General features: G+C 45.9%; 1 long non-coding RNA gene across 1 annotated transcript; it reads left to right on the top strand.

Annotated features, from left to right (window-relative positions):
* Nucleotides 1-18,065: 18,065 nt before the first annotated feature.
* On the top strand, nucleotides 18,066-65,282 carry LOC144764002 (uncharacterized). Its single transcript, XR_013596293.1, has 2 exons — nucleotides 18,066-18,197; nucleotides 64,099-65,282. It is a non-coding gene; the product is annotated as an uncharacterized LOC144764002 (long non-coding RNA).
* The last annotated feature ends 6,807 nt before the right edge of the window (nucleotides 65,283-72,089 follow it).

Raw genomic sequence — 72,089 nt, 5'->3', positions numbered from 1 at the left:
TCACTTCATTTTGAATGGCTGTTTCCAAATATAGACACATATTTAGTGAGTCATATACTATGCACATGAAAACATATTTCTTTGATGTGTTACACTTGTAACTGTCTCACACACACACACATGCCTACATTGTTAGACAGGACATGATACACAACAAGATATTACTTTTGTAGATATTTATTGTCAAAATACTCCTAAGGAGCCCAAGAAAAATTGGCCATGTCAATGGCGATCGTGTTTGCGTTTCCACAATAGTGGGGGTGATGAACGCGGTGAGGGGGGAGGTTGAGTTTGTCGCCTTCATGTATGTGGGTGTTGTCCAGGCTGATCAAGAGGTGCAGGTGCCGATGGTGTCTGCACATTTGGTGTCCGTGGCTGGACAAGGGATGGTTGTTCAGGTGGTTGAAGTGACTGTGCAGAGGTTGGTGGTGTTTGTGCATGTGGTGGGGGTAGTTGTAGTGACTGTCCAGAGGTTGGTGGTGTTTGCGCAGGTGGTGGGGGTGGTAGGAGTGACTGTCCAGAGGTTGGTGGTGTTTGTGCAGGTGGTGGGGGTGGTAGGAGTGACTATCCAGAGGTTGGTGGTGTTTGTGCAGGTGGTAGGAGTAGTGGGCGTGACAGTCCAGAGGTTGGTGGTGTTTGGGCAGGTAGTGGGGGTGGTGGGAATGACTGTCCAGAGGTTGGTGGTATTGGTGCAGGTGGTGGGGATGGGGGTGGTGGGAGTGACTGTCCAGAGGTTGGTGGTCTTTGTGCAGGTGGTGGGGGTGGTGGGCGTGCCTGTTCAGGGTGCAGGTGTGTTTGTGTACCTATGCTGTGGTGCTGGACAGTCTGTGTTGCAGGTGTGTGGATGTGCTGTCCTGCAGGCCGATCTGATTTTTCCCCTCCCTGCGTTGGCCGTGAAGGGAGACTTTGGATCACTCTCACCATGCCCTCCATCATCTTCATGGCCAAGGCATGGTGTCTTGCACTCTCTTCCCTTTGGATGGATATCATGTCTGTCATATTTCTAGACATTTCCTGCCAAGTGCTATCCATCCTAGCCAAAGCTTGGCCCACCCTGTCCACCACCTGAGGGAATTGGACCAGGTCCTGCAGGGACCCAGACATGGCTGACAGGGTAGCCCCAATGGCCCGAATGTCCTGCCTCACATCTGCCTGCTGTTGGTAGAAGTCCTGCTCCCACTGGCCACCATCGCCTCGTGCAGGCCCCCTCTGTAGGTGTCTGCCAGGGATGAGATGAGCAGGTCCAACAACAGGGGGTGGCAGGTGGAAGTCTGTGGGCAGGAGAAGGGTGCCCAGGGGATTCCTGGGCCACAACAGGGCTGGTACTTTCCACAGATGGTGGAGAGGATAGCAGGGATACACTGCATAGGGAAGAGTGGGTAGGGGACCACCATGTCGGTCCCAGACGTGAGGGCTGTGAGGGAGTGATGTCTGTGAGTGGATGTGTTGGAGCCGTGGCTGGTTTGATTTATGCCGTGGTATTGATGGTTTTAGAGGAGGCAGATGAGCATTGCTTGTCAGAGGATATGATGCCGTGACGTCAGTATCGTCATCCCCGGAGTCAATGGATATGTACTCATCATCCTCCTCAAAGTCAACGTCCTCTTGATCTTGATTAACCCTGGGCGAAGCACTACGCTACGCTTGCGTAGTTTGTGAAGTTTGCGCAACTTCGCACTACGCGAGCTGCATGTAGCATAGTGCGAACACTCATAGCGCAGCGTAGCGTAGTGCAGCCATCATTTTTTGCTTGTTCGCGGTCCTCAACATCATGTTAGCGACCGCGAGCAAGCAAAATGACATCCCGGAGAGACTCTCAACGCGGGGAGGTCAGGTTTCTCATTGCGAGTGGTCGTGCATGCTCGCGACCGCTCGCGATGAGAAAGTACCAGTTCGCGTTGAGAAAGCTGCCGCTCGAGTAAAAATCGACTCGAGCGGCAGAAAACTACAGCTCGCACTGTGCAAGATGCCGTTTTCAATGATTGCAGAGTGCTGGATGCTTCTTCGCACTGGGCAATCATTGAAAATGCATCTTGCACAGTGCGAACATGCTACTACGCAGCTCGCGTAGTGCTACGTGAAGTTCGCGTAGTGCGAAGTGCACTTCGCGTAGCGCTACTTCGCGAACTATGCCCACCCTTAATCTTTATCCTCCTCTTGGGCATGAGTTGCTGCCGACATTACTGCCGGGAGGATCAGGGGATTCTCCCCTCTGATTCCCAGTCGGCCAGCACTGGTTGTCGGTCTGTCAGCCTCTCCCTTAGCATCATCTGAAACACAGAGGTTGCAACTGTATTGGTGATTGACCAGGTATTACATGTGCTGCAACACCAGGGTTGTTTTAACTGTACTTTACATCAGCAGATGAGGATCATGTGATCAGGTTAGGGTATCACCAGAAATGGCCGCTCACACCATAGCACTGAGGTGTTACACGGAGATGTACATAATACTAGCAAACTCACCAGCTCCAGCCACAACTCTCTGTCCCTTCGCGTTCACCCCTGGTGTATCCTGCTGCACCTGTCTCCTCATAGTTGTTGTAGACATAGCTGTAGAGGGTAGAAACAACATTCTCAATGATCTGCCTCACCAAATGACAGACATGCATATGTGTCACTCCTGGTCTGTATTTCACCTTGTAATCAACTACTGTTGATTCCATGTAGAAGGGGATCTTGACCTCTGTTATGGCTCTGTAATCTAAGCTGTTGACACACCTCATGCCCGATTTACCTAAGGGACAGGTGCGCAACGGTTTCACGGCTGCAGCCAGGATGTCATGCATCCCCCCGGATGGTGTCCGCTGCAGTGGTCTCATCCTGTCAGCACCTATGATGAGAAATACATGTCCATATTTTAGTACAACAGATTGTAGCTATGAGATAAAATGTCATTCTCATTAGCCATTTGCGGATAATCAAGGACGATGGGCAGCATGTTTAGCTCATTGACTTTACATGTGGGCACCTGCTCACAAGCAGCATTTGCAAGCTTACATCCATGCAGCACTGACATCAATAAGATGACACATCAACTGACAAACTTGTATGAGAAGGCTACTGATTTCACCTTTACCATTGAAACTAACTTTTTTCATGGGTGTAATGTTGTCTGTTAACAAGTCAGAAAGGAGTTCATGTGTGAGATGTGCAGTTGTCAGGGGCATGATGTTGCCCATGTGTGCTTCCCTACCCATGAGGTCACACAGCTCATTTTTGAATGAGAGAACACAGATTACTAATGTCCATCCTTTGAGTGTTCTCTGTTCCCATACTCCATTTCCAACATCATGGTACTACTTACATGACAACGGATGGTGTCTTGTGCAGCAGACATCCAAACCTCATATTTCATACCCTCACCTATACATATGAATATGATAGAAGGGAGGCAAGCAGAAAACAACATTTGGTTAAGATCACACATTGCAGATGAGGTGAGAAGCTTTGGATCTTCCCACCTGCACTGGATTATCGTGTTGCTCTTCAGCCAAATCATTTTGCAGGTGTAACTGCACGAAGATTCACCTTAGCAGCCCCTACACCCACCTCACAGGTACACAACTGGCACCAGTGTGTGCCTCAGCCATACCAATTTCATTTAAATTTGACCATGTTAATTTTGCTAGGGATTTATCATATCATTGAATTGCAAGCCTGTTGTGTTTTGGTCGTTTCAAATGATACATTGTTCTATCGTATGTCCATTGTGCACACACTTGGCATACATTTTGTGTCAGCATCTCATTTGCCACCAGGGTCTGATCGGCCATGTGTTCAAATGCTCTATATGAGCATATTGTGATGCTGGATAACAGTGTTGTACAACACATGCGGTGGAGGAGAAAGGCACCAATAATAAGCATTCAGCAAGGTTGACATATCTTGGCCCAGCACCGGAGCAGTATGTGGTCCCTGGACAGATGTCAAGTCCAACCTAGTAGCAGAAGTCAGTGTGCGTCTTTGGTTCTGGGAGGACCGCATTGTACCTACAATGATAAGTGTGTTTTGCAACTTTACATTCCTGCTGCCACATGTGATGCATTCAATTTTCGGCACAGGGCGGGCACAAGCAGTCGTGGGCACCACCGTTGCAGAAGTGTGTCATACATTATGTGATCCCACATATAACTTAGAATGGGCCCGCTACCTTGATGCTACCTATATCACAATGACATGCCTACGAATCCAGAGGTAAGGTCCACTATCGTGTTTTGTGGATGCCAGGAAATTATCCATCCATTGTACACAGTACATGATCAGCTGTGTGGACTGTGCAAATTGAAGTATGTTTGAAAGATTAGAAGTTGGACAGTGTATGCATTGTCAATACTACAATAGCTGGTATCTCACTGTTTGTTTTTCATTTCCATATCTGTGCAAATATAATTTCTTGATTAGGTCTACAAACACTATTACAATATAGTGGGTACAACCTGTTGACTAGTTGTGGCCCTCGATTACAGGATTGGTTTCCCCGTTCTGGGTCTGCTGGTGAAATACATGTTGTGTACCACAATCACAAAGGTATGATGAGCCAAGGCATTTTATAATTTGTCTTTCGCTGTTCACAAATGTCATATGTTAAAGGTGAATGTCCATTGACAACTCCATTTGTAATGAAGCAAATTTAGCATCACTGGTTGACTTACATAGGTGGGCACTTTTTGTCCCTCTGTCGTCTCCTGACAATGTATGCATTTTGACCATCTCCTGTCCAGTTTGACTTACGAGTTAGTGTTGTTGTCATGCGTTCCTCGGTACGTTGACGATTCCTCCCATTCGATGCGGTGACCTCTGCTACTGCAGTTGTCTGTGCTCTGGCTGGATGTGTCAATGGGTGAGAAGAGAGAAAAGTAGACAAATGGGAAATGTGCTTGTGTAACTTTTTGGGGATTTGCCCGTATCTTCTGTGTACTAACAGTATTGTGAAGTACTGCCGCAGACGGGGCAGGTAGGAGCAGTGGTGTGTTGGGGATGTAATGGTGTGGCAGAGTGGAAAATGGACAACAGGATATGTGTTGGACATATTTACATCAGAGGATACTCTCACCTTCTGCTTTGTGATTTAGGCTGGCACAGGCTGATGTAGTTCTTGGTGAATTTGTGGCAGGTTTACAACCCCCTTGAAAAAGATTTACGCTGCTGTTGCATCACTTCTGTGACACAACGGTGGTGTACAACAGACAACACATTTAGGATTATTTGCAACGTGATGCTACTATGGTGAATCGTCATGTTGTGAGGCCCTGAGCAACATTGGACCTGCGTCAGCTTTGAGGTAGGCAGGGTGTGCATTCCTTTGGGATATGCCGTGTACAAGTGAATCAGTGTAATCTACATGATTTGACAGAATCACTTTTCATAGGCCGCTGCGACGCAACCTTACGCCTGCTTGAAGCAGACGTAAGGAGTGGCGCAGCACGTTAGGTATGGGCAGTGCATGGACATTGTTGGAGTTGCATCGCTCTTGCGACACAACTCCAGCAAAGCCCCCCCTACACACCATCAGATTCAATACACATCTGTCTATCCCTGCGCCACAGTGCACCACCATCTAAACATGATGCATCCGTGTTTGTGCAAGGGTTGAATTGCATGTCACATTGGTACTGGCGCTACCCTGCTAATATTTGTCATTTGATACTCTATTTTTTTTAATTAATTTAACATTTCCATATATCAATGCACATTTTCATTCAATATGAACAGCTATTGAATTAGCTGGGTTGTGTATGTATGGCAGCAGTACTGTGCCCATGTTTTTAATAGGGTGGGAGGTATTAGCCTTTTCTGATGCAAAGGATTCTGGGACTTGTGGTGCTACGTAGAGGGTGACACATGAGTCTCTGACTAACCATATTTTTATATACACTTTGGACAATTTCAATAATCACAGTGACAGTGTAACACAGACAATCTTTACATGCACTTATTATTTTCATTCCATTTACCTGGTACCACGTAGCGGACGTCACTGACAGGCAGCCCATGGACCAAGTGGGGATGTATTGTTGAGAGGATATCCTCCTCCAGTGTGGTGAGGTGGATGCGGGGTCCAGGGCAGGCAGCTGGGAGGATCCTGCTCAATTCAATCCTGGAGTTTTTCTCCTTGACCCTTTGCCTTTCGTCCTGCCACTTTTTTTTAATGTCCTGCACTGTGCACCTCTCCTCCCCAGGGCTGAGACAGCAGTGGCTATCTGCTGCCATAGGTCTTGCTTCTGTGCCCCACTGGTGCAGTAGGGTGGGAGTCCATAGAGGCGCTTGTGGTGCCTGACTATGAACTCCACAGGCATGGTGGTCTCCTCTGCTGTGAAGTTCCTTTTTCTCCTTATCTCCATTTTCTGTGGTACTGTGAGCGTTGTAGACACAAACTCTCTGTGGACAAACCTGTTCCTTCACTGTGTGCTGCTTTTATGTGTTTTGTGGTGCTGGTCAATTAGTGTTAATTGGCTTCAGCTGGAGCGTGGTGGGGGATGGTAGGCACTGGCAACATACACCATGGCAACATGGAGCTGTTGGCTGGGATTGGCTGCTGTGTGTCAGCTGATCCATGTTGGGGGATGGGAGGACCTTGACAGGTGTTTACCCTTGGCTAACATGACCAACAGCCAGAAATCGTATTTTCCAGCCCGTAACCGTAAATTACGGCCCGAAATCGTAAATTACGGTCCGTAATCGTAAATTACGGGCCGCTGTCGTAAATTCCGCCAGAGAGCCGTAAATTACGGCCCGGTAGCAGAAATTACGGCCTGGCGGCGGACGTAAAGTTAGTAGTTGTAAGTCTATTCTGTGAATACCAAAAGTAGTAAGTTCATTCTGTGAATCCCGAAAGTAGTAAGTTCATTCTGTGAATACGAAATGGTAGTAAATTTAGGATTTAGTCTTAAGTTCATTCTGTGAATCGGGCCCCATATATTTATTTGTGTGTTGTATTTTTAAGCTTTACAACATAATTGAAAAGTATATTATAATTTACAGTTATTATTTTAATACAAGTTTTGCTTTATATATGTTTAAATAAATATACACACATACATATATGTTTAAATATTTAAATATCACATGCAGGCTCTGCAATGGAATCTAAGGTTTCAGTGGGACTAGGCCCTTGGATGCCTCTCTGACTGTCATGGTCTTGGAAGAGATGGCTAATACATCTTGTGGTGGTAGATTAGTGCCAATCTGACAATTTATTGACAAACCTCCCCTCCAATCCTGGATGCCACAGTGATAATGGATATATCTTTACTGGGTGGCAAAGGACATCTGGGAAAGGTGGAATTCAAAGGCATGTAGCCTAAGCAGAGAGCCAGCACCCTGTTAACCTATTCAAGCTTTGGTCAATCAGTCTGGTCCTGAAAGTCTTCCTAGCCATGATTAAGGGAAGGGGAGTGCTGGTCCTAAATAACAACACAACTGGCATGTAGTACAGCAAAAGCTAGCAGGTATGGGGTCCTAGATCCTGGGTCCGGGTCAAGATATCCTTTGCCTCTGAAGGTAGGTGGACCAGCAGAAGGTCTTTTTGGTAGCTAACCACCACATGGGAACGAAGAAAGCCGGAGCAGATGAGATTAACAGGCATCAGCTGTCATACTATTTTGGAAAAATGAATGGCCAGGTCTGGGTTACGTGACCTCAAACCTCTGCTGGCCAAACTTTCTGATGTGTATGGGAGGTGTTGCATATTATATGTTACATCTTAGGTGTAGTAACTCCTTCTCCCCGTGTTCCTCAGCCTTCTTGTTGGACTTGGTTTACTCCTCTCATCCCCCCCTCCCATGGATCCTCCCTCTCCCTGGAGTGGACATTAGAATGTTGTTGTGCAGATTCTATTGCTCCTGTGGTGGAGAGTGGAGGCTAGAAATAAACTCCTGAACTGAACCTGTGTCTGTGAGAGCAGACCCGGCAGCAAGAAGGCCCCATGGTTCACGGACGAACTCAAGAGCTCCAAGAAGAACTGCCGAGCCCTCGAGAAAGCCTGGAGAAAAGACCCAACACCGGACAACATGACCACCCTCAAGCTCGCCACCCGAAAGCACCATCAACTGATTCACGCCACCAAGAAAACAGCATTCAAGGAACGACTGGACAACAACGCACACAACAGCAAGGAACTCTTCAACATCGTGAAAGAGCTCTCCAACCCCAACGCCGGAAACAACGACATCACCCCATCGCAAGACCTCTGCAACTCCCTTGCCTCCTACTTCCACAACAAGATCGCTGACATACACAACAGCTTCAGCACACAACCAACGCTCCCCACGACCGCACCAACGCCCCCCACCACCACCCTCAGCGCCTGGTCTCCAATCAACACCGAAGACACCATCCGCATGATGAACTCCATCCACTCCGGATCTCCAACCGACCCCTGCCCTCACCACGTCTTCAACAAGGCCGTCTCCATCATCGCACCCCACCTGCGGGACATCATCAATGCCTCCTTCGACACCGCTACCTTCCCGGAGAGCTGGAAGCACGCCGAACTCAGCGCTCTACTAAAGAAACCAACAGCGGACCCCACCGTACTCAAGAACTACCGCCCCATCTCGCTCCTCCCGTTTCCAGCCAAAGTCATCGAGAAGACCGTCAACAAGCAACTGGCTGCCTTCCTCGAGACGAACGGATCCCTCGACCCCTCTCAGTCGGGCTTCAGGGCCAACCACAGCACCGAGACCGCCCTCATAGCGGCCACCGATGACATCCGGGCCCTGCTGGACAACGGAGAGACAGCGGCCCTCATCCTCCTGGACCTCTCCGCGGCATTCGACACCGTCTGCCACCGCACCCTAGTGCAGCGCCTTAGCAACGCCGGAATCCAGGAGAAGGCACTGGAATGGATCGTCTCCTTCCTCGCTGGAAGGACTCAGAGAGTCCGCCTACCACCGTTCAGTTCAGAGGCCACGGAAGTCAGCTGCGGCGTCCCTCAGGGCTCCTCGCTCAGCCCCACCCTCTTCAATGTCTACATGAGCCCCCTGGCGGCCATCGCACGCCAACACAACCTCAACATCATCTCCTACGCCGACGACATACAGCTGATCCTCTCCCTGACCAACGACCCCGCCACCGCCAGAGCCGACCTACACGAAGGGATGAAACACGTAGCCGAATGGATGATGACCAGCCGCCTGAAACTGAACTCAGAGAAGACGGAAGTTCTCATCCTGGGCCCCTCGCCCTCCGCCTGGGACGACTCCTGGTGGCCACCCGCCCTGGGCACCGCACCCAAACCAACAGACCACGCACGCAACCTAGACTTCATCCTGGACTCCTCCCTCTCCATGACCAGACAAGTCAACGCCGTCTCCTCGTCCTGTTTCAACATCCTGCGCATGCTACGCAGGATCTTCCGGTGGATCCCTACCGAGACCAGGAAGATGGTCACCCAGGCCGTCGTCACCAGCCGCCTGGACTACGGCAACGCCCTCTACGCCGGAACCACCGCCAAGCTCCAGAAGAGACTCCAGCGGATCCAGAACGCCTCAGCCAGACTCATCCTCGACATCCCCCGACGCAGCCACATCTCCGGACATCTGAGAGACCTGCACTGGCTCCCCATCAACAAGAGAATCACCTTCCGTCTCCTCACCCACGCACACAAAGCCCTACACGACCAAGGCCCGAGCTACCTCAACAGCCGCCTCAACTTCTACGCTCCCACACGCCACCTCCGATCGACCAACCAGGCGCTCGCCACCGTCCCCCGCATCCGAAGAGCCACAACAGGAGGAAGATCCTTCTCCCACCTGGCCGCCAAGACTTGGAACTCCCTCCCGACCCACCTCCGCCTGACCCAAGACCACCTCGCCTTCAGGAAGCAGCTCAAGACCTGGCTGTTCGAGCAGTAGCGGACCCCCCCTCCCGAAGCGCCTTGAGACCCTCCGGGTGAGTAGTGCGCGATATAAATGCAATGATTGATTGATTGATTGATTGATTGAGAGTTACTTCAGGAGGATCCTCCGTTATGGCGGAGGTGCATCGCCTCCCCCCTGCTAAAAGCCAGCAGAGGGACAGGACAAACATAAAATGATAATAAAACACTTTAATTATCATTTTATTTTTAGCCCTGCAGTCTGTGATCTGAGGGAGAGGCATGGCCTCTCATACTGATGCTGCAGCACCAGGGAGGAGGGGAGAGTGCGGGCATTGCCAAGTACACATGGCGGTTTGGCTGGCCCTCTGGGGATGGCTGAAAATCATGCATATTTGGCCTTTCTCCACTCGAGCTGTGTTGTACAACTAGATGGAGGAACCAGCACAGGCTCCCAGTTCCATTTCTGAGCGCCAAACCGAGGTGATCAGTCCAAACCCAGCTCTGCTGACATGCTGGGAATGTTATTCCCAGCTTGTCAGTAGTGCTGAGATTGTGAGCTAGGATCCTGTGCAGTATGCAGCAGTTCCTGGATGGGACTCAAGTATCAGGAGCAAGGCAGTGGCCATCGGAGCAGGTAAGTTTTATTATCTTTATTTATACTTCTGTTTTTTTTTGTGTGTTCCCTCCCCCCATGCCGCTACTGCAATATGAGTGGCCACTACTAGTTACTTGACATCCCTTTCAAACGTACTGTCTTTGCCAGATCAACCTTCTCCTAAAATCACTTTTTATGTTCATTTTCAAAAGAGTCTTACTCAGATGTGTTCTCCAAGTCATAGGTCATGTGTCTGTGTAATGTTGTTCTGGTCCCAATATTCCTTAGGTGCCTGCCCCTTCTGCACATGGTAACATGCAGCTAGATTCATGAAAGACCCGTTTTGCGAGTCTATAATAGCGATTCATAAGGAATCCCTATCACAGACTCGCAAAACGGTATTCATGTAGGAATCGCAATATTTATTGCGATTCCCACTGATTCCTTATTTGCGATTAGCTAATTGCTAATCGAAAATAAGGAATAACTCCCCATGCATTCCTATGGGCCTAAAGGCCTATAGGAATGCATGGGGAGTTATTCCTTATTTGCGATTAGCAATTAGCTAATCGCAAATAAGATTGCGATTTCAAGGGTGCCAGGGTGTCCAAAGGACACCCTGTAGCACCCCTGAAATGTAAATATACACAGGTGTTGCGCACACACATGTCCAAAGGACATGTGTGTGTGTAACATGCAATTGAGAAAAATGCACTAAAGTGCTTTTTTCTATTTTTTCGCTATTTACCACGAAGTCAGACTTCGTGGTAAATAGCGACCAAAAATAGCGAATTCGCAATGTAGAAATGGTTAATGAATTGCATTTAATGAATCTCAAATAGAGATTCCTTAAATGCATTTCCTCGCAAATGTGCGAATTCTTTATTAGCGAATTTTGCATTTGGGATGATGAATCCCAAATGCAAAAATTGCACTCGCAAAGGGCCAGATTCTCAGAATCTGGCCCTTTGCGAGCGCAATTGAGCTTGATGAATCAGGCTGATGGTGCTAAAGAGAACTCTGTCAAGGTAGATTATCCTCTGCATTAGGGTTTGGTGCGCATTGGCAAAGAAAGAACCCCCAGAAGCTTGTAGAATCCTTCCAGTTTGGCCGATGCCCGACCACAGCTTTGAGAAGAGTGGTGACAGTTCTGAACATCTGCCAGATATTGTCATCAGTGCACAAGTTCATGAATTACTACTGCCTTGACAGTTAGGTTCGAAGGAGGGCCATTTTATTTATCTACGTCTCACCCCTGGCGGCCATCGTGGAAGGATACGGTCTTCGTCTGGTGTCCTACGCCGATGACACGCAGCTGGTCATCTCCCTATCGCGCGCGCCCAATCTTGCTGCGGACATCTTCAGGAATTGCATGCAAGATCTTGCTGCCTGGATGTCCGCAAATTGCCTAAAACTGAACGGCAACAAGACTGAGGTGCTCGTGGTGGGGAGTGGGCCGTCTGCGTGGTCATCGGCGTGGTGGCCGCCCTGCCTGGGTGAAGTTCCAGTCCCCTGCCGTGAGGCTAGGAACCTTGGTGTGTGGCTGGACAGGGACCTTACCTTCGGCCCACAGGTCGGCCGGGTGGCGGGGGTGTGCTTCGGTGTCCTGAGAGCTCTTAGGAAAGTGTTAGATCTGCTTCCCATCTCTGCTCGAAAGACGCTGGTGCACGCCCTCGTCACCTCCCGACTTGATTATGGGAACCTGCTTTTTCTGGGGGCCACGGGTAGGGTCATGGGCCGTCTGCAGGTCCTTCAAAATGCGGCAGCGCGGCTGGTACTTAGGCTCCCCAGGAGGTCTTCCGCTAAACCAGCTCTGCGGGCCCTCCATTGGCTTCCCATTGAGAGGAGAGTGGAGTTCAAGGCTCTCGCCACTTGTCATCGCATCCTGAGCGGCAAAGCGCCTAGACCGCTCCAGAGCCTAATAACCCACTACGAGCCAACTCGCAGTCTATGGTCTTCTCAGACTGGGCTGTTAAAAGTCCCCAGAGTATCAAGAGCACGCATGGGGGGCAGGTCTTTTAGATACCTTGCTCCCAAGCGTTGGAATGCTCTCCCGCTGGAACTGCGACTTGAACCCTCTGAAGTCCTCTTCAGGAAAAAACTGAAAACACTTCTGTTTAGCAGATAGCCTTTTGTGGGAGGAGGGGGGACAGTTACTTCACTTATCACAGCGCGGGGACACGCCAGTGGCGTAACCAGGCGCTTAATAAATGCCCAAATAAATAAATAAATAAATTTTGCATAACCAGTCTTGCAAGACTTTCTTATCCAAGGTCACTCCTTACAACTTCCACATTTGGAATATATATAAAGTGACCCCAATAACACGTTATTTGGAGCAGCTGTACTAACGCACATTGATACAACTATTACTAGAATGAAAATGTCAATTTCTTAGCACAATACAGCACAATTTACATGATCTATACAATGTAAATGCCTCCTAGATTGCACGTCACAGCAGCTCAAATTGAACCCCTTGCAAATTGGTTTTGGTTTAATATGTTTTTTCATTACAAGTACACATGAAAACGTACCATGGCATAAACAATACATGCATATGAGCAAACTATATTACACTATTTCTTACCTTCTTACCATTGGTAAGGGAGGCAGGGGTCAACACAATGATACACTAAAGAAACAAAGACTAAAGTTATGTTATAGTTGAGTAAACATGCCAGTTAAAATGTAACATTTTAAGCTAAAAACAAAATTTCAGCACTTACAGTTTACTGCCCTAACTAGAACTTGTGCCCCCAACAGCGTTTTCATGAATGATGTCATTTGAGAATTAGTGAGTGTTTTTTTATGTAAAAGTTAGATATTATTACCATCCATCACTATTACATCACGTTAATCTTTGGGTTTGCTAATTAGTTTCTTGGGCTTTGTTAACGTAAAGTAAGGTTTTATTAGCATTCCTAGCTATACCAACCCACCACCTGCAGCCAACTCCAACTGAGAACCTGTGTTCGTCTAATTCTCCCTTCCATCAGACAGCCAAACCCAATCAACAATCACCCCACTTTTTTTTATTGCTTTTTTGGTCCCATTGCAATTATTGTCATGGCACTGCTCTTTATTGTAGAAAGGAAAAGTACATTTATTACATACATTGCTATGTACTACATATTAAGTTACAAATATGTACAACTGTGACACCCTTAAATCACATTTGAACCGTAGTGGGTCCAGAACTCCATAATCATTACATCAGATGCAACTTCACAATATACAGGGGTGTTCTTATATATAAGGCAGGCTTATAGGCCTTGTCAAGGGACCACCACATCAACATAAAAGGCCGGCCCATTGGCTTTACCAAGAGGCCACTAAATTAATATAACAGTATTCACATGTTCACATCCATCATTAAAACCAATGAAATGTATAATTCCAATAAAATACATGAATTACCAAATACACTTAAATGTTTGCCAATGAACTTATTGATAAAGCATTCATATTCAAAAGGACCTCTAACACGTGCTAGAATCTCTCTTTATGCTTTCCAGCCATTATACTGCAGGCATAGCCCAAGAACAAACGTTTGAACTCTAGGAGTGCAAAACTTTTCCTGGGGTTTAGAATTCAATGAAGCAGCAAACTTTGTGTAAGTTTTCAAAAACATATTTATGGGGGACTGCTTCTCTCATTGTAGCATCCCTGCCCCTCCTTGAGGTGCCAGAAAGAACAAATCATTCATGAGTGGTTAAGCGGTGGGGCCTTGCCTTGTGGGCGAATCTTTCACTGTTTTTTAAAATATTGTGTGGGTGTTTTTGTCCCACTTGGGTCAGCCATAACTTGAGGGGTCCTTGAGAGCCTGTGGAAGAGGGCACCAAGCCCCCGTGGTGACAGCTAGCTCTCCTACTGTGCTGTAATGTGGCTCCATACATTGTCTATGAACTATGCTGTTGACATAATTAAATTTTTGTTGCTTATTAATTTCTATCTTTATTTTGCAAGGCACTTTCACTTTTGTGAACCATGAAGGTGAAAGTGTTGTTCAAGCTTGTGCATTGTCCTTTAATTGTGATAATGAAAACTCACACCCAGTTTTTTTGCAATGTGTGTGTGTTTTTTTTCATTTATTTATTTGGCTATGGCACTCTCTGAATGTATTAATCATTACAGTGCTTAAAGTTCCATTTCGAGCCCTGGTAGTGATAGAAACTGTAGAAAATAAACTGTGCTCATCGAGATACTAATTACCTTCTTTTCTTGACCCATTTTGACAGTGGTCTCCAAAAGAATGACAGGGGTTGCAAGGGACACGTCTGTGCTGTACTTTTTAGGATCCTCGATGCAGTAATTTTCTTCTGCCCAGATGATTATTTCATCAGCTCTGACTGACTCAATATGTTCTCCTACACAGGAGTATGAGACTCTGACAAATGACTCTTTTCAACAACAGCACCCAGATCTTACCATGCGTACCCTTAGATGTTGATTGTTCAATAATTAGCATTTATCTCACAGTCAACCTCAAAGGCAGTAACTACATGGCATGGGCTGCTGCAGGTCATGCAGTGCAGGTTCTGATGCACATGCACACAGGAGGCACATGTTGTGCCCCCTGTGTGCATCCACATGGCTTTTGGCACCAGGCGGACCTGTAGGGCCCTCTTTGTTTCCTCACTTCCACACTTTTCATGGCTGTCGCAAGCACCGCTATGAAAAGTGTGGCGATGAGGAAACACGTAATATGCTTGCCCCACCACACATATTGGTGCCCTTGGACTGCCCCATAACTGCCAGGGAATGGCGGTTCCCTGTCATTTGCAGTGGTCTCAGGGTAGCCTGACCACCCTAGTCATAATACGGCAGTCGGGAGACCTACACCGTGAGCCTAGCAGTCCATGGACCACCAGACTCATATTAAGACTCTTACAGCCTGATTCATGTACGGGCCGTTTTGCGTGGCCCTAATAGCGAATCATAGCGACTCGCTATTGAGGACACGCAAAACGGTATTCATGTAGGAATTGCTAAATAAATAGCGATTCCTACATGTTCTCTATTTGCGAGTAGAAAATTGCTACTCGCAAAAAAAGGAATAACTCCCCATTCATTCCTATGGGCCAAAAGGCCCATAGGAATGAATGGGGAGTATCCCTTATTTGCGAGTAGCAATTTACTACTCGCAAATGAGATAGCGATTTTAAGGGTGCCAGGGGTGTCCAAAGGACACCCTGTAGCACCCCTAAAATGCACATTTGAACAGGTGTTGCGCACACACATGTCCAAAGGACATGTGTGTGTGCAACATGCAACTTAGAAAAATGCTTTTAAAAGCATTTTTCTAAGTTTTTGCTATTTACCGAGAGGTCTGACCTCTTGGTAAATAGCGGCCCAAATTTGCTAAATCGCAATTTTTGAAAGTGTCATGAATAGCATTTAAGGAATCTCTAATAGACATTCCTTAAATGCTAATCCTCGCATATTAGCTAATTCTTCATTAGCGATTTTTGCATTTGGGATTGTGAATCCCAAATGCCAAAATTGCACTCGCAAAAGGCAAGATTCTGAGAATCTTGCCCTTTGCGAGTGCAATTTAGCTTCATGAATCAGGCTGTTAGTGCAGTGTTTGGTTTGGTGCTACTCAGTGACGCCAACTTGGTTATCTTCCCCAATAACACTGATCCTGACTCTAAAGGTATACAATGGCATGTCCATGGATGGGGCTCCTAGCTGCCAAGACAGAAACTGCTTGGATGATATGAGAAATTGATAGACATTGAGGAAATTGCAGAAAGGCTTAAATTAGTACATGCATCTAGAAAAAAAAATGTCCCTTGCTAAAGAGTGCCCTATGAAGGATTACAACATTTGGACCGATTGAAATGCAATAGGGAATAAAGTTGGCCCTGTGTAACCCTAATCCATTGATATCAGAACATGAGTAGCCTCTTTATGGAGGTTGATACTGAGAAACATGAGTAATGTACTCATCACTGTCATATATGGAAAGCATGATTTCTTATTTGTGATTTTCAGTGACAATACTGTTGGGTACTGAAGGTGGTGCACAGTTTTGATTCTGCTGTCAAATCAATTAAAATGTTTTATTAAAAAAACAGTCATGATTTAATAATTCCCAAAGAGTCTATCTCACAAGAAATATATTGATAAATCATATGGAGAAGAAAAACGAGATTTTTAAAAACAATAGTTGATATGATAATTCAGGCGCATCATGGGACCTATTCACAAAATTAAAACGTTCACAAATGGTGAACAAATGTACTTTTCCTATGCTTGTCAGAAATTCACAAAGAGAATCCAGGCAGGCATAAACCCTCTCAAGGAACCTGAGAACTCCACCGTGAGTGTGCATTTTCTGAATCCAAACATTATTTTCAAGGGATGGGCACATGGGTGTTCCTGGGCATTCTAAACTTGTTTTGGCTTGTAACAAAGTTTGTGAACTCCCAGAAACTAGCAGGTCTACGTGTAATCACAAGCTCCTATCATTCCTGTTTCCAGTCTGAAAAGGATTTGTTTTTGCTCCGGCCACGTGTTGGTGTAAATCCCTTTCCAAGGTGGGAAGAAGAATGCACCATCACCAGATTTGATGGGGGTGCAAATGAACAGAGTTGTCCAAGGGGAAACATGTTTTCATGGCAGATAAATAAAGAAACAAATCATTTGTATTTGCACAAAAGGATCCATTTTCTCACTGTGGAGATCTCTGCCATGGAGAGCTGCGTGCAGTGGAAATGAAGGGCAGACTTGAAAATCATGTGATTTCCTAAGGAATCTGTATAAAAATCTGTGCCAGGAACAACTGCGTGCAAACTCCAAGAAGTAGTAAAACTACACTTATATGTAGATTTAAAAATCTGAGTGCAGTCTTACTATTTGTTCTCGAGCAGTAGCCCCAACAGATTCCTTATGAAATACGGTGCAGGCTTAAATTGTTCTTTGTTACTGATTTTTTTCAATTTATGTTCATTTTTGTGGGACACTATCACTTGTGCGATGCAGAAAGGTGAAGACTTTGATCAAACTGATATCTTTTCATGTTATTGCAATAATGAAACAAGGCAATTTATAAGAGTGCCCATTGTAATGCTGAATTTATTTTCACAGAACCTAGAGTCCCAGTTCCATTGGATGCTGTTGAGAGTAAACAATGCTCATAAAGCTACTGGTTAACTTCTTTTTTTGAATGATTTTGCCAGGGATCCTAAATGCAGTTCCAGAGGTCGCATGGGCCAAGTCCATGTTGGTTGGAGGTCCCTGGTGCAGTATTCCTGTGTTGCCCTGATCTGTTTTTTTAACATCTCAGACTGCCCCAACATGTTCTCCTGCACAGGAATACTGGACTCTGATGAAAGACTCTTTCCAGTAACAGCACATAGATCTTCTCACCAGTAACCTTAAATGTTAATTGTGCAATTACTGCCATTTATTTCACAATCAAATCCCTTCAGGAAGTTCCAAGGTTACATACAGTAGACAAACAGTGATTCTGTCTCTGATGAATGGAGGAAATAATGAAGAAAACTGGTTTGCCTGGGAGTGTCTATAATGCTGCAGGTTGTGCAAGGGATGGTTTTACACATCTTTGGCTGGTGTCCCATCTTTGTTCACCAGCATCAACGCTCCCTCCTTCCCTTCCTGTGTCATCCTATAAATCCCAGTCACAGGTGAAGCAGTGATTCAGATATTGCTGCATATCCCATGATGAAGACTCCAGGTGCCATCCTGCTCCTTGCCGCCCTCATTGGGTCCTTCGAGGCGCTTCCAGTGGAGAGAGAGAACCATCCTGCAGGTGAGTGAACAGGGATCAGTCCTTCAGCCTCTGACCTCACTATTCGTCTGAGTGATCAAGATTGTGTCTTTTTCTGGAGGGCTGCTTTGCACCACCGCGGTGATCCCTGGTGGCACGTGCTGCTGGATACTATTGTAGCTGAATTACTCCTGCGTGTTATGCTGGGAACTAGTGTGTAGAGTAACATGGTGGGACATGATATTGTGTACAAGGTTATCACCAGCTGTGACACATCTGTGCTGTGCTGCATGCATGCATAGTGCTCCTTCTAACCTGTAGTGGTGAACATTGTGCTTGTGAAACTAATGCACCATCACAATATTAGGCACCCGGAGGCTGGACAAAGTTCAGTCCCCTCTTTCCTCTTAGACATGTACAAACACTGATCAAGTCCATGTTTAGACTGTGAGTGTGACCCTGTAGTTGTTGCTGCATGTCTATTCACTGTCTTCTCAGACCCACTGCAAGGTGTAGAGGAAGGTGCTATCTCTGAGTGTAACCCTGTAGTTATTGCTGCAGGCCCATTCACTGTCTCCTCTGATGCAATCTTTGGTGTGGAGGAAGGGGCCAGCTCTGAGTGTGACCCTGTAGTTATTGTTGCAGGCCCATTCACTGTCTCCTCTGATGCACTCCTTGGTGCGGGGAAGGTGCCAGCTCTGAGTTTGGTACTGTAGGTATTGTTCTATGCCCACTCACTGTCTTCTCAGATCCACTGCTATGTGTGAAGGAACGTACTGCAGCATTCAACATTGCTCAAATCTGAAGCCTGATGCCTCTGCATGAAATGACTTTTACATAAGGCATTTGCACACTGGTGTAGACCCTAGCTTCCGTTCAGAGACACCATATACAGATCATAAAGGAGTGGTCTTTCTCCTGTCCTTACCAGGCTAGAAACCACTGAATTAAAAAACACAAACCAAACAAAAAGCATATTTTGTTATTGCAGAGCTGGAAAGTGAGATAAAGAAGGGTGCTATGAAGGCAAAATTAAAGGCACCATATTCTGCAAAGGGTGGAGTCAGGATTTAGAAACAAAATTAAGGTTAATCCTATTCAGTGTTACAAAATTCTAATAGAAAAATATAGGTGATTTAAACCCTTTGGTGGCCAACCTGAAACCAGTCTAAGGGTCCCCGTGGTGGATGGAAGGGAATATGTGCAAACCCAGCTGCATAAGAAGATCAGATCGCACTATATAAATCCAGCATCTAATGTGAACCATGAAAGAATGTTACTGAGAAGGAATTGAGAATCCAGTAAATACAGGGCAGAGAGGGGAGAGTGGCAGAAAGAAGGAAGAAAGAATGAAAAGCGTTGGAGTTAAGAATGGCAGAGGGAAAAGCAATGTAAAGAACTATGATACATTGATTAAGCAGTAACATAGAATAGAATGAAGAGTGGTGGAGTGAAGGAGGTGTACTGGGAAGAGTGTAAAGTGAAGAGCACTGGAGTGAAAAACTGTAAAATGAGAAGTATTAGAGAAGAGCTGTAGACTGCAGAGAGGAAGAGTGATGAGTCTTAGAGCACATGGTGTGGGAGAGAAAATGCAAAAATAGTAGGACAGAGAAGAGAGGATGACAGGACATTCAGGGAAAGGGGATACAATGTGAGACACCTTAATATGACTTACAAGAGGCAGTATTTTGGTAAAGCTGAATCTCCGTGCAGTTCCTCAGAAGATGGTGGATTCTTTTTCAATCCCCTTAATTCCAAAGGAGTCAAACCATCTATAAGGATAATTCAGTGCAAAGATCTGTGAGCAAAGCAGGTGCAAAACGTCCTGGCACGTGCCCCTGGATAAATCTCATGTGCAAGCAGCCTCTGCCGCCTCCACAGTGCCAGAGTGACAGTGAGTGCCTGAAGACTCAGAAGTGCTGCAACTGCTGCGGGGAAAATGTTTGACTGCTGTTAGAGGTGAAGTATCTTCAGCAACCTACCTTCTTGAGAGTCAGGAGTCAATTACCAAGCTCTATTGCTTCCCTAGGTAGCATAACACAACACACATAGTATAACTTAACATTACATAACTTAGCCTAACATGGCATGCATAGCATAACAGAACATTACATTTTCATGTGCCACACAAAGTCTGATTACTTTCTCCTGATGTTCTTATCTATTTCTTGGTATCTAATCGTGTCACTAAACCCAAGTGCACTTAAATGTGATTTAAAAAGCACTTCAAAATGTTTGCGTATTACTCTACTTATTCACCACATTTTCATTGGTTTAAGGAACAAAATCATTCTATTCTTTATTATCTCCTTTTTTTTCAAATGGATTTTTCTTATTATTAAACAGGAAGTAACAATAGATGGCAGATAATATCTCTACCCGTCCGTACTGTAGCTACTGAGTTCTTGTATAATGGTATGAAATGGAAGGACATTTAAAAAGCGCATGGCTACCCGGGAGCGTCCCAGTGCTAAGAACCGACACGGGAGGGGGCAGAAAGCTACGGAAACAGGTTAGTGTTCAGTTGTTTACGGAAGGCCAGCTGATTGGGAATAACGCGGAGGTGTAGTGGCAGGGAGTTCCAGAGTTTGGCGGCATTGTAGGAAAAGAGCCGTCCACTGCTTCTGGCCTTCTTGATCCTGGGGACCTCGGACAGTCACAATTCGTCTGACCGAAGTTTCCTATTTGCTTTGTAGGGGTGGATCATGGCTGAAGTAATGGGGGGACCTCCCCCTTGCATTGATTTCTGTGTTATGCACAAGGCCTTGAATCTGATGCATTCCTGCACTGGCAGCCAATGGCGGGAGCGTAGTGCTGGTTTTGCAGAATGTCTGTTAGAGGTTCCCGTCAGAAGTCTGGCTGCGCTGTTTTGAACCAACTGTAATTTGGAAACTACTGAGGAGAGGGAGCCCAGATATAGTGCATCACCGTAGTCCAGCCTAGAGAGCATAAGGGATTAGACCAGTACCTTTTTTGTTAAGGGGTGTAGGAGAGGGAGGACTTTGCGGGCCATTCTGAGCAGGCCGAAGCAGATCGCTGCTGTCTTCCTGGCTGGTGTCCTGAAGTTCAGGTCCTGGTCCAACCAGATGCCCAGGCTCTTGATCTCCGTCTTAGGAGCTGGAGGTGGACCCATGCCGGCTAGCCACATGGAACTGAACTTAAAACTGAGGGGGTTACCCAGTATCATGATCTCAGTTTTTCCGCCATTAAGCTGGGACGAGTTCATCCAGTTCGAAATGTCTTCTAGACAAGTATGAAGATCATTGGTTTTATGATCCGCTTGGTTGAGTGCGAACACAAATTGCGTATCATTGGCATAGGTCACCATACGGATTCCAGAGAGAGCTACGATGCCTGCCAAAGTGACCATATATACATTGAAAAGGGTTGGACTCAGCGATGAGCCCTGAGGGACCCCGCTCGTCAGAGGGGTGGGTTCAGATAAAGTGTTCTCCTCAAAAACCTGAAAGGTTCTACCCTCCAGAAAGGAGCGCAGCCATTGGAGTACAGTGCCTGTTACTCCTATACTCCTCGCAGACTGTGAGAATGCCCACTTCAACAAAGAATTTACGCCACTCCTATCATTTACAAGCATTCTCATCTATCTTCCCCCTGGAGAGATAGGATCCTTCACAAATCATTGATGGAGGCAGCGGCCAACCTGGCAAGCTCAGCGGCTAATTTCACTCTCTTTGATGACACACAAAGTGCAAATGCAGTTGAGCTGGCAAGAGACCTTATGGCTCTCTAATTGTCCACAACAAATCCTGCATGCCACTCACGTGAAAGGTCACCTTCTTGACCCTGTGTTCTCTAGTCTAGAGGACCTTAAAGGGACCTCTCCTGGTCCCCTCAGATAACTAAACCACTATTCAATCAACATGGACCCGAGGCCGCTCATGGGCCAAGCTCCCTTAGAGAAGTGGACCCAGGAACTGGAAAGTACCAAATCCGGACCAAATCCTTGCCCAGTCAAAGCCAACAAAGACTTCTCTAATTGGATAGAGGAGTCACTCGACTCGGTCCTCCCAAAGACTAGGATAAAAAGGACCGGCGGGTTTCACAATTAGCCCTGGTTCTCCTCCGAACTGTGCACCTTTAAACAACAATGCAAGATTAAAGAAATACAGTGGAGGAAAGAATTCCTTCCCTTAAAAAAGTTGGAATACAGGGCAGCTATCCGTGTTTAAAAAGCAGAAACAAAAAAGACCCAGGCCACTTATTACGAGGGCAAGATTTTATTTGCAGCCAATTCGCCTAGAGAAACTTTTCTTATTATTAAAAAACTATTGAAAGCCCTGCTCCACGAATAGCACCGGACCACTCCGGCCTACTGTGCAACAAACTGGCAAACTTTTGTACCACTAAGGCTCAATATATCTTGGAATTCCTGCCTCAGAAGGATGACGAAATTGAAACTCAGACTAATCCTGACCTTCAACACCCTGAACACATTCTAGAGACCTTCCCTCCCCAGCCCCAGGAAATTCTTCTTTACTTGTCCTCTGTCAAGAGCGGATCACCAATAGATTCAGCACGCTTAACATCTTGAAACAGGTAGCTGCAACAATAGCCCCTAACTTGACGGACCTGATCAACGCATCACTATTCACAGGAATGCTCCATACTAACTGGAAAAGGGCCATGGTTAAAGCCCTACTTAAGAAACCTAACCTAGACCCGGCAGCCCTGGGCAACTACCGCCCTATCTCTATACTGCCTGGAATAGGTAAAGTGGCAGAGAAATACGTTAATCAAATCCTCTCAGGATTCCTCGAAACCCACAACCTGCTCCACTCCTCTCAAACAGGGTTCTGACTGTGTCAGAGCACCGAAACGGTCGTATTTGCAGTGGTGGAGGAAAGCAGAAAAATTCTAGACTCAGGAGGGTCCACAGCCATCATTCTCCTTAACCTAGGCGAAACATTTGATACGGTGAACCATAAGATCCTAATACACCGTCTGAGGAATATAGGAGTAACAGGCACTGTACTCCTATCACAAAACAGTAGTTCTGACCCAAACTCCATACGTCACTGTACCTCTGGAAATAGGACCAAGACAAAGAATCAAAGGGCGTCTTGATGTCCAACAAGAGCACTGCTGCTGTAGTAGGCTCCAAACCTTGCTCTTGTATAATTATGAAACAGTCTGCAAAGATTGAGGAACGTGTTCCTTCCAGAATACAGTCATTTAGGTCTGGTTGGAGCAACAAGAGTGGCCTATAAGAGCAGACCACCAAATGGTCCTTCCCGCTTTTGGGGAGCACCACTATGAGCGGCTTCCTCATTGATGATGAAAGAGTACCAGCTGTCTTGGCTGCTCGGAATAGAGTCAATAGTTGTGGGACTAGAGTGCTCTATATGTCATGTAGGACTCCACAGAAATTCCTTCTGTTACCAGAGTTTTGTTGTGTGCCATTTGAACTAGGACCAGGCAAACCTCCGCAATCTTCAAAGGAGCAACCAGTTTCTTGTGGGAAATAGGGTCCAGATGGGGGACCAGCAGAGTTGCCAAGTTTACTAAAAACGCCCAGGTTCGTCCAACCTAGCATCCTCTTGGCAAAGGGCCTCGAAATATTCAAATAAGTCCCCATTAAAGGACAACTGTGACATGAATATGTCACAAGTTGGTGAGCGGATGGCCTTCAATTTAGTTAGCTTGTTCTCAGAGAGTAGCAACTACACTAGGACCTACACCACATGCTGCCAAGCTTTGTATTCCTTATATTCTAGTCGACTACGGACGCCAAACCCACTTCTCCCTCCAGCAATGACAGCCAGCCACCCTATCATCCCCTCCTGGACCCCAGTCACCACCGAAGAAACTGTATCGACCATGAAAGGCTTTCACTCAGGAGCCCCAATGTATCCCTGCTGTCCGCACATCTTCAACAGAGCCGCCGCCGCCATTGCTCCTGAGCTACGACACACCATCAACACAACTTTCGAGGCCGGTACATTCCTCAATGACTGGAAATGCACAGAAATCAAGCACCAACTCATGAAGCCCTCAGCAGACTCGACAGACCTCAAGAACTAGAGACCCATCTCTCTCCTCCCTTACGCTGCCAAAGTCACGGAAAAGATCGCCAATGCTCAACTAATGAAATTCATCAAAGAGAAATCCATCCTCGACCACTCCCAATACAGATTCTGCAGAAACCACAGTACTGAGACCGCCCTACTCGCCGCAACAGAAGACATTGTCACCTTCCTCGACCAAGGCCACACTGCGGCCCTGATCCTACTTAACCTTTCTACAGCCTTCAACACCATCTCCCACCACACTCCCACCGCCAGAGTCCATGACGCCGGCATTCAGGGAACTGCCCTTGACTGGATCTGCTCCTTCCTCAACGGCAGAACCCAAAGAGTCAGGCTGCGCCCCTTTCTCTCTGAACCCATAGAGATCAATTGCAGAGTATCCCAAGGATCGTTGCTCAGCCCCACGCTCTTCACCATCTACATGGCCCCCCTCGCTGCCATCGTCAGACAGCATGGACTCATCGTAGTATCCTATGCTGACGACACCCAGGTCATCCTCTCACTCACTAAGGACCCCCTCACTACCAGACTCAGCTTCCAGGAAGGAACGAAGGACATTGCATCCTAGATGAGCAGCAGCTGTCCGAAGCTTAACTCAGAGAAAACAGAAGTCATTGTCCTCGGACCCTCCCTCTCTGCATGGACAACACCTGGTGGACCACCACCGTTGGCAGCCCCTTACCCCCATGACCATGCCCGAAACCTTAGCATCATTCTCAGCTTGTCCCTCACCATGACCCGACGGATCAACTCGGTCACCTCTACCTGCTTCAACACCCTCTGCATCCTTCGCAAGACCTTCAAATCGATCCCCACCAACTCAAGAAAGACCGTTACCCACACACTAATAACCAGCAGACTGTACTACGGAAATATCCTCTATGGTGGGATCAACAAATCCCTGCTCCGCAAGCTCCAGACCATACAGAACACCGCAGCCAGGCTCATCCTCGGCATCCCTCAACACGTAAACATCACCTAGCACCTACAAAACCTCCACTGGCTCCCCGTCGAGAAGAGAGTAACCTTCAAGAAACTCACCCACACCTACAATGCCTCCAAAACAACGGACCCCAATATCTCAACAAAAGAATTTCCTTCTACGCACCCAAGAGAAACCTCCGATCAGCCGCCCTCGCCGTATTTCCATGCATCCGCAGAGCCAGAACAAGTGGAAGAGCCCTCTCATACATCACGGCAAAGACCTGGAATGAGCTCCCGATCAACATCAGACGTGCCCCTACTCTGCACATCTTCAGGAAGATGCTCAAGACCTGGCTCTTTGACTGACTGGAGCTGCACCCCTCCCCCCCCCCAGCACCTTGAGACCCACACAGGTCAGTAGCGCGCTTCACAATTCCCTGATTGATTGATTGATTTATATATTGATTGACTCAATCTGTCTGTCACAGCCCTACTCCATATTAGCTTCCATTACTACACAGTTGCACTCACCACTGTGAAGCCATGAATCAGTCACACATTCCAAAGAAAATGCACTTTTTAGTTTGTTCATTGCCTTTGCTCTCTTGGGTGTTTATGCATCAAATTTGGCACTTGCTTACCATAAGATCCGAAATGTCAAATTTCAACTCTCTGGAGGTGAAAAAAGAAATGTATTCCCATGAGGCACAGGGTCAGACTGATTTGCATATGGCCATGTCTGAACTGGGGTGGCAGAGTGGGCTAAAGAACGGTGATGGATTAAACCCAGATCAGTTGACTGGGGGTGAGTGCTTGTATTGTCAACGCTCCGTACATCATTTCCTTTGGTTTTTCTTTGTTCGCCATAAGTTGGCAGGGTATGCTCAGACGTGAGTCCCTTGCTCACTCTGCCACTGGATTCAAGCAAGCCGGGCTGAAGACGGCTGAAATGCCAGAAACCGGTCCTCGGTAGCTTGTTTCCGGTCCAGGGAAGGCATGGCTTGGCAGTTCGGGCTGGACTGTTCCCATGAGGCACAGGGTCAGACTGATTTGCATATAGCCATGTCTGAACTGGGGTGGCAGAGTGGGCTAAAGAAGGGTGATGGATTAAACCCAGATCAGTTGACTGGGGGTGAGTGCTTGTATTGTCAATGCTCCGTCCATCATTTCCTTTGGTTTTTCCCAATGTAGCTCCCATGGGAAGCTACAGCAAAAACCGCTGAAGAGATTTATGCAATGAAAGTAGAAATGTTCTCAGAAAGTGTGCTTTTGTTAATTTCTGTATATCTTTTTAGTTGGTTTTCAAACATTGGCATTTAATAAATGTATCAGTGGGCTTCAAAGCAAATCTATGTTGGCCAATTATAGTCATGATTTAGAAAAATCATAATTTCAAATTTGAACTTTTTGACAACTGTAATTGGCCTATAAAGGGTATCAAATATTTTCCCTTGATTAATTTCAATTAGAGAGTTCTTGATTTTCTGCAATTTCCAAATGTACTTACATTCACTTCTTTTTCATGCCGCTGTATTTTGCCATTTCATACATTTTGAAAATAGTGGTCTCAGAATAAACATATAATCATTGTTTATTCAAGGTTGTCATACACGAAAGAATTGCACTTCATTTCAACACATTCAATCACACAGTGTCTACCTCTTGATAAACCATCTCAATTTTATTAAGGCAGTGTTGTCCTAAATTGAGACTCCTGAGAATGGTAATGCCTTCTTGGAAAACCCTTAACTGCTGTAATTTGCCTGCAGTCCAATCAAGGGCCAAGTCAGAGGCGAGGGGGCATAATGATGTGACAGCAATAAATAGCTGTCACATGTGTGTAATAAGGCTATTAGCACTGGTCCCTGCAAACTCACCAAATACTGGTAAACCAGCAGGCCAACTCAGCACCACAGACAGAAGTTGGGAGCTGGCTAGCCAATCAGAATGCTTCCATTATGGGCTGTAGATACTTGTACAGGGCAGCAAAGACACCATCATATGCTACCGGCTCCCATCACACCCCCACACCCCCCCGGTGTATTGTGGGACCTGAGAGCTCTTGGGGAGCAGGGCCTGCCTCTTACCATAATTCAAGACAGGTTGGTAAAAAATACCAGCTCCATCCCCTCACTGTTTTCAGAAGCAGCCGATGACACGCTGCTCTCCTGGCTCCTCCCTTTGTTATTGCTGACCGAAAAGCCCAATCGCCCAAAAAAGGAGAAATCATTTTTCAGTTTTTTTCTGTCAGATATCAGGTATGGGCCGTTGAATCGCCATTACCAGAGTAGATTTCGAGGTCTCCACCCGCTGAAAATGTGTCACTTTAAATCTTCAGTGGAGGAAGTCATGACAATTTAAATATGTGTAAAGAAAGTGAACCAGTGGCATTCAATCCATTGTATTACTCAGAATGGGGCTAGAGTTTTATTTAAATGCTTTTAATTAGGCAATATGTGAACAATGTTTGCTCAATTACATAGAATTACGTTGACTGGCCTGGATCCTGTGGAATTGTGTTTCCTTCTGCAGAAGGACATGCGCTGTAAGCTTCTAGGTTAGTGATTTTAATGGATTGTATCTTTAAATTATGAGAGAGCACATGTTCAGTATCTGTTTTCCTGAGTTGCACCAGCATCTAGTTGAGAGCAAGCTGACTGACCCCAGGAAGCTTGCTGAGGAGGCAGGCCTCTGGGCTAACACCAGAGTGTCCAAGAAGGTATCTGGAAGTGACCCCAAGAAGGCTGTTTTAGGTTCCCCTCAGCAGAGGGAGGGGGAGGTTAGAAGTTACCCAGACAAGTCCCAGAGTATGGCGAAGGTAAGAGACCCGAAGTACCATCTGAGAAACAAGGGGGTTGTTCTAGTGGTTGGTAGCCCACGGTGCCCTATTTTCAATCATGCTGCTTTGAAGGCTCCCAAATAGGACAAACACAGAAACCACCCACTGGTAGGACCTCTACAGGAATGGCCAATATTGTAGGTCAAATCCCATATTATGATTCCAAGGGGGATCAACTCAGAGGGTGAATTGGTGCTCCCTGAGGGTGGGAGTTGTCCCTTGCCCCAGGCGAAAGGGAGTGGGGTCCCAGTCACTGCTCTGAGGGATACCGGGCTAGCCAGACTTTGGTTGCTGAAAAACGAGTCTCCCTACAGCACTACACTGGTCAGATGTGTAGGGATGCTCAGGCGCATTGTTCAGAACTTCTTCAGCCTTAAGACTCTGATATCCCTGGAATGGGGTGGGGAGGCGACCCAGCGGAGGGTCATTGTTAGTCCCCAGATGCCCATACACTGCATTCTGGGGTATGAGTTGCCTCCGGTGTCAGGAGAAAGGGGAGGGGCGGCGCCAAGCGTGACCTGATGGTTACGTTTTCTGGGAGCACCACTCCCAAACGTAAGGTCCAGGATCCCAGATGGAGGGGCGGGGTGAGGGAGGACTCATCTCTGCCTCCTGTATAGCCTCTGGGTACAGACCCTGGGTTGAGTGCCCAGTGTCAGAATACCATCCCTGAACTGGTGGGAGGTAGAGTGGAAGTAGGGTTCCAGACACATGGGGTTGCGGATCCCCATTTCTAGGCACCACAGAGTTCAGAGAAACCTCAAGAGCCAATAGGGAACTCCTTGCCAGGCCCAAGGCTGGAGAAGAAGCTTACCCAATAACCCTGCTTAAGTCCTCCCATTAGCAGTGCATGGTCTGGAGCCTGGCTCTTGGCATTGACAGCTCTCAGTGGCCTCTGCTGGTCACTCTTCTTGTGGACAAAGTTTTCCCAAGTTTGGAGACAGGAGTCAGGCCCAAGTAGTGGAACAGGCTGCATCACTTTGTTGGCCATGGTGGTACTGTCTCCCACCTGGGATGTGTCTGTGAGTAAATTCAATATAGCTGATGCACAGATGGGAGTCCACATGTGAGGAAAAGTATTCAACAAGGGTCAGTTCAGTGGCCTCAGTGAGTATAGAAAGAAGGATCCAACCGAGTTCAGAAAGGCATAGAACTGGCAAGTAGACCTGTAGTAGTGGGCAATTGTCCACATTCTATTGCCCTAAGCAGGGAAATTCATCAGTGTATTGGTTAGTCTACCCTGGCTTTAGGCTAGCGGGGCTGGGGGAGTGCTGGAAAATGGCCCGCTCTGAAGGATCACCGGAAACCGTTTGCTGGCTTTAGGACTATGAGGACTTTATTACCCAGTGCTAAAGTACATGGGCCCTCTCCTCTAAAAATGGTGATATTGGTTAATCCCCAATTATTTAATTTACCTATAAGTCCCTAGTAAAGTACACTACATGAGCCCAGGGACTGAAAATTAAGGGCTACTTGTGGGCCTGCAGCACTGATTGTGCCACCCACATAAGTAACCCCTCAACCATGTCTCAGGTCTGGCACTGCAGAGCCTGTGTGAGCACTTTTACACTGCCATATTAACCTATTGCCAGGCCCAAACCATCCCCTTGTATACCTATAAGGCACCCCATAGGTAGGCCCTGTATAACCTATAGGGCATAGTGCAATTTATTTAACAATAGGACATAAGTGTTACATGTCTTGATAGTGAAAAACTGCCAATTTCATTTTTCACTATGGCAAGGCCTGTCTCTCCAATAGGATAGCACTGAGATTTCCTTGTTACATCTTTTAAGTGTAATTCCCAAGTATGATGAAATAGACTTTTTAAGTTTGGTGTCACTAGACTCAAAATGTAAAATCATAACTTCTGGTTAAGCTGGATTTTAAATTACAGTTTTAGAAAATGCCACTTTTGGAAAGTCAGCATTTACTTAATTCAGTATTTTGTGCCTGCTGCCTGTATCTGTTCAGTCCAAGTTCGGTGGCAGCTACGCTTTGTCTATTCCCTCCATACAGCCACGCGAAGGGCTCTTAGGTGTGACTGCTGGATCTTCCTGGGAAGGGGGAGATAGGAGCTGGAGGCAGCCTAACACTTACACCTGAATACGCTGGGCCCAGTCCATACACAAAGGATTGCACATCTCCCTGTATTTAGTCTGGATCCTAGGCAGGAAAAGTGGACCTCTGTGCACATTAAAGCTTTCTTTGAAGTACTCCCTATTTCAAAGGCACAACTGAGTATAAGTACTGGACCTCTGACACTATAGCTTCAGTACACTTCTGGAACTGTGGCCACTCTGCCAGATAAAAGAAGAGTTGCCGCTGCCCAAGGACTGCCACTCTGCTGGAGCTGCTGTTTGCTGACATTCTGCCTTGTTTAGTAGCCTTGCTGCCTGCTGTTCTCTCTTGCCTTGGTGAGGCGAATTGGACCTGCATCTGTAGTATAGTTCCTATATTCCCAATAGCCTCTGCGCAGTGGAATAATATATCCTATAGATTAGACGTAGGACTGAGGTCGACTAGGTCTCTATCAAATATACTAGACTTATTAGTGAGTGCCAGCTAGCTAGGAGGTCACTAGAAACGTTCTTGAATTCACAAGAAGGGATTAGTCTCTGAAAACCGCATAAACATGACAACTTTGTTTCTCCAAGATAAAACGTATCTTCAGAGTCATGGAAACAATAGATAGATATTTCACTCAGTCAATCGTGCATGCTTCATTTCACTAGCGGTGCAGAGAAAGTAGAATGACGGGCGTTTTCAATAAAAGGTTTTATTGAACCTGTCTTCTTTCTCCAGCATAAGAAATGAACTGCTACAATCGTAAAACTGTTTGTAAAATATAATGCATACAGTATAAATAGTAGAATAAAATAATACTGTAAGAGCATTGTATGGTTCCTAAACCATATATAAATACATACATAAATAACAGAGGCTAAAAGTACTCAACTGGTGCTTCTAAAATACGCCTACCCCGGTGTACCTAACCTAAGCTTAGTACGATGGAAGAAGTAAGTGAGGTGTAGCATAAATGTAGTATTCTTTTGACAAGAATCTGCTCAATATTTCTCTATGGGTCTAATCAGCTCCGTACCTTAGTTTAAAATGAAGAAGGTCAGGCTCAGGCCTCGATTTCCCAACAACCCGCAAGGGTAGCTTGGAAACACTGGAGCTGGATTTCTCAGCAGGAGTAAAGACAGCGTCTCTCTCAGTGCGTCTGCTGGAGGGTCGTCTTCCTTCGGCACGTCCTTTAGAAGGGCGCGCCAGGCAAGTAGATAGTCAAACTGCTCTAAACCACCGTGTTTTTGCTTGGGCGAGTGTGGGCATATTTATACTTCGAAGGTGCCGACTTTGACGTACAGTTGGACATAATAACGTCATCAAAGAGTCTCAGTTCATTGAAAACTCCATGAGTTCTTGGACAAATCAATATTCAAGCAAGGGGAAGTCCCCGGCTGCTGAAGCTGAGTTTTCCAAGAAAACTTTGTGGATTTTCGGAACTAGTGGAAGTAGCCCTGCCGTATTTGGACTGCATGAGCTATGCCTAAATAAGGTTATGATTTCTATGCCTATATAAGGACATGGTGATTTATACCTATATAAGGGCATGAATCAGGAAACTTACAATAGGGTCCTAAAATGATACATAACACATCATGTGTGCCCAGAGTGACTCTAGGGGCTTTCTGGCTAGCCTCCTGTTATCTATATATCAGGGATACAAAATGCTTACCACCCTCCTGTTCCAACCCTTGGCCTCTACTGCTTGTGAGACTGTCCTTCCATTTGGTAGCAGCCCAGTCCTGGCCCCTTGCAAGTTGGCTTAGGGGTTTGCTCCAGCGGTACCTGCACATCTTCTGCTGCGAGAGGAGAGTTGCCTGTTGCAGGAAACTGATCGGCGCATCACTCTCAGAACCGCAACATCGCGCCGGGAACTGCCGCTTCAAAACTAATACATTGTATCATCTGCGTGGAAATGATCTACGCTTCACCTCTACAGCATAGAGAAACCCGGCTCATGGCCTTCGGAACCGTACATCTCGTAACCAGTACATCACTCACAAAACCGTTGCATCGCAGCCACTGTGCGGAGAAATCTGGCGCATCACACGAACTGCGTGGGGATCACCAAAGCATCGCTCGGCTGCGTCCCGCATCTTTATCCACACAACCCCAGGATAAAGGTATGTTTGTTCAGTTGACCTAAGTGGGTCCCTGTGTCTGGCCTGCGCTTTATCATGATAGGCCTAAACTCTTGACTTTGTCCCGTTCCGGCGCATCCAATTAAGTCTTTAGGCGCTTCTTGCTTCTAAGCACTAACTTTACATTTCATCTTTAAAAACGTCTATCTCGACTTCTACACATTGGATTTTTGTTGTTTTGTTCTTATTTTATTTATTAAATGAAGTTCTATGTTTCTAAATTGATAGAGTATCTTTTTGTATGGTGTTTCTACTGTTTTACGAAGTGTTGCACAAATACTTTACACATTGTCTCTTAAGTTAAGACGGACATCAGGCCACTCTGACCAGCAAGGTGATCAGTGAGGAGAGATGCTGGTCTTTTCTTATCTCAAGGGACCACAGAGCATTCTGAGAGGATTGTGATGACAATGATGACACTAATGTTGGATATCCAATGTTAATGCACGTTAGTGTGTGATGTTGCATTGTCATTCTATAGTTGTTACCAATATGTTCTTTTTTTTAAGGATCAGAATAGTAGACATTAAGGAAGGTTCACAGGAAATGTCCACAAGGGAGTTGGGAATACATGTCTTGATCCCTCTGTGTAAGTGGATATGAAAGTCATGTATATGTACATGAACTACTCCAATGACTGGATTACATGTGATTACAAGGAATATTTCACTATGGAGCATTTTAAGTGCAAGTATTTATTGCACCTCCTATTTATATCAACTGGTACCCATTATAGTTTATTTTTGCAAGGAGTTATGGATAATCTGACCCTTCATTATATGGTGGGTTCTTGGGTTTTTTAGCGGTTGAATGTTGCTGTGTGGACTACGCATTGAACCCCTGGTGAAGGAGACGTGTGGGGAATGTCATAGTTATATCTACTGGAACTCATTATAGTTCATTTTTAGCAGTAGTTATGGAAAATCTAATTCTTCGTTATATTGTGGTTAATTAGTTTATTTACTAGTTGAATGTTGCTGTGTTGATCATGTATTGGACCCCTGGTGTAGGAGAGGTGTGGGGCACGTCCTAGTTATATCTACTGGTACTCATTATAGTTCATTTATTACCAGTAGTAATGGATAACCTGATTCTTCAGCATAAGGTGGTTAACTGGGCTTTTTAGTGGTTGCACGTTGCTGAGTAGAGATATGTATTGGAACCATGAACCCTGGTGTAGAAGAACTATGAGGAACTTCCTCATTATATCCACTGGTACTCATTATAGTTAATTTTGTATCAGTAGTTTTGGATAATCTGATTCTTCATTATAAGATAGTTTTGTGGGTTATTAGGTGGTGGAGAATTATGGGGGAACCTCCTAGTTATATCTACTGATACTAGTGCTTAATTTGAGACGGCTGTCGCAGGAGGGGCCCACCGGCACTCATTTTTGGGGACCAGCACTTATTTCTCCTCATCAGGCATTGACCAAGAGCAAGAGCGGGAAAAACAAAACAAGGGTAAAGGAGGAAGAATAGAAAGATGTAAAACCCATCACAAAGGGATAAAACAGGAACCTGCGAGAGGGAGATAAAAGGAGAGGGGGTGTCTAATTGTGGATTAAAGATGCATTAGGTGACATCAGGATCATGCAGCTAGGACTGGAAAGTTCCAAACCAAAGCTTTGGGCATCAGCATGCATTATTTTGCAAATTAAAAGCACAGACTGCTCCATATAACGAAACTCATTAAAGTTATTTTTGACAGTAGCTATGGCTAATCTGAATTATTCTTTTTAGGTAGGATTTCAGGTTTATGGTTTTAACTGGTGAAGCCCAATATAACCCCATGGATGCAAACATCGAATAACATAGTTGTCCCTATTTGCAAGGATTATTTAATGCCAGCAGTTGCATTGCTTTCACACCAGAGGGAGCACACACACTGCAAGTGCAGGCAGGCAGCAGGGTTTTAATTAAATATTCTACAAGTGAAAAGAAGCATTTCCGTTGGCCCGAGGCGACTTTTTTTTTAGCAAATATGGCAAGCAAACAGTGCTTTTCTGGCAGACATGTGTGTAGAGGGGGATGCTTTTTTTCTCCTAAGAATGCTTGAAGTAAATACCGAGATGAGCCTGTACAGATGTTTCCATATGAGACTTTTGAGTCCTCATTTACAAAGAAATAGCTTCGGGCAGTGCAGCAAGTCTTCCTGCTGCACTGCCATATACCATTTTGGAAGGGCAGAAATGCCCTTTATATACGGTCCATTCCTGTCCTTCCAGCCAGCGCCAGCACGCAATTTGGTGGCATATTTACACGTGCATTGCGCCACCAGAGCGACACTTTTTCCAACGCTCTGGTGGCGCAATGCCGTGCTCCATATTTACAAAGCGGCTCTAAGCCACTTTGCAGTGCTTAACGCTGCCTTGTAAATATGGGTCACCTCACAGCAGTTTTCTGTGGCAAAGAGGAGTGCAATAAATGTTGCTGTAGATATAGCCACACAACACACAATGCTTTTTGACACTGCCCCAGATTCACAAGGATCTGTAAATGTGAGGCAGCAGCCATAAAGAAGGCATTAGAGTGTCGCAACAAGGAGAAATACTTTTATTTCGCATTATTTTTGCTCTTTCCATGTTTGTTGCATTTTACCGCACACATAGAAGGAAAAAACACCATTAATGATTGTTTTTGTGCAGAGAGGTGTCCCTCCTTGCACCAGCACCATCATCCCTGCAATGCAGGCACCCTTGCACCATGGTGGTAGCATCAAAATCCATGGGTGTTGCATGGGAACACTCACTGCAACACCCGTGGAACGCCTCGTTGATGCCGAGTAAGGGTTGGCACTACCTTGCCTTTCTCTATGGGGATATTTACAAGCCCCTTGCTCCACCGGAGTGTCACTTTTAATGTGGGAAAAGGTGATGTACCGGCGGTGCAAGGGGCTTGTAAATAAGCCCCATGGAGTAAGGCAAGCAGTGCAAAGGCTTGGCTTTGCATGGCCTCATAGATATGATTGAGAGGCCTGCACCACCAGAGCATCAAAAAAAGTGACGCTGCGACAGCGCAGGCCTCTTGTAAATAAGTCCAGTGATTTTAATCATTTCAGTCTGCAGGTCTTCCTAATCTGGTCAGCTCACAAGAGATCATTCATGCTCACAGAAAGAAGCTCAGATGTTTCCATACGTTCTCGGGACTAAAGTCATCAGCCCTGCCAAGTATCACGCATCAGGCGTGACGCTAACGTATTTCAGTGCGGTGGTCCGCATCACCGCACTGAAATGCAAAGTCACACATATAAGGACCTGTGCCTATCAAGCGCAGATATTATAAAACACTAGTGACATTGCCATAGGCAGACAGCCTGTGCTGTATGGGAGACTTCTTAGGGGCTGAATTCTGAGTTGGCCACTTGCTACAATGTAGCAATTGTCTGTAGTGAATCGCTTGCGCACTTGCGCAGCATACTTTCGTGAGTAGTAGCTAATCTCAGAAATGGCTCCAGGCAGGCTAGTCTTGATGAGGTCACAGCCGGCGTGGCAATGAATCCCACGGCTGCTGCATCACGTGCGCCCGACCCAGAGTGTCTCACCGCGGCCTGGAGAGCGGCCGAGTGAGTCACTTAGAAGAACACCAGGGCAGACTGCGGCGGCCCGGGCCGGAGTGTTTTGTTCACGGCCCCAGAGCACAAGGACTGTGCAGCTGAGCCAGCCGGCCGGCCGGCCCGAGCGAGCCTGAGTGATTCGGCTGGACGGTCACAACAGGGAGAGGCGAGCTAGGCGGCCGGCATCGCCTGAAATGCATCTGCTCTCGCGTAAGTGTGCAGTTCCTAGCCTTGAAGTTAGAGAGGGGCGTAGAGTACTCGTGGCTGGCAATAAATGTCCAAATTGTCTTTGCCCCCAGCTTTGCATTACGACCTTTTACAATTTCAAGGCAAATACGCGCCACACACAGACTTGCACAAAGCAGTGGCCAGTCAGTGAAACGCGCGCGCGCGCACACACAACATGCATGGCATGACACCTTTCTCAGGCCGGCTCCAATGTAAAATGATTTCTCTGTTACGCAGAAACACTCACTTGACTTCTACTAATCACTACACGTGATCTTCCATATAACTGCCCACTGGCTCGACTCGGCTGCCATGCCCCAGGGCCTGGCATGCATGCAGCAGTCTGCCGCAATTAGTTTCCCCTTCGCTGTGGGTCAGCCAACAAACTTCAACTGTACTTTACTTTAGTCATGCTAGGCAATTAAATCTGGCGCTCAGGAGAGGCTGGTGGATGACAGCGCCACTTCTATCAATGCCATCCACTCCAGGCACTGACAGCGCCATTTCTATCAATGCCATCCACTCCAGGCACTGACAGCGCCACTTCTATCAATGCCATCCACTCCAGGCACTGACAGCGCCACTTCTATCAATGTCATCCACTCCAGGCACTGACAGCGCCACTTCTATCAATGTCATCCACTCCAGGCACTGACAGCACTACTTCTATCAATGCCATCCACTCCAGGCACTGACAGCGCCACTTCTATCAATGCCATCCACTCCAGGCACTGACAGCGCCACTTCTATCAATGTCATCCACTCCAGGCACTGACTGCGCCACTTCTATGGATGTCATCAAGGCCAGGCACTGACAGCGCCACTTCTATCAATGCCATCCACTCCAGGCACTGACAGCGCCACTTCTATCAATGCCATCCACTCCAGGCACTGACAGCGCCACTTCTATCAATGCCATCCACTCCAGGCACTGACAGCGCCACTTCTATCAATGCCATCCACTCCAGGCACTGACAGCGCCACTTCTATCAATGCCATCCACTCCAGGCACTGACAGCGCCACTTCTATCAATGCCATCCACTCCAGGCACTGACAGCGCCACTTCTATCAATGCCATCCACTCCAGGCACTGACAGCGCCACTTCTATCAATGCCATCCACTCCAGGCACTGACAGCGCCACTTCTATCAATGCCATCCACTCCAGGCACTGACAGCGCCACTTCTATCAATGTCATCCACTCCAGGCACTGACAGCGCCACTTCTATCAATGTCATCCACTCCAGGCACTGACAGCGCCACTTCTATCAATGCCATCCACTCCAGGCACTGACAGCGCCACTTCTATCAATGCCATCCACTCCAGGCACTGACAGCGCCACTTCTATCAATGTCATCCACTCCAGGCACTGACTGCGCCACTTCTATGGATGTCATCAAGGCCAGGCACTGACAGCGCCACTTCTATCAATGCCATCCACTCCAGGCACTGACAGCGCCACTTCTATCAATGCCATCCACTCCAGGCACTGACAGCGCCACTTCTATCAATGCCATCCACTCCAGGCACTGACAGCGCCACTTCTATCAATGCCACCCACTCCAGGCACTGACAGCGCCACTTCTACTGAGGCCATCCACTCCAGGCACTGACAGCGCCACTTCTATCAATGTCATCCACTCGAGGCACTGACTGCGCCACTTCTATGGATGTCATCAAGGCCAGGCACTGACAACGCCACTTCTATCAATGCCATCCACTCCAGGCACTGACAGCGCCACTTCTATCAATGTCATCCACTCCAGGCACTGACAGCGCCACTTCTATGGATGTCATCAAGGCCAGGCACTGACAACGCCACTTCCATCAATGCCATCCAGTGCAGGCACTGACAGCGCCACTTCTACTGAGGCCATCCACTCCAGGCACTGGCAGCGCCACTACTATCAATACCATCCACTCCAGGCACTGACAGCGCCACTTCTATCAATGTCATCCACTCCAGGCACTGACAGCGCCACTTCTATCAATGCCATCCACTCCAGGCACTGACAACGCCACTTCTATCAATGCCATCCACTCCAGGCACTGACAGCGCCACTTCTATCAATGTCATCCACTCCAGGCACTGACAGCGCCACTTCTATCAATGTCATCCACTCCAGGCACTGACAGCGCCACTTCTATCAATGCCATCCACTCCAGGCACTGACAACGCCACTTCTATCAATGCCATCCACTCCAGGCACTGACAGCGCCACTTCTATCAATGCCATCCACTCCAGGCACTGACAGGGCCACTTCTATCAATGCCATCCACTCCAGGCACTGACAGCGCCACTTCTATCAATGCCATCCACTCCAGGCACTGACAGCGCCACTTCTATCAATGCCATCCACTCCAGGCACTGACAGCGCCACTTCTACTGAGGTCATCCACTCCAGGCACTGACAGGGCCACTTCTATCAATGCCATCTACTCCAGGCACTGACAGCGCCACTTCTATCAATGCCATCCACTCAAGGCACTGACAGCGCCACTTCTATCAATGCCATCCACTCCAGGCACTGACAGCGCCACTTCTATCAATGCCATCCACTCCAGGCACTGACAGCGCCACTTCTATCAATGCCATCCACTCCAGGCACTGACAGCGTCACTTCTATCAATGCCATCCACTCCAGGCACTGACAGCGCCACTTCTATTGATGCCATCCACTCCAGGCACTGACAGCGCCACTTCTATCAATGCCATCCACTCCAGGCACTGACAGCGCCACTTCTATCAATGCCATCCACTCCAGGCACTGACAGCGCCACTTCTATCAATGTCATCCACTCCAGGCACTGACAGCGCCACTTCTATCAATGTCATCCACTCCAGGCACTGACAGCGCCACTTCTATCAATGCCATCCACTCCAGGCACTGACAGCGCCACTTCTATCAAAGCCATCCACTCCAGGCACTGACAGCGCCACTTCTATCAATGTCATCCACTCCAGGCAATGACTGCGCCACTTCTATGGATGTCATCAAGGCCAGGCACTGACAGCGCCACTTCTATCAATGCCATCCACTCCAGGCACTGACAGCGCCACTTCTATCAATGCCATCCACTCCAGGCACTGACAGCGCCACTTCTATCAATGCCATCCACTCCAGGCACTGACAGCGCCACTTCTATCAATGCCATCCACTCCAGGCACTGACAGCGCCACTTCTATCAATGCCATCCACTCCAGGCACTGACAGCGCCACTTCTATCAATGCCATCCACTCCAGGCACTGACAGCGCCACTTCTATCAATGTCATCCACTCCAGGCACTGACAGCGCCACTTCTATCAATGTCATCCACTCCAGGCACTGACAGCGCCACTTCTATCAATGCCATCCACTCCAGGCACTGACAGCGCCACTTCTATCAATGCCATCCACTCCAGGCACTGACAGCGCCACTTCTATCAATGTCATCCACTCCAGGCACTGACTGCGCCACTTCTATGGATGTCATCAAGGCCAGGCACTGACAGCGCCACTTCTATCAATGCCATCCACTCCAGGCACTGACAGCGCCACTTCTATCAATGCCATCCACTCCAGGCACTGACAGCGCCACTTCTATCAATGCCATCCACTCCAGGCACTGCCAGCGCCACTTCTATCAATGCCATCCACTCCAGGCACTGACAGCGCCACTTCTATCAATGCCACCCACTCCAGGCACTGACAGCGCCACTTCTACTGAGGCCATCCACTCCAGGCACTGACAGCGCCACTTCTATCAATGTCATCCACTCGAGGCACTGACTGCGCCACTTCTATGGATGTCATCAAGGCCAGGCACTGACAACGCCACTTCTATCAATGCCATCCACTCCAGGCACTGACAGCGCCACTTCTATCAATGTCATCCACTCCAGGCACTGACAGCGCCACTTCTATGGATGTCATCAAGGCCAGGCACTGACAACGCCACTTCCATCAATGCCATCCAGTGCAGGCACTGACAGTGCCACTTCTACTGAGGCCATCCACTCCAGGCACTGGCAGCGCCACTACTATCAATGCCATCCACTCCAGGCACTGACAGCGCCACTTCTATCAATGTCATCCACTCCAGGCACTGACAGCGCCACTTCTATCAATGCCATCCACTCCAGGCACTGACAACGCCACTTCTATCAATGCCATCCACTCCAGGCACTGACAACGCCACTTCTATCAATGCCATCCACTCCAGGCACTGACAGCGCCACTTCTATCAATGTCATCCACTCCAGGCACTGACAGCGCCACTTCTATCAATGCCATCCACTCCAGGCACTGACAACGCCACTTCTATCAATGCCATCCACTCCAGGCACTGACAGCGCCACTTCTATCAATGCCATCCACTCCAGGCACTGACAGGGCCACTTCTATCAATGCCATCCACTCCAGGCACTGACAGCGCCACTTCTATCAATGCCATCCACTCCAGGCACTGACAGCGCCACTTCTATCAATGCCATCCACTCCAGGCACTGACAGCGCCACTTCTACTGAGGTCATCCACTCCAGGCACTGACAGGGCCACTTCTATCAATGCCATCCACTCCAGGCACTGACAGCGCCACTTCTATCAATGCCATCCACTCCAGGCACTGACAGCGCCACTTCTATCAATGCCATCCACTCCAGGCACTGACAGCGCCACTTCTATCAATGCCATCCACTCCAGGCACTGACAGCGTCACTTCTATCAATGCCATCCACTCCAGGCACTGACAGCGCCACTTCTATTGATGCCATCCACTTCAGGCACTGACAGCGCCACTTTTATCAATGCCATCCACTCCAGGCACTGACAGCGCCACTTCTATCAATGTCATCCACTCCAGGCACTGACAGCGCCACTTCTATGGATGTCATCAAGGCCAGGCACTGACAACGCCACTTCCATCAATGCCATCCAGTGCAGGCACTGACAGCGCCACTTCTACTGAGGCCATCCACTCCAGGCACTGGCAGCGCCACTACTATCAATGCCATCCACTCCAGGCACTGACAGCGCCACTTCTATCAATGTCATCCACTCCAGGCACTGACAGCACCACTTCTATCAATGCCATCCACTCCAGGCACTGACAACGCCACTTCTATCAATGCCATCCACTCCAGGCACTGACAACGCCACTTCTATCAATGCCATCCACTCCAGGCACTGACAGCGCCACTTTTATCAATGTCATCCACTCCAGGCACTGACAGCGCCACTTCTATCAATGCCATCCACTCCAGGCACTGACAACGCCACTTCTATCAATGCCATCCACTCCAGGCACTGACAGGGCCACTTCTATCAATGCCATCCACTCCAGGCACTGACAGCGCCACTTCTATCAATGCCATCCACTCCAGGCACTGACAGCGCCACTTCTATCAATGCCATCCACTCCAGGCACTGACAGCGCCACTTCTACTGAGGTCATCCACTCCAGGCACTGACAGGGCCACTTCTATCAATGCCATCCACTCCAGGCACTGACAGCGCCACTTCTATCAATGCCATCCACTCCAGGCACTGACAGCGCCACTTCTATCAATGCCATCCACTCCAGGCACTGACAGCGCCACTTCTATCAATGCCATCCACTCCAGGCACGGACAGCGCCACTTCTATCAATGCCATCCACTCCAGGCACTGACAGCGTCACTTCTATCAATGCCATCCACTCCAGGCACTGACAGCGCCACTTCTATTGATGCCATCCACTCCAGGCACTGACAGCGCCACTTCTATCAATGCCATCCACTCCAGGCACTGACAGCGCCACTTCTATCAATGCCATCCACTCCAGGCACTGACAGCGTCACTTCTATCAATGCCATCCACTCCAGGCACTGACAGCGCCACTTCTATTGATGCCATCCACTCCAGGCACTGACAGCGCCACTTCTATCAGTGCCATCCACTCCAGGCACTGACAGCGCCACTTCTATCAGTGCCATCCACTCCAGGCACTGACAGCGCCACTTCTATCAGTGCCATCCACTCCAGGCACCGACAGCAATGCTTCTATATCACCCATATTGCCTTGGATGGTGTAGATGTTCTCTGGTGTGGCATGCAGAAGGCACCAGTTATCTTTGTTATTCTATTTCTTCAATCTCATCAAGCAGCATGCAGGTGCTGGTTGGTTGAGCTAGGTGTAGAACATTCCTCTGCCCCTATTTGGCACAATAACAAATAGCCATCATTTAGGTTTGGGTTTGCTAATGGTGCAGCCTAAAAATTGACTCACAATCCGACAAAAGAGGAAAGGAAAACAAATTGAAAGTGGGTAAGGAAATACAGAGGAAAAGTGGCATGGGAAGGAGTGGCATGGACTAAAAGTGTTTTAAAGACAGAGTAGAAAAGTGGTAGAAAGACAAGAAGACTGGAGAAGAAAGCTAGAAAAGAAGGAACACAGAGAAAAGTCAAGGAGAAGATGGGACGAGCGATAACAGTAACAGGAATTAGAGACAAGAGCGGAAAACAAAAAGAACAATGAATATAAGAAGATTTTTTTTTTGGATAGACTGGGCCTTGGTTGGGATCAAGCTTAGCCATAGTAGTAGTGACTCCAGCCTGATGTGGTGGTCTGCGTTTGTTAGAGTCTGTCTTCCTATGCTTCTTGTAGTTGGTGAGCGCTTAGCTGCCCCTGCTGTAGCTTCCTGGCACTTTCCTTGCTTTACATTTGCCACCAATGAATATAAGACTGACAGTGAGAAGTGGAGACCACAGAGATCCGCAACAAGAGCAGAGCGTGGGGGAAGAGAAGTAGAGAGAAGCGGGAAAGGGAAAATGAAAAAATAGCAATGAGAAGACAGAGCAACAAAAAAATAAAGGGAAGCCAGTGAACACAAGACAAAGCGAAAAATGTAGGAAGTGAACTGAAAAAGAGGAAAAGAATATAGGACTGGAAGGAGAGGAAAGGAAAACATGGATGGGCGAACATAGATGGAGAGGCATTCAGAAGAAAGACACAGGGAGACAAAGGGATGGAAGTGCTAGAGCTTGTAGAGAACTGAAAAGAAAGACTTGCAGCAGGAAGAGAGCAGAAGAAAGAGGTGCAAAGAGATGATGGGCAGATGAGGAGAGACAGATGTAAACGAGAAAAAGAGGCACTCAGGAGAGGGAGCAGAGACAAGAAATTAACAGGCAGAAGTAGGGCAAGAAAGGCAGAGAGAAAACAGCCCAGGAGAAGCAAGAGAAAGAAGCTGCTGCACAAATCTGTGAACATCTAGATTTTAATTGTTGCCTCTTTTCTTTGGTTTCAGTTCATGCTGGTTCCTGTCCTCCACCACCTTTTTTTCATGTTCGGATTGTTCGGCCGTGTTCCCCATTTAAAATACATAACCACTGCGAGGAGGACTCCAGCTGTGCTAAATATGAGAAGTGCTGCGAGACAATCTGTGGCAACCAATGTAGGAAGTCCTTTTGAGGTGCGTCACCAACATCCAGTCATTTATCCCTTCGTGATTGTATTTGTGTAGAACAAGCTTGATAGGAGTAGTGTAAACGGACAGCTGGGTGGGGAGCCAGAGACGTGGAGCTGGGAGCTGACTTGGCTTTTGCAAACTTATGGGGTGAGGATGATGTGGTATCTGTCACAGTGAGGCTGAGATGGAGTTGGAGTGGAATGGAAGAGACGTGGGCGAAATCAGAGTGAGACGAAGGTGCCCTGTGGGTTGAATCAGAGTGAGACATTGTTGAGCTTTGGGTGGAGTGAAAGTGGAATGATAGTGAGTCTTGGGTGGAAATGGAGTGAGACGATGGTGAGCCTTGGGTGGAATCAGAGTGAGACGATGGTGAGCCTTGGGTGGAATAGGAGTGAGACGATGGTGAGCTTTGGGTGGAATAGGAGTGAGACGATGGTGAGCCTTGGGTGGAATAGGAGTGAGACAATGGTGAGCCTTGGGTGGAATAGGAGTGAGATGATGGTGAGCCTTGGGTGGAATAGGAGTGAGACGATGGTGAGCCTTGGGTGGAATAGGAGTGAGACGATGGTGAGCCTTGGGTGGAATAGGAGTGAGACGATGGTGAGCCTTGGGTGGAATGAAAGTGAGACAACAGTGAGCTTTGGGTGGAATGATAGTGTGTCAAGAGTGAGCTTTGAGTGGAATGAAAGTGAGTCAACAGTGAGCTTTGGGTGGAATGATAGTGAGTCAACAGCGAGCTTTGGGTGGATTGATAGTGAGACAAAAGCGAGCTTTGGGTGGGATGATAGTGAGTCAACAGTGAGCTTTGGGTGGAATCACAGTAGGACAACAGTGAGCTTTGGGTGGAATGATAGTGAGTCAACAGTGAGCTTTGGGTGGAATCACATTGAGACAACAGTGGCTTTGGTTGGATTGATAGTGAGACAATAGCGAGCTTTGGGTGGGATGATAGTGAGTCAACAGTGAGCTTTGGGTGGAATCACAGTAGGACAACAGTGAGCTTTGGGTGGAATCATAGTGCGACAACAGCGAGCTTTGGGTGGAATCACAGTGAGACAACAGTGAGCTTTGGGTGGAATGATAGTGAGACAACAGCGAGCTTTGGATGGAATCACAGTGAGACAACAGTGAGCTTTGGGTGGAATGATAGTGAGACAATAGCGAGCTTTGGGTGTAATGATAGTGAGACAACAGTGAGCTTTGGGTGGAATGATAGTGAGTCAACAGTGAGCTTTGGGTGGAATGAAAGTGAGACAACAGTGACCTTTGGGTGGAATCACATTGAGACTACAGTGAGCTTTGGGTGGAATGATAGTGAGACAACAGTGAGCTTTGGGTGGAATCACAGTGAGACAACAGTGAGCTTTGGGTGGAATGATAGTGAGTCAACAGTGAGCTTTGGGTGGAATGAAAGTGAGACAACAGTGACCTTTGGGTGGAATCACATTGAGACAACAGTGAGCTTTGGGTGTAATGATAGTGAGACAACAGTGAGCTTTGGGTGGAATCACAGTGAGACAACAGTGAGCTTTGGGTGGAATGATAGTGAGACAACAGCGAGCTTTGAGTGGAATCACAGTGAGACAACAGTGAGCTTTGGGTGGAATTAAGTGAGACAACAGTGAGCTTTGGGTGGAATCACATTGAGACAACAGTGAGCTTTGGGTGGAATGATAGTGAAACAACAGTGAGCTTTGGATGGAATGATAGTGAGACAACAATGAGCCTTGGGTGTAATTATAGTGAGACAACAGTGAGCTTTGGGTGGAATGATAGTGAGACAACAGTGAGCTTTGGGTGAAATGATAGTGAGACAACAGTGAGCTTTGGGTGGAATGATAGTGAGACAACAGTGAGCTTTGGGTGGAATGATAGTGAGACAACAGTGAGCTTTGGGTGGAATGATAGTGAGACAACAGTGAGCTTTCGGTGGAATGAAAGTGAGACAACAGTGAATTTTGGGTGGAATGATAGTGAGACAACAGTGAGCTTTGGGTGGAATGATAGTGAGACAACAGCGATCTTTGGGTGCAATGATAGTGATACAACAGCGATCTTTGCGTGGAATGATAGTGAGACAACTGCGAGCTTTGGGTGGAATGATAGTGAGACAACAGTGAGCTTTAGGTGGAATGATAGTGAGACAACAGTGAGCTTTGGGTGGAATGACATTGAGACAACAGTGAGCTTTGGGTGGAATGATAGTGAGACAACTGCGAGCTTTGGGTGGAATGATAGTGAGACAAAAGTGAGCTTTGGGTGGAATGATAGTGAGTCAACAGTGAGCTTTGGGTGGAATCACAGTGAGACAACAGTGAGCTTTGGGTGAAATGATAGTGAGAAAACAGTGAGCTTTGGGTGGAATCACATTGAAACAACAGTGAGCTTTGGCTGGACTCACAGTGAGACAATAATGAGCTTTGGGTGAAATGATAGTGAGACAACAATGAGCTTTGGGTGGAATCACAGTGAGACAACAGTGAGCTTTGGGTGTAATGATAGTGAGACAGCAGTGAGCTTTGGGTGAAATGATAGTGAGACAACAGTGAGCTTTGGGTGGAATGATAGTGAGACAACAGTGAGCTTTGGGTGGAATGATTGTGAGTCAACAGTGAGCTTTGGGTGGACTCACATTGAGACAACAGTGAGCTTTGGGTGGAATCACATTAAGACAACAGTGAGTTTTGGGTGGAATGATAGTGAGACAACAGTGAGCTTTGGATGGAATCACAGTGAGACAACAGTGAGCTTTGGGTGGAATGATAGTGAGACAACAGCGAGCTTTGGGTGGAATCACAGTGAGACAACAGTGAGTTTTGGGTGGAATGATAGTGAGACAACAGTGAGCTTTGGGTGGAATCACAGTGAGACAACAGTGACCTTTGGGTGGAATGATAGTGAGACAACAGCGAGCATTGGGTGGAATCACAGTGAGACAACAGCGAGCTTTGTGTGGAATGATAGTGAGACAACAGTGAGCTTTGGGTGGAATGATAGTGAGACAACAGCGAGCTTTGGGTGGAATGATAGTGAGACAACAGCGAGCTTTGGGTGCAATGATAGTGAGACAACAGCGAGCTTTGGGTGGAATGATAGTGAGACAACAGTGAGCATTGGGTGGAATGATAGTGAGACAACAGCGAGCTTTGGGTGAAATGATAGTGAGACGACAGTGAGCTTTGGGTGGAATGATAGTGAGACAACAGCGAGCTTTGGGTGGAATGATAGTGAGACAACAGTGAGCTTTGGGTTGAATTATAGTGAGACAACAGCGAGCTTTGGGTGCCATGATAGTGAGACAACAGCGAGCTTTGCGTGGAATGATAGTGAGACAACAGCGAGCTCTGGGTGGAATGATAGTGAGACAACAGTGAGCTTTGGGTGGAATGATAGTGAGACAACAGCGAGCTTTGGGTGGAATGATAGTGAGACAACAGTGAGCTTTGGGTGGAATGATAGTGAGACAACAGTGAGCTTTGGTGGAATGATAGTGAGACAACAGTGAGCTTTCGGTGGAATGAAAGTGAGACAACAGTGAGTTTTGGGTGGAATGATAGTGAGACAACAGTGAGCTTTGGGTGGAATGATAGTGAGACAACAGCGAGCTTTGGGTGCAATGATAGTGAGACAACAGCAATCTTTGCGTGGAATGATAGTGAGACAACAGCGAGCTTTGGGTGGAATGATAGTGAGACAACAGTGAGCTTTAGGTGGAAAGATAGTGAGACAACAGTGAGCTTTGGGTGGAATCACATTGAGACAACAGTGAGCTTTGGGTGGAATGATAGTGAGACAAAAGTGAGCTTTGGGTGGAATGATAGTGAGTCAACAGTGAGCTTTGGGTGGAATCACAGTGAGACAACAGTGAGCTTTGGGTGAAATGATAGTGAGACAACAGTGAGCTTTGGGTGGAATCACATTGAAACAACAGTGAGCTTTGGCTGGACTCACAGTGAGACAATAGTGAGCTTTGTGTGAAATGATAGTGAGACAACAATGAGCTTTGGGTGGAATCACAGTGAGACAACAGTGAGCTTTGGGTGAAATGATAGTGAGACGACAGTGAGCTTTGGGTAGAATGATAGTGAGACAGCAGCAAGCTTTGGGTGGAATGATAGTGAGACAACAGTGAGCTTTGGGTGGAATTATAGTGAGACAACAGCGAGCTTTGCGTGGAATGATAGTGAGACAACAGCGAGCTTTGGGTGGAATGATAGTGAGACAACAGCGAGCTTTGGGTGCAATGATAGTGAGACAACAGCGATCTTTGCGTGGAATGATAGTGAGACAACAGCGAGCTTTGGGTGGAATGATAGTGAGACAACAGTGAGCTTTAGGTGGAATGATAGTGAGACAACAGTGAGCTTTGGGTGGAATCACATTGAGACAACAGTGAGCTTTGGGTGGAATGATAGTGAGACAACTGCGAGCTTTGGGTGGAATGATAGTGAGACAAAAGTGAGCTTTGGGTGGAATGATAGTGAGTCAACAGTGAGCTTTGGGTGGAATCACAGTGAGACAACAGTGAGCTTTGGGTGAAATGATAGTGAGACAACAGTGAGCTTTGGGTGGAATCACATTGAGACAACAGTGAGCTTTGGGTGGACTCACAGTGAGACAATAGTGAGCTTTGGGTGAAATGATAGTGAGACAACAATGAGCTTTGGGTGGAATCACAGTGAGACAACAGTGAGCTGTGGGTGGAATGATAGTGAGACAACAGTGAGGTTTGGGTGAAATGATAGTGAGACAACAGTGAGCTTTGGGTGGAATGATAGTGAGACAACAGTAAGCTTTGGGTGGAATGATAGTGAGTCAACAGTGAGCTTTGGGTGGACTCACATTGAGACAACAGTGAGCTTTGGGTGGAATCACATTGAGACAACAGTGAGTTTTGGGTGGAATGATAGTGAGACAACAGTGAGCTTTGGATGGAATTATAGTGAGACAACAGCGAGCTTTGGGTGCCATGATAGAGAGACAACAGCGAGCTTTGCGTGGAATGATAGTGAGACAACAGCGAGCTTTGGGTGGAATGATAGTGAGACAACAGTGAGCTTTGGGTGGAATGATAGTGAGACAACAGCGAGCTTTGGGTGGAATGATAGTGAGACAACAGTGAGATTTGGGTGGAATGATAGTGAGACAACAGTGAGCTTTGGGTGGAATGATAGTGAGACAACAGTGAGCTTTCGGTGGAATGAAAGTGAGACAACAGTGAGTTTTGGGTGGAATGATAGTGAGACAACAGTGAGCTTTGGGTGGAATGATAGTGAGACAACAGCGAGCTTTGGGTGCAATGATAGTGAGACAACAGCGATCTTTGCGTGGAATGATAGTGAGACAACAGCGAGCTTTGGGTGGAATGATAGTGAGACAACAGCGAGCTTTAGGTGGAATGATAGTGAGTCAACAGTGAGCTTTGGGTGGAATCACATTGAGACAACAGTGAGCTTTGGGTGGAATGATATTGAGACAACTGCGAGCTTTGGGTGGAATGATAGTGAGACAAAAGTGAGCTTTGGGTGGAATGATAGTGAGACAACAGCGAGCTTTGCGTGGAATGATAGTGAGACAACGGTGAGCTTTGGGTGGAATGATAGTGAGACAACAGTGAGCTAACAGTGAGCTTTCGGTGGAATGAAAGTGAGACAACAGTGAATTTTGGGTGGAATGATAGTGAGACAACAGTGAGCTTTGGGTGGAATGATAGTGAGACAACAGCGATCTTTGGGTGCAATGATAGTGATACAACAGCGATCTTTGCGTGGAATGATAGTGAGACAACTGCGAGCTTTGGGTGGAATGATAGTGAGACAACAGTGAGCTTTAGGTGGAATGATAGTGAGACAACAGTGAGCTTTGGGTGGAATGACATTGAGACAACAGTGAGCTTTGGGTGGAATGATAGTGAGACAACTGCGAGCTTTGGGTGGAATGATAGTGAGACAAAAGTGAGCTTTGGGTGGAATGATAGTGAGTCAACAGTGAGCTTTGGGTGGAATCACAGTGAGACAACAGTGAGCTTTGGGTGAAATGATAGTGAGAAAACAGTGAGCTTTGGGTGGAATCACATTGAAACAACAGTGAGCTTTGGCTGGACTCACAGTGAGACAATAATGAGCTTTGGGTGAAATGATAGTGAGACAACAATGAGCTTTGGGTGGAATCACAGTGAGACAACAGTGAGCTTTGGGTGTAATGATAGTGAGACAGCAGTGAGCTTTGGGTGAAATGATAGTGAGACAACAGTGAGCTTTGGGTGGAATGATAGTGAGACAACAGTGAGCTTTGGGTGGAATGATTGTGAGTCAACAGTGAGCTTTGGGTGGACTCACATTGAGACAACAGTGAGCTTTGGGTGGAATCACATTAAGACAACAGTGAGTTTTGGGTGGAATGATAGTGAGACAACAGTGAGCCTTTGATGGAATCACAGTGAGACAACAGTGAGCTTTGGGTGGAATGATAGTGAGACAACAGCGAGCTTTGGGTGGAATCACAGTGAGACAACAGTGAGTTTTGGGTGGAATGATAGTGAGACAACAGTGAGCTTTGGGTGGAATCACAGTGAGACAACAGTGACCTTTGGGTGGAATGATAGTGAGACAACAGCGAGCATTGGGTGGAATCACAGTGAGACAACAGCGAGCTTTGTGTGGAATGATAGTGAGACAACAGTGAGCTTTGGGTGGAATGATAGTGAGACAACAGCGAGCTTTGGGTGGAATGATAGTGAGACAACAGCGAGCTTTGGGTGCAATGATAGTGAGACAACAGCGAGCTTTGGGTGGAATGATAGTGAGACAACAGTGAGCATTGGGTGGAATGATAGTGAGACAACAGCGAGCTTTGGGTGAAATGATAGTGAGACGACAGTGAGCTTTGGGTGGAATGATAGTGAGACAACAGCGAGCTTTGGGTGGAATGATAGTGAGACAACAGTGAGCTTTGGGTTGAATTATAGTGAGACAACAGCGAGCTTTGGGTGCCATGATAGTGAGACAACAGCGAGCTTTGCGTGGAATGATAGTGAGACAACAGCGAGCTTTGGGTGGAATGATAGTGAGACAACAGTGAGCTTTGGGTGGAATGATAGTGAGACAACAGCGAGCTTTGGGTGGAATGATAGTGAGACAACAGTGAGCTTTGGGTGGAATGATAGTGAGACAACAGTGAGCTTTGGTGGAATGATAGTGAGACAACAGTGAGCTTTCGGTGGAATGAAAGTGAGACAACAGTGAGTTTTGGGTGGAATGATAGTGAGACAACAGTGAGCTTTGGGGGGAATGATAGTGAGACAACAGCGAGCTTTGGGTGCAATGATAGTGAGACAACAGCAATCTTTGCGTGGAATGATAGTGAGACAACAGCGAGCTTTGGGTGGAATGATAGTGAGACAACAGTGAGCTTTAGGTGGAAAGATAGTGAGACAACAGTGAGCTTTGGGTGGAATCACATTGAGACAACAGTGAGCTTTGGGTGGAATGATAGTGAGACAAAAGTGAGCTTTGGGTGGAATGATAGTGAGTCAACAGTGAGCTTTGGGTGGAATCACAGTGAGACAACAGTGAGCTTTGGGTGAAATGATAGTGAGACAACAGTGAGCTTTGGGTGGAATCACATTGAAACAACAGTGAGCTTTGGCTGGACTCACAGTGAGACAATAGTGAGCTTTGGGTGAAATGATAGTGAGACAACAATGAGCTTTGGGTGGAATCACAGTGAGACAACAGTGAGCTTTGGGTGAAATGATAGTGAGACGACAGTGAGCTTTGGGTAGAATGATAGTGAGACAGCAGCAAGCTTTGGGTGGAATGATAGTGAGACAACAGTGAGCTTTGGGTGGAATTATAGTGAGACAACAGCGAGCTTTGCGTGGAATGATAGTGAGACAACAGCGAGCTTTGGGTGGAATGATAGTGAGACAACAGCGAGCTTTGGGTGCAATGATAGTGAGACAACAGCGATCTTTGCGTGGAATGATAGTGAGACAACAGCGAGCTTTGGGTGGAATGATAGTGAGACAACAGTGAGCTTTAGGTGGAATGATAGTGAGACAACAGTGAGCTTTGGGTGGAATCACATTGAGACAACAGTGAGCTTTGGGTGGAATGATAGTGAGACAACTGCGAGCTTTGGGTGGAATGATAGTGAGACAAAAGTGAGCTTTGGGTGGAATGATAGTGAGTCAACAGTGAGCTTTGGGTGGAATCACAGTGAGACAACAGTGAGCTTTGGGTGAAATGATAGTGAGACAACAGTGAGCTTTGGGTGGAATCACATTGAGACAACAGTGAGCTTTGGGTGGACTCACAGTGAGACAATAGTGAGCTTTGGGTGAAATGATAGTGAGACAACAATGAGCTTTGGGTGGAATCACAGTGAGACAACAGTGAGCTGTGGGTGGAATGATAGTGAGACAACAGTGAGGTTTGGGTGAAATGATAGTGAGACAACAGTGAGCTTTGGGTGGAATGATAGTGAGACAACAGTGAGCTTTGGGTGGAATGATAGTGAGTCAACAGTGAGCTTTGGATGGACTCACATTGAGACAACAGTGACTTTTGGGTGGAATCACATTGAGACAACAGTGAGTTTTGGGTGGAATGATAGTGAGACAACAGTGAGCTTTGGATGGAATTATAGTGAGACAACAGCGAGCTTTGGGTGCCATGATAGTGAGACAACAGCGAGCTTTGCGTGGAATGATAGTGAGACAACAGCGAGCTTTGGGTGGAATGATAGTGAGACAACAGTGAGCTTTGGGTGGAATGATAGTGAGACAACAGCGAGCTTTGGGTGGAATGATAGTGAGACAACAGTGAGATTTGGGTGGAATGATAGTGAGACAACAGTGAGCTTTGGGTGGAATGATAGTGAGACAACAGTGAGCTTTCGGTGGAATGAAAGTGAGACAACAGTGAGTTTTGGGTGGAATGATAGTGAGACAACAGTGAGCTTTGGGTGGAATGATAGTGAGACAACAGCGAGCTTTGGGTGCAATGATAGTGAGACAACAGCGATCTTTGCGTGGAATGATAGTGAGACAACAGCGAGCTTTGGGTGGAATGATAGTGAGACAACAGCGAGCTTTAGGTGGAATGATAGTGAGTCAACAGTGAGCTTTGAGTGGAATCACATTGAGACAACAGTGAGCTTTGGGTGGAATGATATTGAGACAACTGCGAGCTTTGGGTGGAATGATAGTGAGACAAAAGTGAGCTTTGGGTGGAATGATAGTGAGACAACAGCGAGCTTTGCGTGGAATGATAGTGAGACAACAGTGAGCTTTGGGTGGAATGATAGTGAGACAACAGTGAGCTTTCGGTGGAATGAAAGTGAGACAACAGTGAATTTTGGGTGGAATGATAGTGAGACAACAGTGAGCTTTGGGTGGAATGATAGTGAGACAACAGCGATCTTTGGGTGCAATGATAGTGATACATCAGCGATCTTTGCGTGGAATGATAGTGAGACAACTGCGAGCTTTGGGTGGAATGATAGTGAGACAACAGTGAGCTTTAGGTGGAATGATAGTGAGACAACAGTGAGCTTTGGGTGGAATGACATTGAGACAACAGTGAGCTTTGGGTGGAATGATAGTGAGACAACTGCGAGCTTTGGGTGGAATGATAGTGAGACAAAAGTGAGCTTTGGGTGGAATGATAGTGAGTCAACAGTGAGCTTTGGGTGGAATCACAGTGAGACAACAGTGAGCTTTGGGTGAAATGATAGTGAGAAAACAGTGAGCTTTGGGTGGAATCACATTGAAACAACAGTGAGCTTTGGCTGGACTCACAGTGAGACAATAATGAGCTTTGGGTGAAATGATAGTGAGACAACAATGAGCTTTGGGTGGAATCACAGTGAGACAACAGTGAGCTTTGGGTGTAATGATAGTGAGACAGCAGTGAGCTTTGGGTGAAATGATAGTGAGACAACAGTGAGCTTTGGGTGGAATGATAGTGAGACAACAGTGAGCTTTGGGTGGAATGATTGTGAGTCAACAGTGAGCTTTGGGTGGACTCACATTGAGACAACAGTGAGCTTTGGGTGGAATCACATTAAGACAACAGTGAGTTTTGGGTGGAATGATAGTGAGACAACAGTGAGCTTTGGATGGAATCACAGTGAGACAACAGTGAGCTTTGGGTGGAATGATAGTGAGACAACAGCGAGCTTTGGGTGGAATCACAGTGAGACAACAGTGAGTTTTGGGTGGAATGATAGTGAGACAACAGTGAGCTTTGGGTGGAATCACAGTGAGACAACAGTGACCTTTGGGTGGAATGATAGTGAGACAACAGCGAGCATTGGGTGGAATCACAGTGAGACAACAGCGAGCTTTGTGTGGAATGATAGTGAGACAACAGTGAGCTTTGGGTGGAATGATAGTGAGACAACAGCGAGCTTTGGGTGGAATGATAGTGAGACAACAGCGAGCTTTGGGTGCAATGATAGTGAGACAACAGCGAGCTTTGGGTGGGATGATAGTGAGACAACAGTGAGCATTGGGTGGAATGATAGTGAGACAACAGCGAGCTTTGGGTGAAATGATAGTGAGACGACAGTGAGCTTTGGGTGGAATGATAGTGAGACAACAGCGAGCTTTGGGTGGAATGATAGTGAGACAACAGTGAGCTTTGGGTTGAATTATAGTGAGACAACAGCGAGCTTTGGGTGCCATGATAGTGAGACAACAGCGAGCTTTGCGTGGAATGATAGTGAGACAACAGCGAGCTTTGGGTGGAATGATAGTGAGACAACAGTGAGCTTTGGGTGGAATGATAGTGAGACAACAGCGAGCTTTGGGTGGAATGATAGTGAGACAACAGTGAGCTTTGGGTGGAATGATAGTGAGACAACAGTGAGCTTTGGTGGAATGATAGTGAGACAACAGTGAGCTTTCGGTGGAATGAAAGTGAGACAACAGTGAGTTTTGGGTGGAATGATAGTGAGACAACAGTGAGCTTTGGGTGGAATGATAGTGAGACAACAGCGAGCTTTGGGTGCAATGATAGTGAGACAACAGCAATCTTTGCGTGGAATGATAGTGAGACAACAGCGAGCTTTGGGTGGAATGATAGTGAGACAACAGTGAGCTTTAGGTGGAAAGATAGTGAGACAACAGTGAGCTTTGGGTGGAATCACATTGAGACAACAGTGAGCTTTGGGTGGAATGATAGTGAGACAAAAGTGAGCTTTGGGTGGAATGATAGTGAGTCAACAGTGAGCTTTGGGTGGAATCACAGTGAGACAACAGTGAGCTTTGGGTGAAATGATAGTGAGACAACAGTGAGCTTTGGGTGGAATCACATTGAAACAACAGTGAGCTTTGGCTGGACTCACAGTGAGACAATAGTGAGCTTTGGGTGAAATGATAGTGAGACAACAATGAGCTTTGGGTGGAATCACAGTGAGACAACAGTGAGCTTTGGGTGAAATGATAGTGAGACGACAGTGAGCTTTGGGTAGAATGATAGTGAGACAGCAGCAAGCTTTGGGTGGAATGATAGTGAGACAACAGTGAGCTTTGGGTGGAATTATAGTGAGACAACAGCGAGCTTTGCGTGGAATGATAGTGAGACAACAGCGAGCTTTGGGTGGAATGATAGTGAGACAACAGCGAGCTTTGGGTGCAATGATAGTGAGACAACAGCGATCTTTGCATGGAATGATAGTGAGACAACAGCGAGCTTTGGGTGGAATGATAGTGAGACAACAGTGAGCTTTAGGTGGAATGATAGTGAGACAACAGTGAGCTTTGGGTGGAATCACATTGAGACAACAGTGAGCTTTGGGTGGAATGATAGTGAGACAACTGCGAGCTTTGGGTGGAATGATAGTGAGACAAAAGTGAGCTTTGGGTGGAATGATAGTGAGTCAACAGTGAGCTTTGGGTGGAATCACAGTGAGACAACAGTGAGCTTTGGGTGAAATGATAGTGAGACAACAGTGAGCTTTGGGTGGAATCACATTGAGACAACAGTGAGCTTTGGGTGGACTCACAGTGAGACAATAGTGAGCTTTGGGTGAAATGATAGTGAGACAACAATGAGCTTTGGGTGGAATCACAGTGAGACAACAGTGAGCTGTGGGTGGAATGATAGTGAGACAACAGTGAGGTTTGGGTGAAATGATAGTGAGACAACAGTGAGCTTTGGGTGGAATGATAGTGAGACAACAGTGAGCTTTGGGTGGAATGATAGTGAGTCAACAGTGAGCTTTGGGTGGACTCACATTGAGACAACAGTGAGCTTTGGGTGGAATCACATTGAGACAACAGTGAGTTTTGGGTGGAATGATAGTGAGACAACAGTGAGCTTTGGATGGAATTATAGTGAGACAACAGCGAGCTTTGGGTGCCATGATAGTGAGACAACAGCGAGCTTTGCGTGGAATGATAGTGAGACAACAGCGAGCTTTGGGTGGAATGATAGTGAGACAACAGTGAGCTTTGGGTGGAATGATAGTGAGACAACAGCGAGCTTTGGGTGGAATGATAGTGAAACAACAGTGAGATTTGGGTGGAATGATAGTGAGACAACAGTGAGCTTTGGGTGGAATGATAGTGAGACAACAGTGAGCTTTCGGTGGAATGAAAGTGAGACAACAGTGAGTTTTGGGTGGAATGATAGTGAGACAACAGTGAGCTTTGAGTGGAATGATAGTGAGACAACAGCGAGCTTTGGGTGCAATGATAGTGAGACAACAGCGATCTTTGCGTGGAATGATAGTGAGACAACAGCGAGCTTTGGGTGGAATGATAGTGAGACAACAGCGAGCTTTAGGTGGAATGATAGTGAGTCAACAGTGAGCTTTGGGTGGAATCACATTGAGACAACAGTGAGCTTTGGGTGGAATCACATTGAGACAACAGTGAGCTTTGGGTGGACTCACAGTGAGACAATAGTGAGCTTTGGGTGAAATGATAGTGAGACAACAGTGAGCTTTGGGTGGAATCACAGTGAGACAACAGTGAGCTTTGGGTGGAATGATAGTGAGACAACAGTGAGCTTTGGGTGGAATGATAGTGAGACAACAATGAGCCTTGGGTGTAATTATAGCGAGACAACGGTGAGCTTTGGGTTGAATGATCGTGAGACAACAGTGAGCTTTGGGTGGAGTTGGCATGAAGGGATTGTAAGCTTTGGGCAGAATTGAAGTGAGACAATAGTGAGCTGTGGGTGGAATGATAGTGAGACAACAGTGAGGTTTGGGTGAAATGATAGTGAGTCAACAGTGAGCTTTGGGTGGACTCACATTGAGACAACAGTGAGCTTTGGGTGGAATCACATTGAGACAACAGTGAGTTTTGGGTGGAATGATAGTGAGACAACAGTGAGCTTTGGATGGAATTATAGTGAGACAACAGCGAGCTTTGGGTGCCATGATAGTGAGACAACAGCGAGCTTTGCGTGGAATGATAGTGAGACAACAGCGAGCTTTGGGTGGAATGATAGTGAGACAACAGTGAGCTTTGGGTGGAATGATAGTGAGACAACAGCGAGCTTTGGGTGGAATGATAGTGAAACAACAGTGAGATTTGGGTGGAATGATAGTGAGACAACAGTGAGCTTTGGGTGGAATGATAGTGAGACAACAGTGAGCTTTCGGTGGAATGAAAGTGAGACAACAGTGAGTTTTGGGTGGAATGATAGTGAGACAACAGTGAGCTTTGAGTGGAATGATAGTGAGACAACAGCGAGCTTTGGGTGCAATGATAGTGAGACAACAGCGATCTTTGCGTGGAATGATAGTGAGACAACAGCGAGCTTTGGGTGGAATGATAGTGAGACAACAGCGAGCTTTAGGTGGAATGATAGTGAGTCAACAGTGAGCTTTGGGTGGAATCACATTGAGACAACAGTGAGCTTTGGGTGGAATCACATTGAGACAACAGTGAGCTTTGGGTGGACTCACAGTGAGACAATAGTGAGCTTTGGGTGAAATGATAGTGAGACAACAGTGAGCTTTGGGTGGAATCACAGTGAGACAACAGTGAGCTTTGGGTGGAATGATAGTGAGACAACAGTGAGCTTTGGGTGGAATGATAGTGAGACAACAATGAGCCTTGGGTGTAATTATAGCGAGACAACGGTGAGCTTTGGGTTGAATGATCGTGAGACAACAGTGAGCTTTGGGTGGAGTTGGCATGAAGGGATTGTAAGCTTTGGGCAGAATTGAAGTGAGACAATAGTGAGCCTTCGGAAGCATTAGAGTGAGACATGAGTGTGATGGGTTAGGCTTAGTCTGGGCAGGATTAGAGTATGGTGTTTTAAGGAAGGTCTTGGGAGGGATCAAACTTAGCCGTACAAGGAGTGACTCTGGTCTGATGTGGCGGTATGCATTTGTTCAGGTCGGTCTTCTTATGCTTCTTGTAGGTGCTGAGCACTCTGCTGCTCCTGCTGTGGCTTCTTGGCACTTTCCTTGCTTTACATTAGCCATCACACACTGCAGGTTGAACTGTATGTCTATTGGTAAGTGTTGAAAGGGAGCTGGTGACATGAGGTTGGAGAGTGTTTGGAGTCATGGATGGAGTTTGGAAGGGGCTTCAATTATGCAAAGTCAGAGCAGGACCTATTAGGATGTTGTACATTTGGAGGTGTCCAGATCATATTCAGATTCCTTTGCAGAGCTGCTGATAAAGATTGTCAGTCACAGCCTATAAATATCCAAGCTGGTGACTCCAGAAGCAAGAGAGTGGGGCAAGTGGGGTAGAGAATAAAACGTGGCCATGATCCCTGCCATCCATTGGTTTTCCATGGGGCACATAGCCTGATATTCCTCACACAACTCCATGCCAACTGTTGTCCATCATGCCTCAACAAGGAAAGTCATGCTGTGCCCTGGGAAAGATTCTGGCTCATTTCCCCCCTCTTGTGGCCTGGCCATGTTGTACATTACATTAGTATGAAAGTGGGACCGTGCACAGCCATCAAGGTAAATCTCACACTTGTGATTATATCGTGCTCCAGAAAATCATTCCCCGCTCGGGAGTGTAATCAGATACTTGGAGGTAGCACCTACATTGTAGTGTAGATGTCTTTCCGGGCACAGATTTCAAGGTGCTGTTGGAAAACAGCTAGATTCAAACAAAAGTATATTCTTCAACGCTAATTCAGGTTGTTTTAATAAATTTCAATTTTCATTATATAAATCCAAGAGAATATCAATGCTTCTTGACTCTCTGATACAGTTATGATGTAGGTATCAATAATCCATAGAACAAACGTTAATGCCTTAATTCATTCCCAATGCATTTCGGCAATCCTGCCTTCATCAGGGGAATATCTAAGATATTCCCCTGAAAAAGTAAAGCGCTGGTGTCACAAGGTTAAAAGACAAATGGCATGTAAGCAACTCATTTAACACACCCACCCTACAAGGGGCCATCAGTGCCCTATAAGTCTTTTCAAGGACAGTTTCCATGGAAATCTTGCTTACTTGTGGTGATCTAACAACATTTAGAAATGTGTTGTACTGGGCTGGATAGAGTGGGCTAGCTCCCCAGAAGTGACCACTACAAAAGTCAACATAACTCTTCTAGGAAGTCATATTTCGACTCTTCGGAGAGGCTTTGCTGTCACATAAAGCTCTCCTATAATTCGGGCTTTTGCTTATAGGCTCTGGAGTGTGCGTAGCTCTATTGGGTGGTCCTGGAGCTACAGTAGTAATTTAGTAAAAATAAAGACTCATTACACATTTTTTGTATGATGCTGTGTCCACAATATTGATGACTGATATGCAACATTTTATGTTACCATAGAAAGTATTGAATGTTGGTACATTTCCCTTTAGATTACTGTCAAGAAGTATAATGTGTTTTGCTGTTACTAGTGTGGCAACACTGTGACAAAACAAATAGGCCTGTCCTGTTGATAACGAAACCATGACACAACCAATGGGCCTGCCTTATTGATACTGATCCCCTTATTTTATGATATTGTGTTTAATTTAGGTAGGAGGTATTGTGATTATATAATTCATGGCTCACTAGGGTTGTAAAGTATTACGAGGGTGTCACCAAAGGTATGTCAATCTATTCAATTGCTATTCAATTGTACTTCTTAGTAAATAAAAAAAACACTGACTAGATAATGATTTATCAGGGTTACTAGACCACATCACTTCTCTGATTATGCCTTGGACTGCTCTGCTTCACTACCCGGAGAGGATCAAGTCCTACAATGGATTTAGTTCTTGGTTCCCAGTAAAAAGAACTGTATGCACTTACTACTTGGACTCACATCCTACACAACAACACCATTTTTTAAATAGAGTAATTTCCTACACATGTCGTCATGTGACACTCTTCTTCTCTGCTACAACAATTATCTCATCTCAAAAACATGCAGCTGTTCAAAGGACACACCAAGTATGGACACACCTAAATTGTTTTGACCAGCAACAAAGAGCCTCTCCTCATACAGCAAGCCTTAGCCAAACGCAATCTACTTCTAATGCTTTGCCATATAGAAATATCTCCGCACTCTTAATGCAAGCCTCCCAAAGCATACCTTGAAGTAGGCTGACCCATTGCCCTATAGGTATATCGCATCAAGTGGAAACATGACAGCTCAACAGACCAAATGAGATGATGCACCCAATGACATTATTTGTGTAGACTGTTCATGACTAATTTATTTTGCTGAAAGAAGTTCCAAATGGAGGGCAATTAGCTTGGCAAATATTTTATAATCTGTGGTAAAAATGGATATGGAACAATAATTGTAGCAGAATTAAGGATCACACTCATCTTTAGAGATTAAATAAATGAGGCATCTTGAAAAGTACCTTGGGACATTTTAGAATTTGAGAAATAAGAAAACATATAAGAATGTTGGTAATATAAGTTGGACAAATGTATAAAATGCAATGGTAATACCTTCTGGTTCAGAAGCATTTCCTTTGCTTATTAAACAAACAGTTCAGGGAATCTCATCTAAGAAAATATTTCTTTCTATGGATTGAAATCAAAATCAGTGTTAAATTTGTTTTTGAGGGAATTGAAATGATCTGAAATGTCATTGATCTGCAGGAGAGGAGATATTCTGAAGTGTAAAGAGTTATATTAATCTCCAAATGGTTGAGATCTTGCCAAATCATTACAATGAAATTATTATAAGGGATTTGGATACTTTTAGATTGTGTTCAATCTTTCTGAATGTTTTTATAATAAGCTAGCAATTTTCATGTCTTGTTTTATTCCCCATAATGCATACCCAGGACTTAGGAGGAAATGAGGAGGCATTTTCAATAGAGTATTTTGTAAACTAGAATTTAGCTTAAAATGAGTTTAAAGTATACAGTTTTTTGGAAGCACCTTAAAAAAAAGTTCAAGATGTTTGATGGTGCTTGGGGTATCTTTTCCTTTTATTTCAGTAGTCTGACATAAGTTGATGAACAATTTTAAGACCCCTGAGTCTCAAAGTAGGCCAGTATATAGATGTTTGCTTGATTTTAATTAGTTATTATAGCATTAGGCGAGTTAAGAAAAACAGGCCTACTGTTATTTTGTGGGAAAAAGCATGGTTCCAAGCAAACTAGTGATACATTTAAATATAGTTAATGAACACTTAGATGGTTTCTGGTCAATTGCAAAAATTAATCAGAGGATAATGGAGGCAAGAAGGCTTTGCACATGTCAATCTATAATGGGAGAAGCGAGTTATCAGATTATAAAAACCACGAAGATGATTTTTTGTAATTAAAACCTTGATTATATAATTTTAAATCAGGACAATTAACCCCTCCATAGTCTTTAGATCGTTTTACTCTGGAAATTAAAACAGTGATTTTTTTTATTATTCTATTAGAAATGCACAAGGAGATACTTTTATTTCTTAATAAAAATTGGAGGGTTTAGGGGTTTCATGGCAAGAGTGTTAGGATAAAGAAATCATCATCATCTTTATGGAATCTAGATGGCCTCACCAAAAAAGGGTTGAAACTAGAAATTAGGGGCCAGATGTACAAAAATTATGAATTGCTATTTCCAAATTGTGATTCCTACAAAATTCCTAGTGGGCTAAAATCAACCTACCACATGAATGTTAATAAGCTGGATTGCAGTTTGCTACCCATTAGGAATCAATAAACATCCCATGTATTGGGAAGTGCTGGGGTCAGCAGGCCACCATGTCTGTGATTGCTTTTCAGTAAATCTTTTTTTATGCTTCAAGTATTCCTTAAAAGGAAAATAGAATGTATTTCAAAAACACAAGTTCCATTTAAGAGTAGGCAAAGGTACGTAAGACCTCTGTCTCTTCTTAAAATATATTTTGTTGAACATTCTATGTTTCAGTAGTCATTAAAAATTGAAAGTTATTTTACCATAGTTTGGTCACTAAACATTAAAACATACCACTGCCATTCGGTATTTGAAAGAGACACTGTAAACACACTAGTGGTGTGGCACCGTGGCCAGGGCGACTGACGGTGGAATCTGGGGATCACGGTTCGATCCCCGGTGCCGGCGGCAGATTAGCCCAGCACCAAATACTCTGGACAATAGCGTGCTTAATCTTCCCAATGGCCCCCAGCGCCTAGAGACCCTTACGGGTGAGTGTTCGCGGTTTACAAATGTGTATTATTATTATTATTATTACTTCCAAATACCTAATCACAAAATGAGATTATGATTCAGTACAAGTTACCAAATTGCATTGTGTCTCCTGTACATTTCGAAAAGCTTTTTCCACATGATGCCCTAAATTATCCTAATTTGTTCAATGATTGAGTGACATTGAATGTAATCATATCTTTAACAGAATTCACAAACCACAACTCTACATATTTTATTTTAGTAAGACTCCCAGAAAATACTGAGCTGTTTTTTTAAACATAATGATTTTAGGAGTAAAACTTAAAATTTGTCTGAGTTTAGTCTTCTTTATCAGAGAAGAATTACATGATGACGTATCTGGCAGAGCTTAAATGGAGTCAAGGAAAATGTGAAACAGGTGAGACAAGTAATTAGCTCCCTCAGCAACTTCAGGGCTGAGGGAGATTCACCTAGGTTTAATACTTGAGGTGCTGCTTTGGTGTTAGTGTGACTACAAGTGTACCATACCACTGTAAGACCCATGAGGCAAACTATTGGCCATTTAGCTGCATTAAGAAGTAATACCAAGTAGGTATTAAGCAACAAAGCAGGTGCTATTGATCCATATTTAGTATTTGGCATGTCTTTTGTGTGTTGGAATGATATATGAGCAATACCCTAGGGGAGGAATCAAGTAGCTAGTTCCTTGGTCCTTATGAAATGTCTTGGGGAATTGGCTTGACCCATAGAGACCCGTAGGAAGGGAGGTACATTTCCACCTAGACTTCCCACTTTCTCCACATTTTTTAATCATACCGTCTAGAGGATAGATTAAAGGATTTACCTACCTAATAGGTATGTATTTTTAACCACTTACACAGGACCCCTCTCACTTCTATTCACTTCTGTCATCATATTATACTATTCAGTGCCTTGGGTACCTCTTGGTCGCAGCACCCACCCATTCCTCAGTGGAAATGGAAGAACCTGATGATGAAGCATGCCACCAAGGGGCAACCCTGGTGGGTGAGGGTTATATAAGGAAACCAAAAGGTTTTTTCTTATCATCCTGTGGAGAGTTAGTTCACATTAGAACAGAATGGCCTCCTTTTGTTTTTTGGAATGTGATCAGTTGGAGGACGGGCCTTTCTGTCAAGTTTCCCCCTTGTCTCCCCTTGTTTTTTTTAATATATTTAAGAAAATTACATATTGCATGATTTTGAGGTTGGCGGATAAGCTACCCCCTCACAAACGTGATGGATATCCTTTCCTACTTAGTACCAGTGCATTATATCTAAGGCAACACATTTTATGGGGTTTATTTGTTTACCATTTCCATCTGTATTTATCCAATTTTTTTTAACCATCTTATTGGCATTTATCCATATTTATTTTCTGTTTTGTGAACACATTAAGTCATACCTCATATATTTTCGCATGCATTTATCAAATTCGCACTCACACTTTGATGCCTGACAGGTTTTGGCACATTATACAGCCAAATATAATAAAACAAAATACTCACATGACAATATTAGCATAATAGCACAAACATATGTAGATTAGATAGTTTCAATAATTTTAGGAAATCTCATTCCTTTTTTAACTCCCTATGCTGTGAATCTGTATAGCTGTTGGTCTGAAATTCATGAATCACAGCATGGAGAGTCACTCAAAAGAAGTCTAATTGTCTGTATTTTTTCACTTTAAAAATAATTGAGACAGGAAACATGCAGGTTTCTGTCTGCATTTATCTGTAAAAATAAGGAAAAAGGAAAACTGGGTACCTTGATTATATCCTATGCCACTTTCAATGGGATACCCTCAATTTTTATGGTGGAGTAACCATCCCCCAATCTATAGATCAGAGCCTCAATGTACATTGTTTTTTTATTTTTCTTATGTTAAGAATTTAAATGGTTCGTAACAAACTTTAAGTAAACATACACGAATAGTCAATTATTGAATGCTGTTTTCAAAGTCTATCGCTATACAAGGATTGTGTCCCTTTTTAAGAAGTCTGCAGATTATTCTGATGATGCTGACCTAAAACCAGCTTCTGTGTATGTAGAGCTTTACATTGGTATACTCAGCATGTGTTGTAAGCACACATTTAGTGAATTGTGTCTCACTCACTTTGTTATTGTTTAATTCCAGATCCCCCACAGCGGTGTGAATCCAGCCTCAAATGAAGCTCACCACCTATTCTGGGCCCCCACAGTGTTTGCAGTCCCTGCATCCAATGCCTTCACCACTTTCTACAAGAGAGTCAACATTCTTAGTTTATAGCAATGTCTTCTTGAGTTATTAGAGCCGACTCTACTTTAGTCACTGCTTGCACTGAATAATAGCTTAAAACTCTGAAGTTTCCAAAGATAATTGATTGGCCCACTGTATCAAATATATATGATAAACCCTCAAGGATAATTGATTGAGTTTATGCAAACATTTACTTGTTATTCTTTTACGGGTGGTTTTTTTTGCAAATCCTTCATCTATATATATAAAAACGAATGTATGTCTGTCTGTCTGTTTGTCCTTTATGCATTACTACACCATTCATCTGATTGCCATGAAACTTTGGGAAGTTGTTGAGTACACTCCCGCAAAGGTTTCTGGCATAATTTTTTTTAAAAGATCGGCCCCCAGGGCCCTCATAATCTTTCGAATACTGAATTTGCAACCACGACTTTGCAACAGTACAAGACTTTCGGTGAAAAAGATGATGAACAATGTCATCGAAGTTACAATTTTGAATAGGAAATTCAAGGGGGAAGATGTACTGTTTCCACGTATTCAAATGAACCCAACAGATATGCTATTTGAATTCAAACGTTAACAGTTTCCGGTGCGACTTGCTTTTGCAATGACCATCAACAAAGCACAAGGATAATCGCTGCAAGTGTGTGGATTACATGTGGAGAATCCGTGCTTCTCACATGGACAACTGTATGTGGCCAGCTCACGCGTCAGAAATCCTTCTGATTTATTCGTGTACGTACCAGATGGAAAACCAAAAAATATCGTGTATCCACAAGCACTCGAATAAATAAATAGAATTAAAAGACACTTTGAAATGTTTTCCATATTAAAATTAATATGTTTCAATAAAAATGACACAATGTACATTTAATGTTATCATAACAAGTTTACCTGAAATTCCTTTCTTCAGAGATCGTAGCAACGCGCAACGGGTAAGCTAGTCTAGTATATTGTGTCCATTCCTATAACTGTATTACTTAATACACATGCTATACCTTATGAAGTTTGTCCCCCTTTGAAATAAACGATTAATGATGTTATGCATACAAAGTGAAGTTAATAAAATATTACAGTTTTTATTTTCTTGAGTTCATTAACAAATTGCACTTTAATCCATTTAGATCATTACACTTAAAAGTCGTTTGTTAAGTAAAAAAAATTTTTTCATACACACGGTAATCCATAATTATAACCAACTTTGTTCCTTTGTAGCCAAGAATTGTTTTGTGTGCAACACTTATGCTGCATTGCCTAGGATGCTTTGTAAAGAGAAACCCTCAAATGCAAAGTTCTAAAGTGCCCAAACCTCCACCCTCATAATCAACACAAATGCTCTAATAATCTGAAGCATTATCAGCTACTCAGTGGCGACTGGAAAACTGTTCTTTGGGAAAGATGGATTAAGCATATCCAAAAGTGTTTGCCAACACACTAAAATTAGTTCCTAAAGGAAAACATAGCACACAATGTACAGCAATTGACTGGGATCTTGAAATGTGGTCAAGAAAGGAAGCTGGGATTAAACTCCGGTTTCTTGATTTCACAATGTACAGTTTGGCTATTATATGGGACTCTCCTTCGTCCATCCCCTTTAGCACAAACAATGAGTGCTTTCTGTTTGTGTTATGTGGAGCTAAATAAGTAAACTGTGCTCAATTGCCTTAATGCTATAACACTTCAACACTATAACGCTTTCCTAGCTACTCATCTGGTAGATGTCAACAGTATTAATAATCTACCCTCCACGACCAACTGTTGGGGGATTTGAAGGAGATACTTGAACATTAAAGTACGATCATCAAACCGTCAAACAAAACATACATGATATAAAATAAAACACAAACCATTACAAGTCAATACAATAAAAAAAGTGCCTAACAAGAAGGGAAGAATGAGATCTGGCAAGGTCAGACATCTTCTGCTGGAGCCAAAAAATAAGTTAAAGGCAAAGAAAAGAAAACTTGAGTAGGATTCTGTAACGACACCGCAACCAACCAAATCTCGAAACAAAACTCCTAATTTCCTTAGCTCCTTCAAGGAAGAATCAAAAAAGGCCATCACAAGTTCAACCGTAACCACAAGCGAAACTATAACTGTAAAAACAGCAACAAAAGTTCTTACACCGCCTGGTCAGAGGCTGACCATTTTCTTAAATACATCTGAGAAGCACAATACTTGTAGCAATAGTTGTGGGACGGCGACTACTGACATACCGACTTTTGTTCGCGTCAGCACACAGTTACTGCCCCTCCAGTTGCCAGCAGCGCCACAGACCTTGCAGTTATCGCCACAGCGATCATTATCTCTTACAACGTCAAATGACTCAAACGATCTTATAACCATCGAAGGAATATCTGTGAGGAAAAAAGCTTGCACTTACCAGCCAAAAATATGTACACAATTCTTTTTCCTGAAGGACCCAGGGATGGCCATTTACTCCAAGACTGGGAGCATAGAAGAGCTGCAATCACTGCTACTACTACGTAAAACTGACTGCAGTCCTTTCTACATTAATCCAGCTGTGGTCCAACAGCTGACAGGGATGAACTGTCAACTCTGCCCAGTGGAAATAACTGAAGTGGCAACAACAACAATAGTGACATCTGGAACCAGGGGAGTGGGTGATTGCACCAATTTAGTAGCTAAAGGAGCGAACAGTGAAAGTAGTCAAGTAGGGTAGCCCTGGGTTTGCCCTGTTCTCGTAAAAACCAGCTTGTTGAGCTCCCCGAAGATGGACACACTTTCTGAGTTGTTAAAGCACTCCCACCCCACTGCCATCCAGCTAGTGGAGTTGAGACAAATTTAAACCAAACCAGCAACCTATATACAGAAAGCTTAGATTCACAAGTTGAAATTAAGGTTCTGTACAACAGTGACAGAAAAGCACAAGATCTATCTCCACAACTAGGAGAAGTGTGGCTCAGGGGTTAGAGGCAGCAGACCCGGAAGCTGAGATCGGTCCTGGACCAGGGTTCAATTCCCCGCCTCGGCGGGTCTTGGGCTAAAAATTCCACGGACTCGATAATTCTCGCCCCGGTGCCTCCTCGACTCACGGGTTCACACTCTGCGACTCTGGGCAATAGCTTGCTTAATCTCCACAACGGCCCCTCGCGGCGGGATGCCTGACTTTCACCTTGTGGATACCCTGCTATCTCACAGGGGAATACCAGGAAGGGTTCCCTAAGCAAGCGCCGGGACACCCACTGCGGGTAGCTGTGCGCTATATAAGCTCAACTACATTTACATTTACAACTAAATAATAGCTCTTCCATCCAAATGAATGCAATTCAAATAACTCAAGCAGACCGATCAGTTGCAGTTAATGCACGGGACCGCAAAGACGGAAAGCAACAAGATGTATATTCTCAATTAAACAATAGCTCACCAATTCAAACAAAACCACTCGATACAGGTCAAGTAGGTACCTGGGAGCAATCATTAATACACAACAGTCCAATAGCACATATGCTCTTTGAGCATCGCACTCTGTTACCTTTAGCGACTCTCACTCAACAAATAATGACATGACTTTTATAGCTACCCAGGAATGGGAAGAACTAGTAGCTTCCTACCACCTGAAACCAGCTCATTCAAACTCACCAATAGAAGAAAATAACTTCCCAGGAATGGAGAAAAGCCGCAACACTGGAAGCCCAACAATCCTAACCACCCTGCAAGACTCAGCTGCTGCGTTACTATTTCAATCCCACAAAATGGATCTGCAGCTTAACGTTCTACAGACAATGGCTGATTCCATTTCATGAATCGACTCGAAAATACCAGAACTTAATGGTCTTATAAAGAGAGGACAGGAAACGGCTTATGCGGTCCAAGCAATACCATCATCATGCTTGTTAGAAATGGAATTTCTGGTTGCCTAAGGCTTGCGCCAAAGCCAGGCAGAAACCACCACTCTAGTCAGGGCAAGGGAGTTACACGCCAAAGATAACCCCTGCTCACCCCCTTGGTAGCTTGGCACGAGCAGTCAGGCTTGTCCCGGAGGCAATGTGTAAAGCATTTACGCACGCACCCACCAGCAACAACATCCCAGGCCTCCCACAAAAGGAACTCCACACAAGGTTATATCAAAAATAGCCTTTGTATTATCAAAACACATCAGATAGTAATCACAACATATACATTGTGCCAACTGGCACAGGCGATATTTACAAGGGATTATGTACACCTGACAGGGCCACATGGACCACTGTCAGGATCATCACAAAGTGAACTTGGTAAAGTAAAAATAGGTCATAGAACGTACAGTCAGTAAACACTGATAATCACTGCACTTGTAACAGTCTGTGCCATGAAATCCATCATACACAGTACCCCATCAGTCTACTACATTAGACCCTCACCACCTAAGTAAAACCTTACACTAGGGTCGGAAATCACACAGGGAAGTACCATCTCCCTAACATAAACCTAAACAGGTAAAACAACCTCCTATGCATACATCATATCTAGAGGCATCAAACACAGGGTGCACAAAACATACTACACACAGTACATTTGCTAACACCCAAAGCTTTAGCACATAAAGCACATCAAAGTCCAAGTTGCGCCACTGCGCCAAAACCTAAACGTAGCAGCTGCCCACTACTTCATGGGCAGCTGAAGACAAGAACAGGGCCTAAACGCTGCAGCTGGCATTAAATGCTGCGCAGCTGCGGACGACCAAGGTAGGGGTGAAGGAGTGCGACTCACTCCTGAGTCCAAAGACATGTCCCTAGAAAGAAAAACCTAAACGGTGCAGCTGCCCACTACTTGCTGTGCAGCTATGAAGCAAAACTGCGGCAGGGGGCTCTCACTGGCCCTCAGAATAAATTCCGCCCAACGTTGGAGCCACAAGGGGCTCTGAAATCAATCAGCAAACTGTTGGAGCCATCTAGGCTCAGTAAGTAAAGGCTGCGCATGGGGGAGCCATTCAGGCTCTGAAGATAAAGGGTGCATTCTGTGGAGCCATCGGGCTCTAAAATTAACATGGGGCAGAGAGCACACTGGCTCCTAAAAGTGATTATGCCCCCAAGATATGGCTTTACATAAAGGTACCCCTGGGGGAGCCACAGGGCTCTGAGAACAACTATGCCCAAACGGGGGTATCACTGACCCCTGAGGACCCTACTGGGTCCCTTTAAGAAAATGTCCCCAAGCGGTGGAGCTGACTGGCGCTCAAGTATCTAGACAGTATCAAGATTCACCCATACAAAGCCCCCCAGCCCTTCTCACCTCACCGGGCTGCTTGGGGCGGTTTCTCTCATTGCGGCGTTGCGGCCTGCAGCCGCCAGGGCTCCCCTTTCTCCTGGGAGCCCGACCACACTACACCGGGCGCCAGGAGGGGCGCATATCCACCCGGTCCCATCTCCTCAAGTGTGGCGGGACTCTCTTTACACGCGGGGCTTCCCTCGGACTCCCGGGAGCCCCGTGCCGCCTGCGATCTCTAACCGGGCAGCTTCAGACGGCGGGCAGGACTTCCTGTTGCACTGAAGGCCCCGCCCACGTCCCTGGCACAAGATGCCTGACTTCCTGTGGGCCGCGGCGGTGATTCTTGGGGGCAGTAACGAGGGGTGGGCACCCTCGAAGTACAAAATAAAAATAGAAACGGGGTGGGCAACCGTAATTAGCAATATCAATGTGGGCATAATGCAGGGTAGGCTCCTGCCATTAAAAATGTTGTAATAAGGGGGGTGGGCACCCGCGATGTGCACATAAGGGCAGGAGCGCTTCCCTGTGGAAAAACACCAGCGCTCTGCCCAGAAATACAAATAAAGTGCTCATGAGGCGCTGGAGGGACATAAAAGACCATAAAGCCCACAGGGAGGCCCCCTGAAGCAACCAGGGCCCCAGCAACAAGGTCCCCCTAGGTGAAGAGGGCAGGAGGGTCCCAACGAAGTCCTCCAGCATCCAGGGCATTCAGGGGCTAGGCAGGGCCCAGGGAGGCAAGCCTTCCCCTGGGCCCCAGCAGCAGCACGCCCCTGGTATAATCAAGTCAGGAAACAAGAACATTTTACATGAGGTCACAGCCTCTTTTTATACACACAAATCCTTTGTCTACAAAGGTGCAGGAAAGGGGTGAATCAGATGCAACTAATTCTGGAGCACTTTGTTTTGCTCAGCCCCTCTGCCTATTCACAGGGTGGGTCAGGGACATCAGACACACCACAGGGGGCGGAGCCAGCATTGTAGAGGGAAGGCGTAGCCCTATTCAGGTCCCAGGTGCACTCCTCCCTGCCATCAACATGCAGTTCTCTCCATTCACCACCGGGGCAGACCCATCCTGACTCCTGGAGCCAGGCACACCAGCCAGCTCTAGCCAATCACAAGCCAGTCAATTCCCATTCACTGCACAGACAGGCCAACTTCTAGAAGTGGCACTTCCACACTAGACACAATAAGTCCGTGCACATCATCACGCAGCATTTAATCAAATGAGTCCGCACATACCAAACTCAACCCTGTACTTCCCACACATTAGGAACTACCATGGACACACATATCCCCATGCATTCCTATGGCAGGGCAGGCCAATCTCACACACGCACTCAGAGAGTGCACGCACTTTACACTGGGAAACATTAAAAAGCCAAAAAGTTCAGGGGTGAACCTGCCAGAAGGGCCAAGTCCAACAATGCCCTCAGTGAACTGATTGTAGACAGGTTACTAACCCTACCATCCATGATAGGGGATCTAATAGTAGATCTAGAAACGAGCATTCTACAGTCCTCAGCAAAGAACACTGAACTCTCTGGACCACTAAAAAGTCCTTCAGATGTACTAAAAATAGCACGGACAGTAAACAACAATTTCAATATGGCAGGCAGGAAGGGCCTACCTCAACTGTCAGAGAGCATAGACGCTGAACTTACGGCTAAACCATTAGCAGTCGGTACAACTATAGCTGACTGTGTATTAACCAACGCCCAGAGCCTCTGTAAAACTCGGAGGAAGAAAAAAAGGAAGGGAAGAGACCGGCTCCCTATTAGCGGAATACTCCGCAAAGAAACATCATCATATTTGTCCCCAACAACAACCGCTCAGAGTAAAAAAGTTGAACATGCAAGTCAACTCACTTCCCCCTTCTGCCCGAAGACTTGGAGGATCCCCCTCCGACAATTATTGCCAAGCCGTCGGCGGCTTTGTGTATACCATCCAGAGACCCATGTAATACATCTCCATTTTTTGGAAGTAAGCGGGGACTTCCTCTAACAAAAACAACTCAAACTGTATATAATTTTGATTTAATAAGGACAATTAAAACTGAACAAATTTTAACCACAGAAACCTGCGACAATACTCAGACCAGCAATGCAGAGTTAACACAGAAGCAAACTGGGGGAACAATAAACATCACAAGGGATTCACGGAGAGAAAGGCAGGGCAGGATACAACAAACTTCCCCCATAAGTAGCGGTTTAAGCCGCTCTCCAGAGCCCGGCGATACCGGATGCTAGGGATCTCAAGCAAAGCAAACTGCAGTACAATACGGGGATAGCATGGCCACTATTCTGCTTATTCTAGAATATATATCTTGTGGCAGTGACGACATATTGAACAGAGGAAATATACTTAGGCTCCTCCATTTGATCCCAAACTTAGAAAACATTGGCTTCTCTGATCTTCTTAGGATAGAGTTCCAGCCAAACAATAACTTACAATGTTCGGAAAAAAACAAAGCAACCTGGAACTCTCCTTCAGGGTTTCATCTGGCTGTTGTTTGTTTTTATGCACTTCGATGTCTGATATCAGCATATAAAGAGTACAATATACAAACTGTCCACTAGATGGAGACACAGTAAACACTATACACAGAGATCAACATCGCCAGAAATGAGCAGCATATTTTTCGTTCGTTGTTTCTCAAAAGGCTATTTATTTGCTCCAGA

Source organism: Lissotriton helveticus, chromosome 6 (assembly GCF_964261635.1).
Source record: "Lissotriton helveticus chromosome 6, aLisHel1.1, whole genome shotgun sequence".
Classification (NCBI taxonomy): Eukaryota; Metazoa; Chordata; class Amphibia; order Caudata; family Salamandridae; genus Lissotriton; species Lissotriton helveticus.
Note: the sequence above shows the minus strand (reverse complement) of the source record. Positions and strands in the feature narration are given on the sequence as shown.